We start from the raw sequence: 53,298 nt of genomic DNA, 5'->3' as shown, positions 1-53,298 counted from the left end.
GTGAAACATATACAGAAGAGATGGTGGAAGTCTGACTTCCCTGATAGCCACAGAAATCACAGAGTTGGCTCTGGGAATTGGTCCTGAGTATGGGGATCCCTTAGTCCAGGTGTCATGCCCCAATCTCTGCTCTTCAGCTGGATCGTGGACGTTTATTCCTTCTCAGGAGTGGAAAACCGGAACCTGGAGAGCAGCTGGGAGATTCAAGAAGTCTTAGCTTTCTGTTTCTTTTCCCCAGGACAGGGCAAAGCAAGCCACCTCTTCCTGGAGGTGACTGGTTTTGCCTCTCTGTAAAACCACCCAAACACGTGCATTGGTTCACATTTCAAAACCACTTTATTAGCAAAATGAACAAAAGAAGAATGGTGTTTAAATTAAATAAATTACACAAATATCTCAAGAGTCCCGGTCTTCTCCAGGAACCACATCATTGCTGGTCAGTATAACTAAGAACATTCAGAAGTATTGAAATCCTGGATTATTTGACTATCTTGCTCTCCTTTCCTGCCTCAGTCATGTCCAGTGAGTGGTCTGGGTGAATTTATGTTCTTTCCAAAGTATTCTAACAGTGAAGTTCTCTTCAAGGCCTCCCTCCACCCCAGGTGTTTCCGATCTTACATCCACTGTGGTCTCTGTGAGTACTTACACCCCTGGACATGGTTCAGGATCCCTCCTTGAGCCCCCAGCTCCAGGCCACTGTGAGTCAGCAATCACCTTTTGGTCTGGGGCTGACCTGGGGGTTAACAGTCACTTCATCAAGTCCTCAAGGGTTCTAGACACTTGGTTCACAAGGCACCTCTAACTTGGGATGTCCTGAGGCTCTGTGATCTTCCCACACCTCTTGGGCCTGAGCTGGACTCTGCGGGAGGTGGAGCAGGGGAGGGTGAGTTTTCATTGGCTACGGTTCTTGTCCTCTCGAAATCTGGCACTTCGGGTGCTGGGCACGGTAAATCCCAGATAACATTGTCTTCTGCCTTCCAAGTTTTGAGTTCCATTGGCAGCCAGATGGCATAATGAATTCACAAAGAAGCAATGCTTGTAGGCCAAGAATCTGTTGGCTCTTCACCAGCACCCCCTCCTTTAACTCTACGAAGACTTGCTAGCTGACCAGCTCACTCAAGGCACAGGCACACAGTGGAGGTCAGGCTGAAGTTAGGAATTCGGACATTTTTCCAGGCTGGGCCAGCCCATCCTGTTGGGCAGGGATCATTCATTGAAGGAACTTGGGAGAATCAGTGGGGAGAGGCCAAAAGGTTTTTGGTGCACTTCCATGGAAAATTTCTCAAACACTTGCACATGGAACCTATTTATTTTCAAGTCAACAGTGGGGTTTCTCTACCTTCTTATATATAGAGAGAACTTAACCCCTCTTCTCATCTCTCCTGGAAGGAGATGGCCTCAGGTCCTGAGTTTGTTAAGGAATCCCTGTGGAGGAAGACCCAGTCTGGATCAGCCCTTCTCCATGCTTGGTACCCAGCTGGGATACGCCCTCGGTGGGGTGTCCTGCCTTGCCTGGCTGAACGATTCAGGCCCCAAGCTGATAAGGGAGAGTTAAACTCATTGGCTCTTTGCCAAATGAAGAGCACAAGGCAGATTTCCCAAGTGGGGGACGCATTTCTAAGGTCAGGGAGACTGCCGGGGCCCAGGTCCCACCAGATGGCCCTGGATTGGTACTAGCGCCCCCTGCCCCTCCACATCTCCAGTACAAAGAGGGAAAGCTTTTGTGCAGAATAGCTAGTATCTGTTGCTGGGTTGCCAGAGGGTTCTGCCAGCTACCGCCCTGTCCCTTTTGGGTTCCTACCTGGTCTCAAGTAGAAGGAAGCAGCCCTTGAGGGCAGGGGGAGTGATAATGTTTCAGGAGGCTGGTGTGGCTACCTTGGTGGGCTGCCCCTGGGGAGGTAGCTCTGGTAGCCACTCCCCAGGCTACAGTCTGACGTGCTAAATAGTAGTGGAGGTCTCAGCAGCTTTGAGATGAGGAAGAAGGGGACGTAGTCACCAAGACAGAGATACCTGGGTTGTGGGAGCACATGGTCCCAGGGGTACAGAGCTGCCAGAGACAGACTGGGCAGCTGGAAAGGGCAACCACAGAGTCCTAAGCAAGTTCATCTCTGTGTCCTGTGACAGCTTGACACCATCTGACACCAAGTCATGCTGGCGCCAGGACACTTTCGAAGCTTGCACTCTACGTCAGCACACGGCTTCCTCTTATTCCTGGCTCAGTCTTAAAGTCCAGCAGTCGGGGGTCCTGTCAGCTGCCACAGGCAGGGTGTGGGTGGGAGCGGTGGAGTGAGAAGGAGGCTTGCTTGTTGCTGGCTGGGGCCCTGAGGGTCAGCGGAAGGATGAAGAGGTGTCTCTCCCTGCCGTTGAGATTGACTCGCTCTAGAGATGCCGGGAGGGGAATGAGAGAGGAGGAGGAGGGTGGAGAGGTACTGGAGTCCTGGTGGAGGTGTTCTCCTCTACCCGCCACTCTCCATGATCCCAGGCTCATCCTTCATGGGAGTCCCAGGTACCAGGTGCTCTGCAGGCAGCACGGGAACCGGCTGGGCCCTCACAGGGCGGTCAGGGTCTCTGCGTGAAACATGCTGCCGAACATCTCCTGCAGGGCCACAGGGAGGAAGTGGGAGGGGGAGAGACAGCATCAGACCTGTTGGGTTCAGAGTGGTGGCAATCGCCAGGTGACCCTATGAACCCCCGGCCAGAAAGAGGCATTTTGAGGAAGTGTGTGTGAGTGTGTGCACGTGTGTATGTGAACCGGGGAGAGGCTGGGTCAGCCTAAGAGGTCAACTGGTACAGAGGTGACAAGAGAAGATGCTTGAAATCTAACTCTGAATCACCTCTGGTGTGCTGTGTGACTTTCACAGGTCCTGCCCTCCTTTTTCGTTCCACTTTCTTTATTAGGTAAAATGAGGGTTGAGATCAGACAAGCTCTGAAGTCCTTTCTTGCTCTGATAAGCTATTTTGGTCCTACCCAGGCTTTTGGAATGTGCTGGAGATTCCACAGGGACCCAGAAATCCATCCGCCAAATCTTTGTGGCCCCGGCTCTCTTTCCTAATGCCTCCTGCATGCCCTCAGCACCCCCAGAGACATGTTTAGAGGACCATGGAAGTCATACCCCAAAAGAATGGGAAGAGGCACAAAGTGAGATGTTACTTCTAATAGACCCAGAGCCAAATTCCTCTAAACCTAGTGATCTGGTTTCTTTTAATTCAGGGCATTGGGGGGGGGCGGGGCTACTTTTCATGTCAGGACCATAGGGCTCTATGTGAAGTAAGACTTCACACCTGCATAGCTCTCAGCTCTTAAAGCCCATCCACGTGCAGTAATATTTGTATCCCTCATGTATCCCTAGAATTCATATGATCCTACCAGAATGTAAGTTTTCCAAGGGCAGGGGTCTTTGTTTTGTTCACTGCTGTGTGCCCACCCTGGGATAGTGTCAGGCAAGTAGTAGGCACTCCATAAATACCAGTTGAATTAACAGAGAACAAAAGCAACCCCCACTAATCTTGTTAGGTAGATGGGACAAGGTATTGCCCATATTCCCCTTATTTTACAACGATAAACACTGGGGCCTGGTGGTGTTACGTGGCTTGCCAAAGATCAAGTAGCAGGTGTGTTGGACAGTTAAGAATAGATATTAGTTATCCAGGACTTGGTCCAGTGACTCTCCCTTCCCCCATGATGCATTTCAGAGAGTGAGAAGAATTAAGATCTGCTATTAAAAGAAAGATGAGAAAGAAACATTGTTGCCTTCAAGGTGACTGCTCTGGCTTGGAGATGGGAGAGCCCAGGCAGCACTTTGGGTTTGATAAGGTCTCCTTCCTTTTCCTCCTGACCCCCGGCCTTCAGCTTACCTGCTCTAAGTCCCAGCAGCTGGGACTGTCCTCCTCCGAATCATACAAAGAGAGCTCGGGGTCCACTGGAGCCTGGATGGGGGAAACAAGTGCAAAATGAGCTGCAGTAACTGGATGACGGTCTGGCACAAATGGCAGGCTCCGGGGTAGGTGGGGGGGCACCATGTGCTCTGATGTATAACTTGCCCTCTTGACTTTTCCCTCACCTCCCTCATTTGCCTCTCAAAATACAGCACAGCTGTGGTTTTCCTCCTCACAGCAGACAGGTGTACATCAGGGTGGGCTTCCTTGGTGGGCATTTCAGAGGCAGGGAAGGTTTACCTAGCTTACAAGGATCACCGGCTAGCTGCCTGACCTGCGAATCCATTTCCCTTCTCTGGGAATCTGTTTCCTCATCTGTAAAAGTAGGATAATCAGACTCACTTTGCTGGCTCTCTACCTCACCATGCTGTTGAAAAGGGTGTGTGTGTGTATCATTTATAGATATGAATATGTTCTGTAATAGTTAAATATACAATACATATAATATACATTTTTAAGAATATATAAACTGTAAATAGTGGACATTGTGCAATAACGGATGATGAGGATTCTTCTGGAATCTCCCTCTCTTTGCTCCGGTGACAGGGTGCATAAGGCTAGAAAGGCCGCTGCTCTCACAGTTTCCCTCTGTGTGGTAGGCAGGCGCCAGGCCCCAGTGTTTCCCTGGGCAGGCTTTCAGCGCTTAGAACAGATGGCTTCACCTTCATCAGTCTCTTAAAGCAAACAGCAAATGGTTGCTCTAGGGCCAGAAGAGCCTTTCTTATGACCCACAGAGGGCAGACGAGGTTTGTTTCATGGACTGGGGCACAGAGTCTTGGGAGGCCAAGGGTAGAAGCGGAGCTGGCAGGGGAGCCTGGGAGGTGGCGTTGGCTGGGGATGCCTGGGCAGGGACCCCAATGGGATGGGCTTTTTCTGCCTCCCAGCTTTCTGGAGTGTTATTTGTAGACAGTGTTATTTGTAGCTCATTTGCATACCACTTACTGAGCTAGTAAATTAAATGTCAAGAAGCTGAGACAAAACTCTGATCCGCACTCTTCATCCATCACCAGCCTGAAATCTCCAAGCTCTGCTAAATTAAAACAGGCAGGCTTACTCCCCTCCCTTTCCCAAAGCCTCCTGTAGAAAGAGCGAAGGAATAGCAGGGGTGAGCAATGCCAGAATGCCAGGCATAACCCGCTGTGCTTTGGGTGTTTGTGTGATCTGGAAATTGATATTAATAAGGATGTTGTAATATACAAAGCTCGTTCAAGTGACGTAAAAGATACAAGTATCAGTTAATCTTAAAACCAAAACAAAAGAAAAAATCCCGTGGTAGATAATGCTACCTTAGAGTACCCATTCCACAGATAAGAAAACTGAGATTCAGAAAAGTTAATTGACAGAATTGGTGTTGGAACCCAAACCGTCCCGCTACTTCAGTGACCCAGGGCCTAGGATTCCTCAGGTGCAGGGACCTTACCCCTTGGAAGTTGCGTGCTGGGGCCACTTCCCTGGCCTTTGCCTGGGCAAACAGGACTGCGTCGTGTATGCTGGGAAAGACGTGGTTACGCTCTAGACACCCATCTTCGAAGATGCCCCCATGGTTAATGTCATTGTACACCTGGGCTGGAAGGAGGGAAAGATCACCTTCAAAAGGTTAACACCACCGTGGACAGGACCTGGGGTTGGGGGAAAATGGTGAGAGGGCCTGAGGGAGATGGAGAGAGAGGCCTGAGGGTTGTGCTCTTGCTATATCCTAGATAGAGCCTTCTCATTGGCTTTGCAGTACCATTTCTGGACAGCAGAGGGCAACATGAGCTTGAGGATGCTGAACCTTCACCCCAGGGCAGAAGGAAGCAGTTTGATTCAGGGAGTTGGTACTTCGTGGTGATTCGAGTGGGAAAGGCTAAAACGTTTGCCCATTCTGTCCCTTGAGGGTTCGTCCTTCCTATTGTTTACCCAGACCTTTCCTACAATGTCCAGTGTGTGTGGAAGAGTCCTTATTCCTGCTCAATCCTGGACATGATTTCCTGAGGAGTGTCTAGTGAGGGTCGGCGGGAGCTTCTGATTCTAACTCTGGAGCACACACAGAGCAGGTCACTTGCCAGTGCAGACTCTCTTCCTGAACGGAGCCTGCACAGAGCCTGAGCTGTGCTCAGGCCAGCGCCGAAGCTGGCTAGGCCTGCTGGAAGTTGCTGACCCTCCGCGGGAAACGGGGTGTGCAAGTATGTGCCCCTTCCCTTTCTCCTGTGTGTCTGTGCGCTCTTGCTGTGTGTCCGTGTGCCTGCACTCTGCACACATGCTGATGAGGTGAAAGTCCACTGCGATGTGGACATGGTTTGGGGCTGTGTATGTGGGCCCTGGAGACTGTGTGCGTATAAAACTGTGTTATCTGTGTCTTCCCTGGATAGTTATGGTATATCTATGCTTTGTGCTTATTCATAGACTTTTGGATTTGGAGAAGATTCCCAAATTTATCTAGTCGGGCTCATTTTATGTGGGTGGCAATCGATCCCTAGACAGATGAAGTGACTTGGCCAAAGATATGTGGCAAATTAGTGGTGGGCAAATTAGAACCCTACTTGTCATTTCTTAACTCCATGATCCCCCCACTCTCTAATTGAGACCGCTAGGATGTTCTCTAACCCGGCTGTAGTCTCTTCTAACTTGTGCCCGAAACGCTTATGAGCAGCCAGTAGTTTAGGGGAACATTTGGCTGTTCTCATTTCTACCCCACTCACTATTCAGCATCCCACCCACCTATTCCCATCTCAGCCCCTTGCCAGCCTTCCAGTCGCCTACACGTCCTCCTTCTCTTACCATGAATGTTCACCAAGAAGACCTTCACACCGATCCTCCCGTAGGTGGAGCTCAGCTAGAGGAGTCGGGAGGGTGTTGGGGTAGGGAGACAAAAGGAAAGGAATGTTCTGAGTGGGCCTGAAAACCGATTCACAAAACGCACATCAGAGGGGGAGCCAAACAAATAAGTAGCCCAGAGAGCCCTGGCAGCCAAAGATAAAAATAGCGGCAAAGCACAGCACTTCTCCCTGGAGTGCTGGCTGACTGCTCCTCTGGAAAGCGGGGTGGACGTGGGGCTTTGCCAATGAGGCCACCACTTAAAGTCCCCATGACCCCTTCTTATGGGGCCAGATCTTTTCTTTCAGTAGCTTAGAGTCCTGGACTCCACCTCTTTCCTGACGTCGTGGCTTCAGGCAGAAACTGCAGGGGAGGACCGAGGCCCAGAGAGGCTACTGCTTTGCCCGGCTTCATGCCAGGTCCCGGCTAGGGAAGAAGGTTGAACCCAGGACTGGGGATGGAGCCTTCTGTGCACCTGGCTGGTGATGCCATCAGCCTATGTGCTCTCTGTACCCCTCGCTTTCTCTGGGCTGCTTCTCTCTGGGCCAGCCTCTGAGGTTTACTGACTCCTTGTCATCGGAAGTGGCCGCTGAAAAGTTATCAGGTGGATACATTTATTCAAGGTATCCTGTGAGCTGTGTGTTTGGTCTAAGGATGTGGGGCACTGATCTAATGTCTTCTTTCCTCTGTTGGCCAGAACCGGCTGACACTAGAGTGTCTGGGTGAGTGTGGGAAGGAAGGGCAGACCACGAACCAGGGCCAAGCTGAACTCTACTCAGAGGACCCTGGGGTGGGTTCCTGGCAGCCTGAGAGGGAACTTGGGGTGGACTCTGTTACACAGGGGTGCTAGGACAGGGTGGACCAGCGGGGCCTGGCTTTGGTATCCCTCCCCAGGCAGGCACTGCCTCGTGCTGTCTGGGCCTGCTCTGCAGAGAGCATTCTGTCCTGGTAGCATCTGGGGAAAAGGGATCTTAGGAGCTGTTAGGTTCCTTGGTGAGCTGTCTCGCTCAGTTGGTTCAAATGAGGGCTCCAAGGAAAGGGAGTGTAGGAGGGCAGGGGTGACGGTTAGGGTTGGGGGGTGGGCTGGCACTCCCTCCACCCGAGGGCCTCACCTTGGCCAGGGCTTTGATGCCCATCAAATCCACAAAGCTGACCCCACTCATGTCAAAGATGAGGGTGTGGAAGGTGACAAAGGGTGGGACGCTGGCCAGGATATCACTGGGCTCAGCAGAGGCCGGGGGCTCACAACTGGCAGCTGTGGAGCTGTCAGGGCTGAAGGTGATGTAGGACACGCTGGCGCCATTAGCAGGCGTCTGGTTGTTGTTGGGGTCAGTTGGGGAGCCATTCTCAAAGTCCTGCTGAAGCTCCTGCAGGGAGACAGTCTGGAGGGCGGGAGTAGGAGGGCAGAGTCAGGGGTCATCACACTCAGTCAGACTTTGCTGTGGCTGAAGCTGGGGCAAGGGGTGTGCAGGTGGAGGTAACTGAACCTGGTGGTGGTGAATACAAGCCCCCCAAAACCCATAGGACCGGCATCTCCCATAGCCCTTTCCTTAGGTGGGGCCTGCACGTTTGGTCTCCCACAACCCCTCCAAGAGTGGCACCGAAGCCTCAGCCCACTCTGCTCTGAGAGAAAGGCCCTTTGGAAACAATTGAGCTCCTTTTTCGCATTTATCCACGTCTGCCTTCTCCGCAGAACTCCCACACCTACATCCACCTTGCTGGATCTAGGTTGGCTGGGTACCCCAGGAAATTCACTGCTGCTCCCCATATGGGGTTGCTCATAAGTCCACGGGCATATCCTATCTTAGCCAGAAAATGAGGACGGGCTGTGGGAGTTCAGTGGTTACCCTAAGAGCTGACAGCTCCTCATCGAAGGAGAAGATATACACCAGGCAATACCCACCAGGCAGTGGCCACAGAGACTTGATGTCTTTGACTTCAAAGATACTGGGAGGTGGGGTACCAGGTAACAGGATCAGAGACAGCAGGGGAGAGGGCATGGGCTGTTTCTAGCCTCAGTTCACCTTGTTTTTCATAAATAGGGACTTCCTCTGTTGTATGGGCACCGTTCTCCCCTTCTCCTGCCTCTTGAGGTATTTTTGCTTGGCCAGCAATACTTTCTGGGGGTCCACACCTGTCTGTAGGGAGAGAACAGAGAGCAGTCTTAACCTCCACCCTCTTTGGAAGTGGCCTGCTCTCAGCTCCCAGCTCCTTTTCTTGCATCTTCCAGGCACGCTCTGTCCAGCCCCTCTGGTCACCAGAGGACTGAGCCTTACCTTGGCAGTGACCTTTTGCCTGAAGATTTCCGAGTTGGCAAAGTAGAGAGGGGAGCAGTAAGTGATGATCTTTATCCCTTGGATTTCCTGGGCCTGTGACAGGAAGACTCGGCTCAGTTAGCAGCAATATCTTTATTGGCTTTTTTTTTTAAACCCTTTTATTTGGGGTGGGGGTAGGGCAAAAGAGGGAGGTCACAATCTTGGATTACCCACCCTATTATAGGTCTTGGGATTCACATAAATGTCAGTGTCCATGACTTGGGCCAAAGTATAGCCATTTCGACTGGATGAAGAAGGAAAAGAAAAACATAAGAGAATGCTATTAGCGGATGGGCCTGGAGGGACACTGGGGCTGGGGGCTGGGCAGAGGCAGGCCAGGAGAGGGTCCCTTCCTCACCCTGGGGTTTTTGTGTTTGTCTTTCTGCACTGGAGACATATGCCTGATGGCCTGTGTCTGGGCTATAATTAGAGGGTTGACAGGTAGCTCCTTGACGTAGCTCCCAGGCTGGGGCTCAGGGGGGAGAAAGGGTGGGGAGTAAACAAGGTGACATGCTTACGGGGCCCTAAAGTCACCACTTCCTGGTTCTGAGTTCTCAGGAAGAGAAGACAGGGTTTCCCAGATATTCAGCATCCTTCCTGCCCTGACCTGGACCCCCTGGTCTGTTTCACTTAATTTTTTTAAAAAAATAAAATAAAAAATAAATAAATTTATGGCTGCATGGGGTCTTTGTTGCTGCGGGCAGGCTTTCTTTTTATTTGCGGCCAGCGGGGGCTATTCTTCGTTGCGGTGCGCAGGCCTCTCATTAAGGTGGCTTCTCTTGTTGCGGAGCATGGGCTCTAGGTGCGCGGGCTTCAGTAGTTGCAGCTCAAGAGCTCTAGAGCGCAGCTGTGGGATCTTCCTGGACCAGGGCTCGAACCCGTGTCCCCTGCATTGGCAGGCGGATTCTTAACTACTGCGCCACCAGAGAAGCCCACTTAATGTTTTTATAGCAAGGATGTAGCTGTCCTCTGACTTGCTGTTCCCTTGGGGTGGGGTTCCATTTGGTCTGGGGTCTAGTAGCACCCTTGAAAGGACACTGAGTCTCACCCACTTGCTTGACTCCCACTTTCTCTGGTGCTCCAGCCCTCCAAGACTGTGATGGCTTCCCCTGGGTTTTCAGGATGTGGGAAGTCAGGTAGCCCAGCCTGTGCCGAAAGTCCTGGCTGGGCCAGGCTCTCCTTGGGCCTGGCAGCCCCTCCAGTGCCAGGCCCAGAAGGTGACAGTATGCAGTGGGCTGGGCCAGGCCTCACGTGGGAGCCCTTGGCAGACTGGCCCAGGGGCCCCACTGCTGTGCCTTGGGGGGAGGGGCTGTTACTTACAATTGGGTCTGGAAGATCACAACCAGGGTGGAGAAGGCGACACCCACTGCCACACCATATGGCAGGCTCAGGAAGAAGGCAGAGAGGAAGCTCACCACCCAGATGCACTGTGAAGAGAGAGACGTCAAAGCAGGCCTGGGGAGAAAACTGTCCCTTTGGGGAAGTCTTCCTGGACCAGCCTAGGTCATTCTCTGCTAGCACAACTTCAGACCCACCCTTCCCTTTTCATGTCATTTTTGCACTGTTTTATGTAACTGAGCTTCGGTTACACTTGCCCATTTCCCTTAGATTGAGTGTGGCTCCCTGATCTTGTCTGGTTGTTAATAGACAACCCCAGCATACACAGGGAGTCAGGATGGCTCAGTGAGAAGAGTATGAGTCTTGGGTCAGATATGCCTGGGTTCCAAATTTCATTCTCCTACTTACTAGCTGTGTGATCCTTAGTTGCCTAATTCACAAAGGGGGAATAATAATACCAGCTTCATGAAAGGATTAAAGAGTTAAGGAAGATAAGGTCCTAGCCTTAGTGATGGGCGCCCAGTGAGCGCTCCGTAAACCTGAGTTCCATTCCTCCATCTGATAGTAAGCTGTGTGCCGGACACGTGCTCAGCTACATTTCCTGATCTGATAGCCTGGGGCCTGGTTGTGTGCGTTTGGGGACAGGATTGGATGCAGTTTTATTTTTTGCAGTACGCGGGCCTCTCACTGTTGCGGCCTCTCCCGTTGTGGAGCACAGGCTCCGGCCGCTCCGCGGCATGTGGGATCTTCCCGGACCGGGGCACGAACCCACGTCCCCTGCATCGGCAGGCGGACTCTCAACCACTGCGCCACCAGGGAAGCCCTGGATGCAGTTTTGACAGTTGCCTCCTGTGGTGTTTTAGAGTCCCCCATGTTCCTCTGAAGGAAATAAATCTGCCCACACTCTTGTACAGAATTGTGAAGATCAGATGGGAACCCAAAGCACTATGTAAATATCAGGAACTATTGTCATAGTGGGGGGGATTGTTGGGATGTGATAAAAGCAGATCTCTCGGGGTGGGAACTGGGACGTCGTTTTTCTCCCTATCCTCATCCCTCACTCCCTGGGGGACCCCAGATGGACCACTCACTTCTCTGGCTTTAAGGATTTCCTTCTCATACTGTGCAAGTGTACCTTCTCCTCTAGGAGACAGTCCAGTCCAGAGGTTTGGAGTCTAAGATTTGGGGTTCCAGTCCTGACTCTAGCACTTACTACTTCTGTGGCCTTTGATGCGTGACTAAACCTCTCTGAGGCTTGGTTTCATCATCTTGAAAGGAGGTTAGTAAATCCTTTCTCACAGCTTATGGTGGGGCTCGAGTGGGGATGAGGCAGTGTCGTCGGTCTACGGTAGCCTCATTTCAACTGCCCAGCGGAAGATGCATTAGGAATGTGACTAATCAAAACAATGGTTCATGTTTGCTGATTGTTTTACGGTTACATGGTGCTTTCCCATTATGATCTCATTTAATCCTCAGAGCCAGTGTGTGACCATCACCCGCGTTACAGATGGGGAAACAGAACTCCAGAGAAGTCTGGTAACCTGCTTAAGATCCTGGTCTGCTGGCTTTATGTTCTAGGTTTTTTTGTTTTTTAAAATGATTTCATTTAGCTTTCTTAGCTAAATTTTATTGAACACAAGATACAATTCGACAATGTGCTCCTTACTTGTATTATCTCATTTCATAAGTGTCCTGAGGTGGGGGGTAGAGAGTATAAGATACCCATTTCACAGATGAGAAAGCCAGGACTCGGAGAGGTTAAGGGACTCGCCATTGGTCATAAAGCCAGTGAACAGCTGAGTTAGGATTTGAATATAAGATGTCTCACTCCAAAACCTGAGCTGTCAGCACTCGGTTATGCTAATCAAGCAGCCGACCAGAGGGATCACTGACAGGAGAGATGACAGGGCTGTGGGGTTGGAGGAGGCGGCAAGGGCACAACGGGTACCCAGAGGCCGCCCAATACCTACACAGTCCAGCTTGCTCTTCCTCCACAGGTAGTAGGGGTCGGCGAGTTGCTTGAGGGAGTTCTTGAGGTTGACAGCAATCAGGGCTCCTAGCACAGCCTGGGGAAGCAGAGCATTGTTACTTGTCACCTGGGGTGTCCCCGTTTTCCTGCCCTTCCTGCAAACACCTGACCCTGAAACCTGGCAGGACAGAGTTGCAGTTCTAGAACATCTCTGCTGGCAGGGACCCCAAATCTCTGCATTCAATCTTAGGGCTGGAGCGCAGGTGCTAGAGTCATAGGGCCCCTGGCCCCATCTTTGCCCGTCCTCTTTTCCCTCATCCCCACACGGCCCGTGCCTAGAGCCCTCCTAGCCAGGCGCCCACACTGACTTGTAAAACACTGACTTGGGTGTGGACTCTGAGGTCAGAAGTCTGGAGTTTGTGACCAGCCCTGCACTTGTGAGCCTTGTCACCACAAGAAGATCACCTAGACCCTCTCAGCCTCAGTTTCCCTCACCTGTACAATGGGGAGAGTAAAACCTGCGTTACTACTTCACAGGTTGACTAGGACAACGTGTGACAATGATGGCACTTGGTAATCTGTAAAGTGCCTCACAGCCCTCAGGGCCTGCTCTTACTGGAGTCTCTCGCTGCCCCTGCTCTCGTGCTGTGCTCTTACCTTGGGGAGAGGGTAGAGGTAGGACCCCAGGACCAGCATTGTGATCATCACCACCAGGGAGACGCACAGGCTTGACATCTATTCAGAGAAAGAGTTTGGAAACAGGGCATAGGTGTGAAATTCTCGCCCTCGTTTTGTTTCCAATAGATGCCTTTGGTGGACTGGAGGCTAAGGAGGGGAGAGGAAGGTTGGAGAAGCAGGTGGCCTGGCTTCTCCGGGGCAACTGTTCTGCTACTCCCCCATCCCTCCCACACTCTCCTGGTCCAGCGCTCACCTGGGATTTTCCTCCAGCTCCATCCACAGCCAGAGTGACAGAGAGAGCACAGCAAATGACATGGATTTTAAAGAAGGAGCCGAAGAAGTTGCTGCAGCCCAGGGCGATCATCTCCTGTGGGCACAGGATTGGAAGCTGGGGCTGGGGTGCAGGGTACAGACCAAACACGGTTGCCCTTGCAAGCTGGATCTTGAACTTGAGAGTGACCCTACTGCTTTAAAGCCACATACCCCCAATCAAGTGGAAGTCAGCCTCTTGGTGTTAGAGTCCCCCCCTCCCCACTAGCAGGCAGCCTTCCTTACCTAAGCCCAGAGCCCCAAAACATCTCTTGCCAGGCCTCTGTGGGCCCTGGCCCGGCCTGCTCAGCCCTGCTGGCGGGTGGCCGGACCTACCTGGTTAGAATCCACGTCATAGCCGTGCTTGCTGGCCAGGGTCCGGCCCACAGCCAAGTTGATGACATAGCCCACGATGGCCAGGGAGAAGGCTGTGCCAATCATGTCCTTCCACTGTGAGACCACAGGCAACACGGGAGTGGGGAACCTGCCAAGGAGCCAGAAAGGAGGCAGGGCCCAGGGGTGTGAGGAGAGGGAGGGCACCGCGGCCTTCATCAACCCACAGGGACCGGCTGGGCCCCACTCTGTGCCAGGGCCTTTACATGAATTATCCCTTCCAGTCTGAATCCTCAGTGCCACGCCGCAGGGCCGCTACCGTCACTCCCCTTGACAAAGCAAAAATCCGAGGCTTAGAGAACATAACTTGCCTGAGGTCACAGAGCTGGTAAGCGGTAGGGCCTTACTTGTTCACATCCAGGTTCTGGACTCCTTACGCGCACTCGTCCGCATATCCGCAGCCCCCAGTGCTGTGGGCCTTTTCTCCGTGGCCTGCTCCAACTCTGCAGCATAAGCACCTCCCCTCCCCTCCCAGGGCCCAGTGCGGTGCCTGGCACAGAGTAGACGCTCAGTGAATCTTGTTAGTCCTAACAGCTTCCTTTCCACGTGGGTAAAAGAGCCAATGTATCAGAGCAAGGCGAAGAACCGGAGAAGGGCTGATCGGAGCGGCTTTGCTTTAACAGCACCCATCAACGGAGACTTTCGCGGGGGTGTTTCATGACTCACCTTCAGGAAACAGCCACCATTGTGTGGCTCTTCTCCATAGTAAGTAATAGTAATAATTCATAGCTGGTCAGTGTCACAGAGTTTATAATGTACTTTCATAGAGTTCATTTCATCTCTGACTCTGAACCTGGGGGCGGTGCAGTGGGGGTGGGGTCAGGCTTCCCAGCCACCTGGACTCACCCTCGTTGGATCTCTCCCACGATCTGCATGTGATACTTTTTGGGCATCTTGCAGCCCCCAGAGATAGCTGTTGCCACCACTACCTGCAAACCCCAAAGTGGAGAATCGGGATTGGCTCTAAGTTGGGGCCAGGGCAGGGGTCCCTCTCAAGCCTTCCCTTTACTTTGCGGACCCCAGATCCCACTCCCCTGCCTCCTCGAGGAGGGGCAACCTGAGGATCAGGGAGAGTGGGAGCCATACACAGGGGGAAGGAGTAGATTCACCCCCGACTTCCGTCCTACTGGCTCACAGTGGGTGAGTGGGCCGGGGGCCGGGTGGGTAGAGGGGCTCCCCTGGCTCTGACTGGAGCCGGATTCCTTTTTTCACAGCCTCTCTTGCCTGGGCCCCAGCCCTCCACCCCTGGGCAAGGTCCTTACCACGATCATTTCTGTAGGGATGGGGAAGCGGATCTTGTGCATGAAGCGGGTGTTGAGCTCCTTCACCAGCACCAGGAACACGCTGCTGATGAGGGCGAAGACGAGCGAGGCGATGTTGGTGTGGGGGAGGTTTTTGCAAATGTCAATGAAGGTCTGTGGGAGACAGCATCATATTCATGTGTTCCCACCCCTTCCTCCCACGCCGCTCCCACCCAGCATCTGAGCCAATGAAGGGACGTCATCAGCTCTCACCAAAGCAGAATCCAGATCCTTCTCAGGATTCCACTTTCCACCACCCTCTCCCAAAGGGCATGTCTGGAGCTCATACGGGGATGGGAATGCAGATTCCCTTCCTCTTTCTCTAGAAAGAGTTCAAGCTAAAGGAGGAGGGATGGAGATTAGACATAAGGAAGGACTTCCCAGGCAGGGAGGGGTTGAGGCACTGGAACGGGGAGCTGATGGAGAGTGTACCTCTGCTTTTCTGCAGGGTTTAACCACAGAGAACCTCAGCAAGCCCTCAAGGTCACGTGTTAGACACTCCCTCCCAAAGCGGGAACTTCTTGGAATCCTCTCTGAACTTCTTAAGACAGTGAACTCGGCTCATGTGTCTGCTCAAGCCCCTCTCTATTCACAGGGGTGCGTTCCTAGACTCACAAAGACGATGGACCCTGGGCCTGTGTAGGAGGGGATGGTCAGTCCGAAGATGTACTTGAGCACGGAGATCAGGATCTGCAGGCCAGCGGCTGTCATGAAGCCCCGGATGAAGGACTCAGAGAGGTAGATGGCCACAAAACCGAACTGTACGAAGCCCAGGCCCATCTGAGAGGAGAGGGGTGGTGGGGAGAGACCAAGATGGGTCAGCAGCTCCCATACCTGCCTGGCTCAAACCCAGGGCTGGAGTTCCGTGCAGCCCTGGGATAGCAGCAGCTCTAGGGAAATGAGTCCATCATGACCTTGTCTCGCCCTCTCCTGCCAGCAGACCTTTAGTCTCTGACACTTCACCTCGTTGGCTCCAGTTTCCTCGTCTGTAAAATGAACCTGGTACTCACCAGTGTTTCCTCTCTCAGTAATTGACACCCCTGCCCACCCAGCTGGCCAACCAAAAACTTGGGAGCCATCATCCCTCACCCCCCATCTCCAATCTATCACCAAGCCCTGTTCATTTTGTTCCTGGCAAAATGTTCCTCAAGTCTACCCCCTCATCTCCTTGGCTGCCACCCTGGTCTAGGCCCTTGTCACTCTTGCCTGGACCTCTGCATAATCTCCCAACAGGTCCCCTGCCTTGACTCTCATCTAGCTCCCGTCCGTCATCTTCTCCATAGTCTGAGTGGTCCAAACCGACTGCCAATCAGACCCAAAGCCACTGCTTAGGGGACGGACTTCAGACTTCATTGTCTGGCCCCTGCCTACCTTTCTAGCCTCTTCTCTGGTCTATTCCCCAAAGGCCCCCTCCCTCTGGCCATACCAAACTCCTTGTCTTGCCATTCCCTGGTCAGTTCACACTCTCTTAGGCCTCAGTGCCTTGGGGGTGCTATTCCCCCTGCCTGGACTGTCCCTTCCATGCCTTGTTCATCTGGTTACTGGTCAACTTCTACTCACCCTTTTAGACTGAGCTCAGATGTCACCTCCTCTCTTTGAGGAGAGGCCTTCCCTGACTTTCTCTATGTTGCTGACCTCACTGCCTATACATCTATCTGTTGATATGGCTACTTCCTCAGCTGGGCTGTGAGCTCCTTGAGAACTGGGCCTCTTTCTTACTTATCTTTGACCCCCAGAGCCTAGCCCAGTCCCTGGCACGGTGAAACAACGAAAAAACATTAACTGGATGAATCAATGAATGAAACCTCCAAGGTTGCTTCCTGCTCTTACATTCTGTGCTGCTGCGTTTGCCTTCATAAAACCTAGCAGAGTCCTTTGCATGTGGTGGAAATGCAATTTATGTCATGCAGGTGATGCTGTGGCTTGGAGCAGAAGAAGCTCCAAGGAGGGGGATAAGTGATGTTAGAGAAACTGGAAGACTGTGCTGGCTGAGAGCTGGGCACTGGAAAGGGTAATGGAGAGAGGCCAGAAGTCCTTTAGACAGTCATTAGCTCAGGACAGTTTTATTAGGTGTAGATGCTGGTCTTATGCACCTGCTGGAGACAGAGAAGGAGAGATGCTCTGAATTTTCAAGGTCCTTTGTAGCCTCGAAGTGGGGAAGAGGGAGGACGTAGAGCCCTAAGTTAGCTTTAATGTCAAAACTGGGACTCTGAGGCAGGGGCAGGGTGGGCTGGTGCCTTCCTGAGGTGGGGCCCCAGCAGAGATGGAGGCCGCCCCCCTCACCTGGATGACGGCAGTCAGGCAGGCTAGCGTTGCCGACACGTGCAGCCTCTCGGCCTCCATGGCCACTGTGTCCACATGGCTCTCGTTGGTGGCATTGTTGAAGACCCGGAATTTCGACTCTGGGGCCAGCTGCAGACAGATGTTACCCACCAGGATGCTGATAACGGCAAATGTACCTGTGGTGCCCCACCCAGCCAGCAAAAGTCAGAGGTTTGGACCACACCCGTGGAAACCAGAAAGGGGCCCAGGAACACTTCCCGACCCCCATGGGGATGGAGCCCTATGCCTCCAAGGCCCCTTTCCAGCATAACAGTAACCGTTCACATCTAACCATGATCTACAACTCTTCAATGTGCTTTCACCCCAACTGTTAATGTTATTTTATTGGACACATGAGGAAATGGGCTTGGAAATATGAGCAGAGCCTGCGCCAGAAACAGGCCTTGTGGTCAGGCCCTTTTTCTCCATCTCACTTAGCACCGGAGAACTCCGTATGTCCCTGAAGTGGTCTGCTGGGACCAGTCTGGGAGTTAGATGGTAATTTCCCACACCTGTTCAGCACGTTACGGCATATCTTGTTCCACAAAGTCTTCCCCACATTCCAGGGAGGGAGACCAAACAGGTCATGCTAACTGAGCTCACGGAAGCTAAGTGCCTTCTCCAAGGTCACAGAAGACCTGGGACTGACACGCACAGTGATGGTCCCTCCAGGACCAAGCAGCACCAGCTAGAGGAGAATGCAGATGGGAAATCACCCCAACCCCCTTCGCCACCCACCACCCATCCTTGTGGTCCAGGTCAGCTCCCTGCTGAGAGGGGAGAGGCCTTACCTGGCACCATCTGGTGGATACCTCCCAGGAAGAAGTAGGTCAGGAGGGGGAAGAAGGAGGAGTAGAGGCCGTTGACAGCAGGAAGGTTGGCCAGCAGAGCAAATGCCATGCCTGCAGAAGACCGAGACAGTGAACATCCAGGGGCATGGTTGGGTTATGGAGGTCACAGAGAGTGGGGTGGGGAGAGAAGTAGGCTTGGCTGAGGGGATCCCCTCACCTTGTGGGACCTGGATGGATCCACCGCTGATGCCGCCAAGAAGGTCAGGGATGATGTAATCTTTGATCTTGTACTTGGGGAGCCAAGAGAGCACAGGGAACAGCCCGAACACTGCGGTTTTGATCTTGGCCGAGGAACATCTGGAGGGGCAGAGGGCAGGTTTCTGGTCAGCACTGCACAGCTTGGATGCTCTGAGTCGGGAATAGATTATAATATCCTGTTCTTGGTCATTCATCCATTCGTTCACTCGTTCACGCAAAATTCAGTGAGCACCCACACGGTGTGGCAGGACTTTCTCTTGAGAGCCATCACCATGCCCTGGGCACTAGCTGGAGGTCTTCTGATTGCTGACTGCTCACCTGGGAAGTCTATAAGACTTGGCTTAAAGGCATGGATTTTGCGGTGGCTGAGCCTGCCGAGGTGTCAAGTCCAGCCTCCACCTCAGATGGCCTTTCTCTGGTCTGACTGAACACAGGCCCGGGCACCCTCTTCTGGGCTCCTGCAGCATTGTGTGTACCTTGTGTTGTGATTTCTTGCTTTTCATCTATCTCTCCCACTACACAGTAAACCCAACATGGAGAGAAGTCTGGCTCTCTTGTTCAGCTTTGTATACTTCGTGCATTACACTGGGGTGCTTAGTGAATATCTGTTGAAGAAATGAATGAATGAATAAGTGAAAGAATGGGCCTGAATTGAAACTCAGTCTGAGTGGGGGCTGCTGCCGTATCTCTTAGAACTTCCCCCCAAAGGAAGGCTCCACTGTCCCTGCAAGGTGCACCTCTGCTGACCTACTATCCTTCGTGTGTGATGACTCGAGCGCTGGAGTTCTTTCCCCTGTTAATTCATCAGGAGAGGGAAGAATGGGGAAACTGTTGGTTAACGCAGGGTGGGGAGAGTTGATCCCTCCCCTGTTTGCTGAACACCTTGAGGTCCTTTCATTAGAAACTCAGGAGTGGTAAAAACAAGGGCCTTCAATCTCAAGGGTGACAGCTGGTGGATTGATGACTAGAAGGGGGCGGGCAGGCATTTGCTTTTCTTCTCCCAGCTGAGGGAACTCAAATACTCAGGGACCATCTGGTGACTCACTGGCCTTCTCTGATTAGGCCCTCCTTTCCTGCCCAGCACCAATTCCTGCTCTTTGCTGTTGCTCAACAATAGCTTCCCTGACACTGGGTCCCCTAGATATCACCCAAAACTGAAATTAACACAGGCAATGCTTTGTACCCTGTAAAGTCTGGGTAGATTTTCTGTCCCAACCAGCGCTTCATGGAACCGCATCACCATCACCATCTGATTCCCCGGTCTCCTCTGTGGTGGGTAGTGCCTCTCCCATCCCTGGGATGCTGGATGGGGAGTTGGACTGGTAGTAGATAGCTTAAAGTATCTCTAAAGGCTTGTCCTAAGAGAGAATCAGGCCTGCAGGAACTCTCTCATGTTTGTTTGTGGCAGGGAAAACTGGACTCGTGAACGGAGAGCTGGCTGGGGAAGAAAAACAACCCACTCGAGGGCTTGTACATGCCCAGCCTTACTTGCAAGCCTGCCATATATTGAGCAAAGCAATCTGAAGCCTGAGAGAAGAACTGGGAACAGATGCCAGACACCCATACAGAGGTTCCAGAAGCCAGGCGGGAAGTGGACGGAGAGAGATTAGTTTTCTAGACATTCATTCATTCATTCATTAAACAAATATTTACTGGAGCACCTTCTGTGTGCCAGGCACTGTTCAAGGCTCCCTTGCCAGCCACATGGGAATTGTTAGCTCCCTGCATCGCCTTATGTTATCCATCATCCTAATCTTTTAGGACAACAGCAGGTACCCTCTTCCCTCCAGTACAGTAACAACCCAAACTTAAACTTTGGGCACAAAGACTTGCAGAGCCCGCCTGCCTGAAGGACACAGCTGTGGCACCCAAGGTCTTGACTGTAACCGGGCAGAGATGGAGCCTCCCAGGAGAGGTAGGGTTGGGCTGGGGCTTTTAGTGAAGACTCAGCTGGGTGATTCCCCCAGTCTGAACCAGTTCCACCTGCATCTCTACTTCAGCCATTGCCAGTGACCTCAATTCAGGTAACTGAATCAGCTGTTTCCCCAGGGAGGTGAGGAAGAGCAAACCAGACCCCGGTGAAGCCTGAGGGAGGTCTGCCAGACGTCTGGGACGGGGGAAGATAAAGCTCGTAGCCTCAGGCTCCTGGAGTGTGGGTATAGATCCCCTCGTGGAGCCCCCTTCTCATAGGCATAGTCTCACTACCCGCCAGCACAGTTCCAGGGATCTGAGAGAGGAAAGAGCCCAGGGGCTGGTGAGATCACATCCTGGTAGGTACCCTTTAGCAGAGCCCAGGAATTTAGGGGCTGTCTTTGGGCATTGTCTGGACCAGGAGAAGGAAGGAGCACCCAGGAGGGAAAGAGGACAAAGTGCACACGGGGGTGGGGGAGGCTTCAGATTTTCCTTGATAAGGAAAGGACAGGAGAAGGGACAGGAGCAGCAAAGGCTCTGCAGCTCCCCACCCGCATATGGTAGCATGCCCTTCTCCAGCTCCCTTAAGATCCCAGGAGAGACTTGAGTGGACTGAGAATATGGCGAGACCTCATGCAGGGGGTTGGGGATGGTATACAACCCTTCTGAGCCTGTGGATGGTCCTTGCTTCCACTCCCCATCCTCCTTGGGGGTCTCAGTAGAGCTGAGGCATAGGATCTCAAATTCAGGGTTCAGAATCTCACCTCCCCGAGGCTTCCCCACGTCCTGTCTTAGGGACACTGGTACCGGAGTCATGGCCTGGTACGGGAAGATTTTGGTGGGGAGTAGAAGAGAGAGGAGTCTGGGCTCTGGGCCACATTACCTGAAGGCATTGCGAAGTTTTTCTCCCAGTGGGTACGTCCGATCCTTCTTCTCAAACTCATCATCGAAGAGGGTGAGGGAGTAGGTAGCTCTGTCTACCACGTAGCGGGGCCTGGGCTGGCTCATGTCTGGGGCATTTACAAGCTTTGGGAGAAGCAGAGTAGGGAAGAACGAGGGGCATCCCTTCCCAGCACCGGCCTGGACCTTCTCTCTCTAATCCTAGCTCAGCAGACTTTTATTCTGTCTTCCCCGCCCCCAAGCCAGCAAGGTGCCTCCCTTCCCTCTTTCAAGTCTTTCCACCAGACTCACTTCTTTTGGTGGCCTTGCCTCCCAGGCACGGATGATGCATACGCTCACCCTGGCTGTTTTGCTTGGCGCCCAGCACGTGGCTGGCACTCCACACCTGTTATATCACCGTCACCCCCGCTGAACACCAGGCAAAAAGGAGGTGGGAGTGCAAGGGCAGGAGTCACAGCTGGGATTCAGCAGGTTGATCCTCTGCCCCCTCCCGCTTACCACCCTCCCCACATCGTCCCCTGGTGTCCCCACAAGCCCCTCTGCCTCCCTGGACCTCAGTTTCCCTGGCAGAATGTCTCATACCATTCAGCCGGTCAGCCTGGAAGAAAGAGAGAAAACAGCCTGCCTGGGGGCGGGGGATGGCTGAGGTGACCTCAAGAGGACCCTTCTTAAAGGAACCGCCTAGGACTTCACCAACAGATTTCCCCAGGGGGACAGTGGTGTGTTTGGGGAAATCAAGATGGTCTGCGGCGGCTGGCTCTCCCACGGCTTCCTGTGTCTAACCTTTCCTCCACCCTTGTGTACTGGTGCCTCTCCTCCTAGCTTTTTGCGCAACCTTGCTGACGTTCCAGGAGCTGAGCAGGGCAGGACTAAGTGCCAGGGCCCCTGAGGCCCAGAGGAGCTCCCTGCAGGGATCTTTCCCTCCTCCATCCTCAAACTGCTGGTCCGCTCTCCTCTCCCCTGCCCCCCAGAGCTGGGAGAAGCCCACCTGGAGGACCTCAGAGGAAGAAGGAGGGTGAGGAAAGAGAAGGGACAGGCTTAGAGGGAGATTACGTCTGCGAGGTGGAGAGTGTGGGATGGCCGTGGCCAGTTTGGCAAAAGATTCAAGATGGAGTTAAGAGTGAGAAACCACACGGGGGTCTCAGGAGGCTCCCCCACTGGCTTCCTAGGGGAGAACCTGGGTGAATGAGAGGTTATCAGAGGGGAGCAGGCTGGTTGATGCCTTTTGTAGAAGAGAATACCGGGGAAGAGGTGGAAAATGCATTAACTAAGGGCCCAGAAATCTGGGTTCTAGTGCTGGCTTTACTGGTGAGGTGGAAGGGGCAGCATTGCCTTTCTGAACCTCAGATTCCTCATCAGTAAAACTGGGGTACCATGTCCTCCTCACAAGGTTTTTTGAGGATCAAATGAATAAATGGACAAGAAAGCCTTGTGTAAAATGTAAAGAGTGATGCAAACGTGAGCTGTTGTGGATGAGACTGTGCCCAGGTGGATGAAGGTCAGGCTGGTGCATTCCACTCGGGGGGTCGCAGGACCCTGAGGCCCACCAGGACCTGTAAGCTTGGGCTGGGTGTCTGGCAAAACCCCACGGATGCTACCCAACGGGCAGGGAAGTGGGGGAATGAGGCTGCCCACAGTGTCTGTGCCCAGGCCCTTGCCTGGGCACTTAATATGCACCCAACAAATGCTTGCTGAGTGAATCAAGAAATGCTGTTTCAGAGAAGACACGGGCAGAAAAGAATAAGAGCAATGGCACGTGAGACGCTTCAATGGGAGAAGTGAGAGACTGAGTGGCATAAGGTAAACAGCACAAGCTTTGGAGCCAGAGTGACCTGGGTTCAAAGATTCAGTTTCTTCATCTGTAAACGGGGTTAATAACAGTCCCAGGTGTTTGCCATGAGGATTCAATGAGATCATGTCTGTGAAGTGGCTGGTCTCCTAAGGGCACCCAGTAAATCGGAACGGCGATGATTACTATGATTAAGATAGGAGAGCGCTTCCTTCCTCTTGGGAGAGACTATTCAGAGGCTTCCAGCCCCTTGCCCCCGGTAAAGCAGAATGGCCTCGCACCTCCTTCCCCTCCCCACCCTCTCATCGGATCAGGAAGGGTCCGACTTTCTAGGTGTTTTGCCTGGCGGGCCCTTTGGGAGCAATGAGTGGGGATCGTGACCCTCTGGAGGAATCCAGAGCTCCAGCCCGGCTCCAGAGGAAGACTCATCGTTTGGGGAGTCAATGCCTGGCCACCGAACAGACCACTTGTAAAGCAATAGCCAGAATTGTCAAGGGGGCTGAAGCAGGAGAGGGAAGAGGAGGCGATGGGAGATCTTGTTTCCTTGCTAAGCAACAGGTGGTGATACCCGAAGCCCCTTCCCAGGCTACTTTCAAAGGCTCCCAGTTCTAGTGGTGCGTTTGTGGGCAGAGGGGTTGGCAGTGTCTGATTGTACTAAACCTCCTAACCCGGCTCCCCCCCCCGCATTCCCCCATTTCCTCAGTGGCACCTCTCCCCACCCCGCACACTTCTCCCTGCCTTTTCCGTCCCGCCAGCCTCCACATTGAGTAGTTCATCAAATCCCATTGCTATTTCCTTCCGGTGTCTCTCTCAGGTCTTATCTCACACCTGGACTACTGCATTAGCCTTCTGACCGATTCCCCAGCCCACACCCCCTGCTCAGAAAACCTCAGCTTCCTCATTTCCAGGAGGATCAAGCCCAGACTCCTTATTTTGACATGTTCGTCCTTACAGCACCTGGCCTTGTTTTGGTGGGCTCAGTAGATTTGTAGGTTGGGTCTGCCCACTCCATCCAAGCTGTCCACTCAGCATCCCCTGAGCAAGCTTCCTCGGTTTCCCCTCAGGGGCTCTGTCCACTTTTTCCTCCTTACCTGAGATGCCCTGACTCATTCTGCCTTTTTAGCCCTGCCTCTCCTTAAGACCTGCTAGGTTCCTCCTCCTCCCCTCTCCTCCCTCTCTTCCTTCTCCCTGCCTACCTGTTCCTCTTCTATGAAGACTTTCCTGACCACCCTGGCCTGGGATCTCTTTCTCCTTGAATCTCCTTTATTGGGACCTGTCCATCCTGTGCATCACCGTTGGCTTCCAGGGGAGGGAGGCAGGAAAGGGGGTGACGGTGTTGGAAATTCTTCTGAGAGCACAGATGAATTTGGATGACGCAGAACTGTTTCTGCCCCTGTGGGTAGGCTTTATACAAATGGGGTGAGATGCGACGGGAGTTCCCTCTTACACAGGCTGACACAGGAGAGAAGATCCCTTGCTTTACTGGAGTGCAAAATCTGCCCCTTTTCCCATACGCTCCTCATCTTATTCCAGAAATAGGGTGTTGAAAGGGAGAAGGCTCTGGGAGCTTTCCTAATCCTGAATGTGCACTATGTACAAAAATGAGAGCCCAGCAGCCCGTCAGCCTCAGAAAGCTTGGCCCAGAGGGAACCTGAGGTCTAGGCAAGTCCAGCTCTCTCATTTTGCAGATGAGGAAACTGAGTCTCAGAGGTGGGATGGGAACTGAACCAGGCCTTTGACTCCAACTCAAGTGCTCCTGTTGGAAGGGGCCCAGACCTTCCAGAGACAACCCTGATCCTGCCCTCTGGCATCCCTGAGTGGCATCAGACAACCCTGGTGACCTTCCATTCCAGCCAGTGATACAGGACCTTCGTGAGGGCCCTGCTGGGGGTTCTGACTCCTCTCCTGGCCTTGGCTTTCCCAGGATAGGGACAGACAGAGTGGCAAATCTGCAACCACGCAAGCTGCCCCAGCTCCTGGTGAGGAGGTGCCCTCATCATACTTACTAATTCCAAGAATAGGGGTTGAGGCAGGGTGGGGCTTAGGCGGGGAGGTTACTTCATCCCCAGCCAGTCCTTCAGGTCTAGGAGGAGAGGGGGATGGGAGGGAGAGGCGGAAAAGGGTGAGCTGGCAATGAGGTGGGGGCACCGCCTCTCCCAGATGCTCCCCGCGTTCTCAGAGAGTTCAGGGGCTCCCAGGGACCCCCAGAGAGGGCTCGTACAATGCTAGGTTAGGGGTGGGAAGGTGAGAGAGGGGGCAATAAAGGGAGAGAGGTATAGGGAACGTGAAGACTTGATCCCTAGTTAAACAAACACACAGCCTTGCCAAATGATGTCAGCATGGCTGAAAAAAGTCGAGGGCTCTATTGCCATAGGTGTGTATTACCGGGTCTGGCCTCCCATCAAACGGTGTCAGCCCCTCTACTGCTTCCCATCCCCCACCGGATCAGGGATAAATAGCAGGTGCCATGTGACGATATTGAGGAACAAAAGGGTGCCCCTGCCCCTCCCCCACTGTGGAGGGCGGGTCCTGAGTGGCTGGAGAGACCTAGAGGGGGGCCTGTGACGCTTAGGGGAAGTAGAAGGTGAGAAGGGAAGAGGAGAGGTGGGTGTATGGACAATTCCCCAGGCTTGGCAGGGGAATGGGGTCACATCTGGGGCAAGGGGGATCTGGAAGTCTTGCAGAGCTAAGGAGCTGGGGGTGGGAACAAAGGGGAAATGGACTCTGTGGGGAGGGCACAGACCAGAGCAGACCCCCCTCTTGGGCTTCATCAAAATCTTAATTCCCACACAGTGAACTCATTCAATAGAAAGCCCACTGGAATCTCCTCCAAGTCATATTTCTGACTAGGTCTGTCACATTGCCCATGAGAATACAGTGGGCAGAGATGGGCTTGGGCACAGTGCCCAAGTTAATGCATAGAAAGTCTTGGAATGGTGCCTGGCCACAGTACGTGAGCAACAAATTCAGACTGTTATTATTACTCCAATTATTCTGGAGGGGTCTCTTCCTTGTTCCTCTGCAACCTCAGGCAAGTCACTCTGACTTTCTTGGCCTTTCTTTTCCCATCTGCTTCTACATGCCGCCCACCCTGCCTTCCCCATGCCCTTGTTCCTTCAAAATTTCCCAGGACTGGGAAAAAAAATCTTTGTAGAAGAGGCAGGACATCTGGGGAGCAGGGAGACGAGGAACCCGTCTGTGGGGTTTCAGTAGGTCTGGAGGTCATCCTGTCATTGTGGCCCAGGTTGGCTTCCTCCTCAGCCTTGCCGGGTGAGTGTGTGTGTGTGTGTGTATGTGTGTGTGTGTGATGGGGGGTGTTCTTTGATGTGCACATGTGCCAGGCACGGGAGCAACCCCAGCTCGGCCAATGCAGCTCAGGCTTCTTATCATGGGTCCCTACCTGGGCGATCGCTGTGTTCTGGGCAGAGGAAAGGTCACTTTCAGGTTTCCCCTTTGCTCTAGCTGCTGGTTCCTCCCCGCCTCATCCAGGGTGGGAACCAGAGGGAAAGGGCCGCCTCTGAGTGACAGCGTGGGTGGGATGAGAGCTGCAGATAGAAGAGGAGAGCTGGGGTCTCAGCTGGTGACCACATCCCTGGCAGGAAGGAGTGAGGGTATAGAGGCCTGTGAGTTTCCAAGGCATTTTATCACTACTCCTTTTATTTCTACTGTCCCCGTGTTTCTTGGGAAAAGTTCCCACCCCCTCTTCACCCCAGCCTAATTCAGTAATGTGAAGGGGAGCACAAGATGTCCCTGCGCTGCCTTCCTGCTCTCTGGCTGTTCTAGGGACTGGTATCCCCTGTAGGGGAGAGAGAGTCACTGCTACCTGCCCAAATCCCCACTCGTTATCTCTAAGCCTGCTCACCCCTTCCTCTCTGCTTTCCCTGCTGGGGATGGTTGCTGGGCTGAGGAAATAAGCTCCAGCAGAAAGGCATTTTCCAGCAGTGAGACCTGACCAAGGTCATGGGTCCCCGAAATGGACATTTAAGGTTAGATTCCTAGAGGTCTGTAAGGAGACTAGGGTGAGTCTCACTTGGAAGTAGGCCAGTGTACAAGGACCCCAGTAATGGGCCCGCTGCTCTGGTTCAAGGAATGAAGAGCTTGCTCAGCGCTGAGCTGGCCCCTCATTCCCTCAGGGAGCTCATTGGGATCAGATTTGGGTTGTTTGATTCAGTTCAGCACACGCTCACTAAGTGCCTGGTATGTGCCCATCCCTGGGAAGACTCTGGACATCAAGAGATAAAAAAAAGAGTCTGCCTCTACCCCCAGGCTTTATATAGTTGAGCATTCTGGACAGTCGACCAGGCTCTGGGAGGTGCCCGGGAAGCCCATCCTGGTGGTGAAGGAGCCATGTGTGCTGGTCTTGGTGTTGCCCAAGGAGGGTCCTGCCGGGTTCTGAATGCCAGGGCCAAGGGAGGACTGGGGAGGGCCGTGGGGCTCTGGGAGAGGGGTGTCCATGTGAGTGAAGCCATCGGGGGGATAGCCCCCCTCTCGGTCTGCCTGACTTGGGGTGCTGTGCCACTCTGAGGGGCACGGCCTTAAAGCTGGTCTTCCTCCCGGTGCTCAGACCCACTGGAGTCAAGTGTCATGGCGGCGGGGGGTGGCGGTGGTGGTGGTGGGTTGTGCTAGAATGATAGAAGATTTGCTTGGCCTAGCCTGGGGAGCCCGTGGGCTGATTTTGAGGAGTGGGGGCACTGCCTGAGGGTGATTTGGGGCCCCTCAGAGCTGCAGGCTGAGGAGTTAGGAGGCTGGGAGCCAGTGGAGCTGGTCCCACCCCTCCTGAGTTGAAGCATGTACCTGGGAGTCGGGTCCCTGGGTCCTGCTCCTGCCTTCCTGATGGAGCCAGTCCCTTGCTCACCCTCCCCTAATCCTCGCTTTCCCCTCCTTCCACCTCCTCCAACCTCTCAGGACTCATGGAGACACTGGGGACACACGCAGCCCATGCAGGGGCCTTGAGCTGGTGGAGAAGCGAACGAATGCAAGAGGACGTCTGGGGGGGCAGAAGGAGGGGGTAGACAGCCACACAGAGCAGGCCGGTGAGCCAAGCATTAAGAGCTTTTGGCTTCCAAGACTTGAAAAGAAAGGGAGAGGTGCAGCCAGCAGCTTCAAAGGCTGGCGCCCCGAGGAAGTTCCAATATTTTTGTTGTTTCCTCTGCAAAGGAAAGAAGCCCTTGCAAAGGAGCTGGCTGTTTCTCCTCACCCCATTTGGGGGTCCGGCAGACCTCCTCCACCGGACCTTCCATCCCACAAGCTCCCTTTGGCCCCCTGCCCTGCAGCTGAGGTCCTGACATGGGAGTGAGGACCCAATGGGCTTCTCCGAGGTGAAGGGCTGGGGGCTGCTCTCAGACCCAGGGGGCCCAGAGCCTCCTTCCCACTTGTGCCCAGGTTGGCAAACAGCCACCGCCATGATCGGCTGGTTCCTGTCATCCCTCCTCTCACTGCCCCCGGTGCCCGCCCTCTTCCAGGGATGACCCCCAGCCCAGGGGGTGGGCTGGGTGGGGCTTACCAGTGGGTGAGCAGAGCCGGCTGGGCAGGGCTGCAGGTGTGTCTGGGGAGCGGGCAGCCGAAAGGTGTTCCAGAGGTGTGCGAAAGGGCTCTGCTCAAATAATCCAGGGAGGCGTTTATAAATAACTTTACCTCAGGGCCACAGGGTGAGCCCCGGCTTCCGATTGGCTCAGAGGGGAAGTGGTTTTGAACACTACACCATAGCTAAGCCTGAGGAGATAGGAAAAGGAGATAAGGGAAGAAAGGTCCCAAATGAACAGCCCTTTTTTTGTTTTACCTGAGGAGCAGGGCTGTTTGATGGGAGCTTGGCACTTCCTAAATCCACCCTGAAGACAATAGGTCACATTCAGCGGGGCCCCCGGCCTCACAGGCTCCCCCAAGGCGGCCAGCCGAGGCTGAGCAGGGGACAAGGCAGACCCCTCTCCGAGCTTGCGTCCTGCTGCTTATGGGGCTGGGGTCAAGCCAAATAGCTTCTTGGACAATGGGACCCATTGAGGCCACCAGGGAGGTGGGGTCCTGGGGCTGCTTGCTTTGAACGTTGGAGAGAGGGGGGTGTTGAAGGGGGACAGTAGACCTCTGAACACCCCTGAGGAAGGCCACAAGCCATGTTTTGGAAGGCCTTGAGGGTCCTTGAGAGGTTTGGGGCAGTGGTGGAGACCTGGTTCCCAGCTCTGTCCTCAGCCTTAGGTCACTTGTAAGCTCTGTGCCTTGATCTATCCAGCAGTGCAATGGGGAAAGCATTCCTTGCCCTCCTAACTTCCCAGGTAGGGTGCAAGGGGTGCACGGGGGTTTGGGATATGGTAAAGGCGCTCAAGAAACTGGACTTACAACAGTTGTATGTAAGGCGACCCGAAGGCTAGCAAATCTCTAATTCGTAGGCCTCTGTCACGTCCAGGAATGAATGTCCACCTCGGTTGTGGTTCTGCCCAGGCTGCTGCCTGCCTTCTGGGTTAGAGCTGCCCACCCACCCCGTGCTCACTGAGCACTGTGGGAGAACCTCAGAAAGGGCAGACTGCTGGGTTGGGGGAGTTTCTTGACATATTTCCTGAGAAGGGGAGTCCCCAGCTGGTGCCAGGAGTCCCTTCTTTCACGCATCTGGGGCTGCACTGCCTTAGACTGAATTGTCCTCCCACCTCTCCAGAAGACAACAGAGGCTCTGAGGTGGGCTGGAATCAGGACAGGGGGCTTCAGTAAAGCACCCTGGAAGTTAAGGAGAAAGTCCCGCTGAGAAATGAGCTAGCTTCAGCACATTATAGGGACTCAATAAATATTTGTTGAATGAATAAAAGAATGAATTGTCTGCAAGCCCAGCCCAAGGGAGAGTCTGTAGATGCATTGCTTGTGGGGACTAAGGAAACACCCAAGGTCACTCAGAGTTGTCAGGGTGTACCTAGGGGCCTGAACATGACTGAAGAAAGCTGGAAGGCAAGCCACCCAAGCGTGTCCTGCCACCTGCTGAGGGCAGGTGGACACTTCCTCCAGCAGCCCTTCCCCAGGCCCCTGCACTGGCTTAGCTGCCATGTGCCCATGGCTCCCTCTGCTTCACCATGGTAATAGTACACTGATCACAATGGATGGAAGTTATGCATTCAATTGTCAGTCTTTCTCCAAAGACTGTGAACTCCCTGAGGAGGGCAGGGAAGCGCCTGTTTCGTTCACTTCCGTATGCTTACCACATAGCCGAGTGCCTGGCACTTAGTAGAAGCTCAATATAGATTCGTGGAATGGGTGAATGACTGTGTGATGGAATCTTCAAACAAAGTAGAACCAGAGGGCCAGAATTTGCCCATTCATCTCCAGCACTGTCCAGTGGCATGGGTAGCGTGACCTGTTCTAGACTATGAGTGGACAAGTTATCAGATTCCCCCTATAGCCAGGTGACAGTGGCCACCAAGATCAAACAACTAAGATTCCTTGCTTGGATACCATGCCTGCCAGGGAAACCTTTTGGCTGTACTTTGGTTCCTTCAGTGCAGAGAATGCACTGCCCGATTACTGGAGCATCTGGGGATGCCAGCAGGTACATTTCTCTCCTTTAAATGACCCATGAACATTCTGGTCTACTGATTGGTCTAATGTGAGTTTTGTTCATGTGAATCAGTCTCCCCTGAGTCTGATTGAATTTTGATAATGACACTGGGTTTTCACACAGGTTATCTGGTTTAATTCTCATAGCAACCATGCGATGTAGGCATGTTACTCTCATTTTTCAGAGGAGGAAACAGGTTGACTAAAGTGAAATAACTCACCCAAGGTCACAAGGACCTGGATGGAAGAGGCAGGAATCTAATTTGGATATTATGGCTTCAAATCCTATGCTTAGTCCATATTATCACTTTAATCTTTGAACGTACAAAGCGAAGGATGGCATCCACCTTATAAAACTCCACCTTTTAGACACTTTCAGCCTCCCCATCAGGTATATCTCCCAAGGTAACTTGGATGAAGATGGCAGAGGCCTCCAGAATACGTTCTGGGGCTGGGAACTTGTTCACTCTCTTCCCTAATCCTTCTCCAACTGTCTCAGCAAAGTTCTGGGCAGGTAGATCTTGTATGATAGAGACAGAAAGCATAGATGAGCCACGAGGGTTCTCTGAAGTCACCAAGGGAGATGGATGGGCAGGGGCCTCAGAGTCTGGGGACAGTCATGGGAGGGAAGCCCAGGAAGGAGGAAGCCAGACCAGAGGCTGGAGAAGCAGAGGACAGGAGGGAGAGAGGCTGATGACTCAAAAGGGTATCTTAGGGGTATCTTGGATAGAATTAAACTATGGGACACAGTTAGGGCTGGTGGAGGGAAAACAAAGCTATGGAGAGATAGACAGACAGACGGCAGAAATGACAGCACAGAGAAGAAGAGGCAGACTCAGAAACCAAGAGCAAGGGGCAAAGAGCACATCAACATCCTAGCAGCTCACAGTCTTGGTTTTTGTGAAACCATTGCCTGTTTTTCATGGTGAAGGCATTTAAGCATCAACCCTATACCTTTCTCTGGAGCGTATAGATTCTCCTTTGGTAACAACCTACTCCAGCCTCACCCCTAGAGTTGAAAACTGTATTTGTTCATCCATTCATTCATTCACTTAAAAACCACTATCCAGTGCCAGGATGCTGCCCTGGCGATACTGAGATCAATAAGGCCCAACCCCTGCCCTGAGAAGATCCCACTCTGGGGGGAAGACAGGGAGGTGAAGAGACCATTGTCACATGGGAACACAGAGTGCCATGGCCATGCAGAGGAGAGGCTGAGGAGATGGGGTGGCGTTGGGAAAGGCTTTCCCCAGGAGGGGACACAGAAGGGCCTATCACGTCCAGAGCCTGAGACCTGAGTTCTAAACTCCACGTGGCCACTCCCAGCAGGAAGTGGGATAGGGACTGTTCTGGAAGCACTATTTTTATAGGGAGAGTCCCAGCTTGTCCCCAAGACGCTGACTCCCAACTCCATTCCAGGTTCTCTCTTTAAAGCCCATCCCTGAGTTCCCGTCTGACCAGAGCTCCAGCCCTATTCTTCAACACATCTTAGAGCGCGTGCGTGTACAAACACACATACACTCATACCAAACAGATTTTGGGGATTTACTGAGTTACGCAGATAAAGCCAAAGTATTCATAAAGTTCCCTCCTGACACATGTCACCTTTGAGCTGGTCCAGTTAAGGAACAGCTAGTTTACAGATTAGCAAACTGAGGCTAGACCCCAAGAAGGAGATGAATCCTGCCACATCTGGCCTTATCTGCACCTGCTGGCTTCTTGCACCTGTGCCCTGCATGGGGCCTGGGTCAAGTGTGTGGGCAGGATCATGTTTTGGGCAGAGCAGCCCAGTGGCTTAAGCAAACACCTCGAGGCTGGAGACAGAAAGATCTTCAGCACCTTGGCCTGCAGTGGCAGGATCTGACCTGGCCCTGTGGCTGCCAGTTTCCTGAGTGCACGGGATCTGGCAGGGCGGCAGAGATACCCAAGCAGAAGCCAGTTCTCACCTCTCTTCCCAGGGAGGCCAAGGGCTCAGTGCCCCAGCGAGACAGGGGAGGCAAAGGTGAGTGGCAGTGACGCCCACCTGCGTTCGGTCTTTTAACTCAGAGAACCTGAGCTCCTGCCATGTGCCTGGCACTGTGCTAGGTACTGGTGACCAAGACCCATGAAAGCCAGTCCTCGGGAGGCCAAGACTCTGAAAAGAGTAGGCAGAGGGAGGCTTCCCAGAATACACACGGTCGCAGGGCTGGGGGACAGCATTTTGGAAGGAACCTAAGGGTGGGCTCTGAAGGGTGGAGGGTAAGGACAGGACCTGTCTGGAGAAAGTCAGACCAGAGCTGGCCAAGACCCCCCAGCATCTGAGGCCAGAGGAACGGGAGTGTCGCTGAACCATAGAACTGGGAGAAGAAGAATGGGTCTAAGGATTCTGAGTCACCTCCCTCATTTTACAGATGAGAGACCTGAGGCCCCAGAGACGGGAGGGACCTGCCCAAGGTCATCCAGAGAGGAAATGTCAGAGCCAAGGCAGGACTCGACCCATGACCCCAGCCTAGCTCTCCAGCCTGGCCCTGAAGCCCGAACCAAGCTCTCTCTCCACAAAGGGGGTAGGAGATTACTTGGTGACCCCTCCCCCCTTCCTTCTCAGTATCGCTTGGTCACTCTCCAGAGACGCTGGATATCCCGAGTGCTGGCTGCAGAGGGACTGCCCTGCTCGTCGGGCACCAGCCACTTTGTTAAGGGAGAGGTTTGGGGGAAACAGGTCTACAGTGTCGGGCCAGGGAGCCCAGGGGATGCGGCTCCCAGGTGCACTGGTCCTGCAGCCTCCGCACGGAGATGATTCTGCTCAGAACCAGAAATTGGTGGACTGGGTGAGGGTGTTCAAGGCACTTCACGCTGCCCCGGGAATGCTGCAAACGAGGCTGGAGGTAAGGAGGGGGTGAGTTCCAGGCGATTCATGTTGACTGCAATTCTGGCTTCGGGCCCGTAAGCCAAGCGCATATTAACCTGGTGTAGGGGCTGCCTCCAAGGGTGGGGTATAGAGGAACTAAACCCCCAATTCTAGGAGAACTGAGATAGCTGGAGAAACATGGAATTGACAATCTTGGTTCCAGGGCTTTGCCCTAGCTCCAGGGTCTAGCTTGGGCAGCAAGAGAATTTGGTCAGAAGATGGAGTTCTGTTGACCTTGGAAAGTTATCGATAAAAATGATGCCTCCCCGTCTCCCCTTTCCTATCCCACATTCTCCAGGAGAGTAAAACTGGAAGGTATCTGTCACTCACCAGCCAGTCCAGTCCTCCCAAATCTTCCTTCCCGTCACCCCTGACCACACAGGCCTCTCTTCTCTAAGTGCTGACAGCTGTGCTCCCTGAACCCCAACCAGCCAAAGGTGAGGTGTTCTATGTCTTCTAGGTGTTGTCTCCCTAACAGCTCTTTTAAGTCAGTGACTGTGTCACATGTACTTGCGAAGCATCAGGACATAGTGGGAAGAACAAAGACTTTAGGCTGAGATCCTGACTCTGGGTTTGCTGGTCATGTGACCTCGGGCAAAGTATTAACCTCTCTGAGGCTCAGTTTGTTCACCTGTAAAAAGGGACACATGGCAGAAAGGAAGTGCTTTTGTAAGGCAAGTTCCTTTCCTTCAGGCATGACCGCCTGGCTGTTTGCCCATCTCCATCATCTCTCCACTACCCACTGCTCTCAGCCCTTTGGCCACACCCCAGCCAGGTGACAACCTTTATCACCTTTGCACCATGAATGACCCTTGCTCCCTTGTCTCAAGAGCCAGGAGTGTTGAGCTCCTACTCGCAGGCCTTGCCCTCCCAGTCTCCCAGGGATGCAGCCAAGTGGCAGAATAGGTTCGAGAAGGCTCTTCTCCCAGGTTGCTGTAACAGAGCAAAACCGTCCGGACATTATCTGTACCTGGGCCTTGGAGCTCCCACCCCTATGCCCCTCCTGCCTCTGGGAGGTGCCAAGTGGAGAGTGTGTGAGTGGGAATGTGGGTGTGTGTGTCTGTCTGTGATGTGGGTGTATGTGTCCGTGATGTGGGTGCTGAACAAGAACAGGGATGCTTTCCTGAAAGGGAGTGGGACTCGGGGCATGTATACACCCTTGCTTTTGCTCCCTCCTCATCCCACACGTTCCCCAATGACCCTCTGCCTGTGGTGCTTTGCCTCGCCCTGCTGTAGCTGAGGGAGGGTGGGCTGGAGTGAGTCCCCTCACCCTCTGGGTCCCGGAGTCCTCCTGCCTAAGGAATAAACCAGACTCTCTAGGGCTGAACTGCACTAGGTGTGGGCAGCCCTTGCAAGAACAGAGTCTTGCAGCTGGGACTCCCCTCAGTTCATGTTGGAGAGAAGGGATGGTGGAGGGGAAGGTGTCTACCCTGAGTTTTTCCCCAGGGGCTGTGTTTGGAGGACAAGTCCAGAAAATTATCCCCAAAGTAAGCCTCTTTTGCTGTGATTTTTTTCAACCCTCCAAGGTCAGGGCACCCAGCACCCTGATTCCTCCCTCTCCGTCCCCAGAACCACTCACAACAGGCTCAGGCAGAGGTAGGAGCATGGTCAGGGGTAGGTTTTCAGCCCTAAAGAAAGGGCTTGTCCATTCTGGGTGGGGGATTGGGACCAAGTCAGGGCTTCAGCCTGGGACACATTCGGGGTTTCTCAGCCTGGTCAGTCCTGACCAGCCTGAACCCCATTCTTCCTCTGGGAGTCAGGGGGGTGTGGAGACGTTCATGGAGTTCCCTGGGAATGTGGCCCCAGTGTGACGGTGCAGGAGGGGACCAGGGGCCAGCCCGCTGGGACCTCAGCTGGGGGCACTTCTCTGGGTCTCCCAGCTTAACAGGCAGAGGTGGGTATGACGGAGGGTGGCTGAGTGGCTCTGGGGTCCAAGGCTCAAGAAGAACGCATTGTAGCCCTGGAGTGCAGGGAACAGGCCACAGCGTGAACGGGTTCTGTGGAGTCCTCAGGACAACTCAGTTGGCTGGGGCTAGTTCCTGTCAGCCCTCCAGGGCTGCCCTCCGGCCTGGGCTGCTCACAGAGCCTCATTGTTCTCCGGGAGCCTCTTGAGCATTTAGCTTGTTTTGTCCTGCTGGTACATTCGTTGGCTGTGATTCCCACTGAAGACATCTTCAGGGGCAGGGAGGGCGCCAGGCTTGCGGGCAGGACCTGGACTGCTCCACTGAGAAGGGAGCTCAGAGCAGTGGGGCCTCGTCGGCCTTCGATGTGACCCTTGGGGCTGTTTGCCAAGAGCAGCAGCAAGTCCGCCTGGATGTTCTGACGCCACTGCTGGCCCTGGCAAGGAGGCTGAGAGCAGACTCTGCCACCAGAGTGGCCTGGGATTGGCTCTGGCTCCCTAGGAATAAGCGGTGTGATTATGGGCAAGTTACGGAACCTCTCTGAGCTCTCAGTTTCCTCATCTTCAGAATGCGAGGAATAACAGCATCTACCTCAGAGTGATATCGGGAAGATTAAACAAGGTAACGCACGAAGTGCACTTAGCACAGGGTCTGGCAATTTCCAGAGGGCCCCCCCCACCTTGTCCTTTCTCTTGTACGCTGTCCCCATCCAGCTTGAAATGTTCTCCCTTCCCTTCTCAGTTCTCCAGGTCTTTCGGCTCAGACCACATCTCCTCCGTGAAGCCAGCCCTGTCTGCTCTGATTGCACTCACACTCCTGTAGTTCTCTCAGGTGAGAACCGCAACTAGACACTCGACCACTTGACCAGGTGCTCTTAGGGATTTGGCTCTAATGGCTCACAAGAGGCTACCTTCCTGGAGCGTAGGATTTGGGTGTTTTGCTTCTCTTGTGTCCTTCACAGACCAAAATCTACTAAGCCTATTAAAATGAGCGTTTACCTATTGACTGAGAGCCCATCCTGGGTCCTGCCCCGGGCACTTAGAGAAGAACCATCATTTATTGTGGTTTCAGCCTTGCCCTGTGAAGGTCCAAGGGTTCCAAAGAGGTGCTTCACTTGCAGCCACACCCACCAGCTGGTGAGCCCATAATATTGTGACTTACCCACATTTTGCCTGCTTGAACCCCCTCCCTCTGACTCAGGGCCTGAATCCCCTCCTGGGCTGCAGTTTCCTGCGGGTAGGCTTGGGAGTCTCCGGGGGATCTCTGGGTGGCTTTTTCTGCTCCAAACTCATCCCTGCTGTCTGTTGCCCCCTCACCATGGAGAGATGGCTCCTCCGGGGAGTTCTGCTCTGCGGCTTCCCGGAGCTCCTGCCTTCGAGGCTCCAATGTCTCAGTGCACGCTGTGTCTGGCAGCCACTCCATGGGTCCCACAGGAGCATGGGTGGTGGCTTCTCTCCAGTCTGTGTCACATTGTGTTGGCCCAACCCCGGTGATGCCGTGGTGCAGACTGTTAGCCCTCTACCATCAGAGTCAGCATTACTGTGAGGCACACAGCAGGAATCTGGACTCTATTTCCCAGCCTCCCTCACCACGTGACTGAGCCCTCACGGACGCAGCCTAGAATGAGGTGAGCGCCTTCCAGGTCTGGGCCTTAAGGTGCTGGGCGTGTCTTCTCCACGCTCTTTCCTCCACCAGCCATACTGGTGACCTAGCACCTACCACGCATGATGATAAAGGCCTGGCAAGTGGGGAAGGAACAGACGGAAGGGATCTGAGCTCAGGTATGACCTCGTGAAGCTGAGGGCTCCAGTAGCCTGCTCACCTTGAGACTGCTGTAGGAGAGAAGAACTCCTATATTCTGCCATCCACTGTGCTGGGGTTCTCTCTCCATTGCATGGCAGTTTGGTCTTTAACATACACATAGGCCCCGAGTGTGATGAGAACACAGCCCCTTCAGCCTCTGCTTGGAGTCCCGCACCCTGTCTGTGTAAGGGCTGGATTGATCCCCAGGGCTTGTCTCAGAAGAGAGGATGTAGAGGCCCATTTCCTGGGTTCTCCTTCTCTGCCCCAGAGACTTGACCAAAGGAACTCTTCCTCTCCTGTAAATAGAGGACTGGAGGGCCTCTGATTCACCAGCTCATCAGACACACCCAGTCTCTGGATCCCAGTTTGGGGCAGCTGGGACTCCCAGCCCTGTGTTTCACCGACAGCAGAATCTTTTTTTCCCTTTCCCTTTCTCTCTTTTTTGAAAAAAAAAAGTATTGAATTATAGTTGATTTACAATGCTGTGTTAATTTCTGCTATACAGCAAAGTGATTCAGTTATTTATATATATATATATATATATATATATATATATATATATATATATATATATACTTTTTTATTTTCTTTTCCATTATGGTTTATCATAGGATATTGAATATAGTTCCCTGTGCTGTACAGTAGGACCTTGTTGTTTACCAATCCTATCTATAATAGTTTGCATTTGCTAATCCTAAACTCCCAATCCTTCCTTCCCCACCCCACCTCCCCCTTGGCAACCATATGTCAGTTCTCTATGTCTCCAACAGCAGAATCTTTATAATTGATATCCCCAGTTAAGGAGAGCCTCCTTGGACGAGGGCTCAGCCCTCCTGCTTGCCTCACCTCTGTCTCCTGTTTAGAATGAGAAGATAGGGGAAGGGTTGGGAGTCTTTAGGGTCGAGAAAGAACCCTGTGGGTTGGTAGCTTCTAGTCTTGTAGTCTCCCTGGGACTAGCAAGTAGGTGAGAAATGGAGTTGTGTTACTAACTGAGATTAGGAAGAAATGGTGCTCGGGACTTCCCTGGTGGTGCAGTGGTTAAGAACCCGCCTGCCAATGCAGGGGACACGGGTTTGAGCCCTGGTCCAGGAAGATCCCTCATGCCACGGAGCCACTAAGCCCATGAGCCACAACTACTGAGCCTGCACTCTAGAGCCCGCCAGCCACAACTACTGAGCCCATGTGCCACAACTACTGAAGCCCACACGCCTAAAGCCTGTGCTCCGCCACAAGAGAAGCCACGGCAATGAGAAGCTCACAAACTGCAATGAAGAGTACCCCCCGTGTGTGGCACGCAAAGGTAACACATAATGGAGTTCAAATTCAAATCCAAGCAGTCTGTCTTAGAAGTCAGTCCTCTAACTACTTCATAATATTAATTTGCTAATTATATTAGACTACAACATTCACAAGCAAGATAGGTATACACAAATGCCATATTTTGCTTGTTTTCCTTATACTGTAAAATTATTACCATATGAATAATCAGCACCACCCTTTCTAATTTTCCTTCTAGTTTCCTCTAATTTTCTTTCTAATTTGCTCCAAATGAAACAAATGACAAATCAACTTATTTACAAAACAGAAACAGACTCACAGACATAGAAAACAAACTTATGGTTAGCAAAGGGGGAAGGGGAGGGGGAGGGATAAATTAGGAGTATGGGATTAATAGATACACACTGTATAGCACAGGGAACGATGTTCAGTGTCTTGTAATAACCTACGATGGAAAAGAATCTGAATCTGCACACCTGAAACACAATATTGTAAATCAGCTATAGTTAAATATAAAACAAAATAAAAAAATAAAGTGAGGTGCAGACATCAGTATCCATCTAGGCCAATACGTCAGTCAGCATCATATCATGAACAAGAGGTCAATATTTGTTGTAGTTATCTTTTTCTTTCGTGATAAGTTTTACACACAACGAAATGCACAAATCTCGTGTGCCAGAGATGAGTTCTGACAAACGCATGTACCTGTGCAACTCAAATCCGTATCAAGCTGAACATGGTGATGACTCCAGAGAGTTCCCTCAGTCCCCTTCCTAATAAGTACCCCCCACCCCAAACCAAAACCAAACAACTCTTCTGATTCCTTTCTACCATAGATTAGTTTGGCCTTTCTGTAACTTTATTCACATAAATGAAATCATACAATAGGTACTCTTGGGAAGGCTTCTTTCCCTTAGCATAATGGGTCCTGCATTCTTTGTGAAACAGTCTGTTTTATATAAAGTCAGACTTTTTTCCTAACCACCAGAAAACAAGTCCCCAAATCTAATCTTCATTACCTGCAGGGACACCGTGTTTACAAAGGCATGATCAACATCTCAGCGCCCATTCTGTGTGTCCTTGAACGGCTAAAGGTGAATAGGGCTGCCTCCCACCCCCACCCCCCTCCGGAGACCTGAGCGTGGGGTGGAGGGAGTGCAAGCTTTCTCAACCGCAGCCTCCTCCTGCGGCTGCCAAGGAGCTGCCCTTTCGGGCACATCCACCCCTTACATCTTCCCACCCCAGGCACTGAGGACTCTGCCTACTTCTCGCCCTCCCCCTCCTCCCTAACCCACACCAGGAGGATCTGATAACCAGTCATTTACACTAGATAACTGATAGTCGGGTTACACTGTAACTGGACCGCCTTCCACCGAGGTGCTGCCTCTACCGGTATTGACTTGTTCCGACTTTTATCTCCGAATGGGGCCGACAGGCTCCCAGCCCTGTGCCTCTCCGACTTCCACCGAGGCTCCCTAAGGACAGGGAGTCCTGACCGCGTCCCCGCAGGGGCCGATGTGCTCAGTGGGCGCAGCGTCTTTAAATACATGCCATAGATTTTTAGTCATTCTTAGAATTAATCACGGGTACAGCACGGAAACTCTGATGGGATACAGACAATGCTGTGATGGGAGAAAGATGCGCGGCGGGGCGCGGGGGCGGATTGATCTGTCGGGTGTCGGTTCCCGTCCTTCCCTGAGGGGAGGTGTGTCACTACCCAGGGCTGACATGTAAAAAATAGTCATACTGAATAAAGGTTTAAACATACTGAGAGACCTAAAGGCAGCTGCCAGAAGACTCAAAATAACAAAAGTTAGGAAAGGGGGGAGGGGGGACCCGAACAGGTTCAGGAGAAGTGTCAGTGAAGCATTGTGTGTTTCCTCAAAAGCTCATGTGAATGAGGCATCCCACTACCCCCTGTGTTGAGGTTTGTTTGTAATATGCGCCCCCCCCCCACCCCGGCCCCCATCCCCGCCTAACACCCTGCAGAATCGCTGAGTAAACACAAGGCTCTGGGATCTGCCAGGTTTTCCCCTTGGCTTGGGTTCTCTGACTCCCCGACCCCTACCCCCAGGAGGCCCTGTGGTTGAGACTTGGGCAAAGGCGTTTCAGGCACTGGCGGGAAATGGGAAGTGGGATCCGAGGGACCCAGAAAACCACTCTAAGTCCATTCTCCTGGCCCTGAAGGGAAATTCAAGTTGGCCCTTTTATCAGGACGTTGGTTGTGGGAGAGTGTGCTAAGTGGGCTGGTCCCCTCTCTGCAAACCCCACTCCCATCCCCACCCCCTCCGCATCATAGCCTCTGCTTCTGGTGGGAGGGGGCTGAATGAGCTGTGGGAAATTTCTTTCCGAAACAAGTCCGGGTTCATCTCAGCATCAGGAGGTCACCAGGAAGGGACACAGAACTCCCTCCTCCCTCCAGTCCTTCCCTCTCAGACCTGGGCTCCCTTCCCCCTTCTGCCCTAACCCAGTGGTTCTTTCCCCCAGCCTCCACTCTCACTTTAACCACAGTTAGGTTTGTCCAACTTGGCTGTACTTTAGAACCACCTGGAGGGTTCAGAAAATAAATGTACAGATTCTTAGGCCTTGTTCCTAGATATTCAGAGTCCCTGTGTCTGGGGGGACATGGTCATGAGTATTTTGTAAAGTATTCAAATACACAGCTAGGTAAGGGAAACCCCGCCTTACCCCTAATCCGCCCTTCTTCCCTCAATAGCCTCCCAAATATGTGTTTTGTCTCCTGGCACAAGTGATGTGATTTTGATCGGTAATGGATGATTTTTCACATCATCGCTTTTAAAATCAAATAGTCTCTGAAACATCCCTCTGTCTCCTGTGCTGCTTCCACCCTGATACTGAAACTTGTCATCTCTGTCATCAGCGGTGTCATTGAATAAGACATGTCCCTGTCTCCTGGAGCTGATCCTCATCTACTGAGGCTCTGAAGGCAGACCTCCCCTCAGGGGAGAGGGAGCAGTTCCACCCAGTTCTAACCACAAGGGAAGTGATCATACTGGGGACTGGCTCTGAACCAAGCTCCTCCTCTGAACAACTGACCTCTCTCATTCTTTTCTTGGGACACTCTTCACAGTCCCCACTGGGAGGGGGGTATGGGTAAGGCACACCGACCCGTACCCCCGATCTGTCCCCAGGCATCCTCCCCCTTCTGAGCTCTTTAAGCAGGGGAACCAATAATACCAATTTGGTCTGAGATCTCTGCAGAGAAAATATGTACCACCAACAGACCTGTGTTAAGTTGCTGAGATCTAACCTGAGCCTAACCTTCCCAGGCATTTGTAGTAGGGGGGAAGAAAAAGGAGAAGCTCTAGGAAGAGGATGAGCAGTACCTAAGCCTAAAATAAAATTCTAAACACCAGTGAAGGAGAGTTTATTCTGGATTGGAGACATTGTTGTAGCCACTTCCTACAGACCCTGCTGAATGGATGAAGGAACTGTAAGTGTATGTGTGTGTTTGAATGATATACCTGAGTTACAGCTTGCAAGTTATTTCCTCCTTCTCTGGCAAAGAACAAATAGAGAAAGAGCCTACTAATACTGAGGGTGTTAAAAAAAATGATGTCTATAGAAAACTCCTTTGAAAGGTCAGTAAGATCAAAAATATTTTTTTGTTGTAAATGACCTTGTTTAAAGAGCTTCAGGTATTTTGTCCTTCACTGGTCTAGCCCAGTTCCAGGCTAGGGAGTGAGGTAGTGAAACAGAGACAGGGGCCAAGAGAAACACCCCAATTAGGAGCCTAGAACCCCTCATGCTACCAGTGGAACCACCTCTCCACCTGAGCCCAGCACGGCTCCCAGCCTAAAGGAAAGTGGGAGCTTTAGCTGAGGGGCACCAGAACCCCAGGGATCTGCTTGCTCCCTGGAGCTCTAGCTGGAATACATCAGCTCCAGCTGCCCTGAGCCTTCTCAGGAAAGGACTCACCCAGTTACTGAGCACTCCACGTACTGCCTGCGGGCTAGAGTCAGACCCGCTGCTGTTCCAGGCCCTGGGGACTTTTGACAGCTCCCTGTACTTTCTCCTCCAATTTTACACTCCCCAAACACCGTGCCTTTTCAGATCTATCATACAGAAAACATTCTTTCTTTGTGTGTTATTTTTTTCTGCTTATGAAAGTAATTCCTGCTCACTGTAAAAATTTCAAACAAAATGGTAATGTGCAAATAAGAAAGCAAAAGCCTCCGTAATCTAATTTTCTGAGATAACCAGCCTTAGCAGTTTCTGAGATAACCAGCCTTAGCATACACCCTTCCAGATCTTTCTCTAAGTGTACACAAACAGCTTACACATGCCATGCTATTTGTTTCCCCACGCCTTTGCTCATGCTGTCTGCACCCTCTTCCTGGAATGCCCTTTCTTTTCTCTTGCCAGGCTTACCTTTACACATACTTTTGAATTCAGCCCACTTTCTCCATCTGTCATCCCCCAGCCTGGACCAGGTGCCCCTCCCTGGGCTCCTAGAGCCCCTGCACAGCCTTATCAGAGCACCTGCCACAGTGAATGGTCAAGTCCTTATTTATGTATCTGTCTCCCTCACTAGAATATAGGTTAGTGGCCAAGAGGTGAGGACCAGGGAGGACCTCAGCCCCACTAGGAGCTCTGCTGACTGTCCTAGTCACTTGAGCATCCTCAGTGCCAGCACACTGCCTGGCACGTGCATGGCATTCAGTAGGTGTTTGCTGGATGAGCAAGTGAACGAATAAGTAGGTTCTGGGTCACAGCAGCTGTCCCTGCCATGGGACTTTTACGTACAGGTGGAGAACTACAGAGAGAGGCAACCACCCAAGAACAGAAGATCTCCATGTTGCCTGGTTCCAAGAGCTACCACTCACTAACTTACAGGGGCTTTGTAACTTTGGGGACGGTCTCCTCAGGATATTGTGAAGGTAAGACTTTATGGAGTGAGGTTTCCTCCCACCTCCTATAATGGCCACTCTCCCACTCCCACTTAGGAGGCAAAGGGCCCTTTTCCCTTAAGCCCAATGGAACAAAAGCGTTCAGGTCTCTAATACAGCTTGCCATGATGGGCTCCAAGGACAGAGCTCCAGACGTGTCAGTTGTGTGACCTTAGGCAGGTACCATAACTGCTCTGAGCCTCCTTCCGGAACAGTAAAATTAGAATGCGACTGATTATACCTACCTCACAGGTTAGAGGAGACTAAATAAAAGACAAATGTCAGAGTGCTTTGTACATTTCATAGCTCTTTAGCCTCTCTCCCTCCCAGTGGAGTTCCGAGTAAGACCAGAGTGCTAGGCAATCGAGACTTTTAGCTCCGTCCCAGTCTCCTGAGGTGACCTTGGGCCGGACACTCCCTGTTTCCTCAACTGTAAAGTGGAGGTGGGAGGGGCTGTGGGACCTGCTGGCCCCTAAGACTCCTTCCAGCTCTAACGTTCTATGTGCTCTGAAAAGTGAAGTAAAGTAAAATGCCCCAGGTCCTCATAGCCGGTCCATTTGGCTGCAAGCACAAAGGTCTCTGCCAGCGGCCAGCACTACCAGGGAGGGTCTCTTTCTTTCTCCAAAGCCCCCAAATAGGAATCGTGAACACTGATTGGCAGGCCACCAACTGGAATGCCCCCAACCCTGAATTTCCGTGCTGGGCCACCCACCATGAGATCACCTGATACTATAAAATCCTCAGCTAGTTTCCAGGTCCCTAGAGAGGGATGGATTTGGGGACGGTTTGTGTGATGTGTCTTTTATGACATTTGACTTCTTTGGAACCTGATCATTTAAGCTGGGATCAAACAGGCAAGTCGTAGAGTTTGCACCTGGGGAGCATGGGGTCTAGGTGGGGAGAGGAGACTGACAGGTGACCCTGATTTGGGGAGCAATAGAAGAGCTCCTTGCAGGCTGGAGTTTGCAGGCTTTGGGAGATGCTTAGGGTTTGGGTGTGTACAGGGAAGGTGTGAGGGTGGTGTAGAGGGTAGGGTATCTGAGGAAGAGTGACGAGGCTGGGCCAGCTGAGGCTGAACAGGGGCTGTCTAGTCAACAGAATGTGCATTTGACTGACCAAGCACTCATTTGATCCTCACGGGCACTCTGGAGGTGGGGATTATTAGTCCCACTTTACAGATGAAGAAACTGGGGCTCAGAAATGCCGGGAGGCTGCCCCAGCCCGCACCGCTAGTTAGTGGGCCAGGCCTCCCAACTCTAAATCCACCAGGCTGCCCAGAAGGCAGCTCCCCTCGGGTGCGGTGGGTTTGCACAGAGACTGACAGAATCAAGGGTGGATCGGGACTGTGGGACTGTGGTGAGGGTCCTGAGACCAATGGGGTGAAAGGGCGATGGTGGGGCGTTTGCTGCTCATCTGTGGGCTGGCGACCTGGAGGGGCAGTCAGGAAGCTCAGGAGCCTTGAGCTGGGCTGTCAGTTTCAGGGATCAGAATGACTCCAAAAGACAGAGAGGCAGAGACTGGAGGGATAACTGGACAGCCTTACAGGTCGCCAAGGGGCCACTCACTCTGGGTGGAGGTAGGCCATTGCCCCATCCTCCCCCATCACCCAGCAATCAGACTTCATCGACTAGGCAGCCAGTCTCTGCCCTCTCGTTGCCCTGGGATGGAGGAAAACCTCTGTCACTGCAGAAGCTGCACAGCATTTTTTCTCCTCTGGGGGCTTTCCTGCTCCTCCCTCCACTGTCTTCCTGATGCTCTGGGACCTGAGTTGGGGGATGGTGCGAGAGGGTTTCACTTTCCCAAGGGGGCCAGCTCCAAGATCCTGGCTTCTATTTGGCCCCCAGCTCGCCATCTGCCTCTTGCCTGGCATGGGCAGCAAGACTAGGTCTCTGCCTCCTTGTAGGAGCTGTCCACCTCTCATTCGACCCTTTGGTCTCCTGGGGAGATGGTCCATGAGCAGTATTCCTGGAGCGTCAGCATCTGGGGGGCTTCCTAAAACGAAGCTGGTTGGGCGTCACCCTAGATCCTTGGAATCAGAATTTTTGAGGATGGGGCTTGGGAATCTGCATTCTAACAGGCTCCCTTGGGGGAGTTCTTAGGAATGGTAAAGGGAGAGAGCCGAGAGCCAGGGCATGCGATCATCACGCTGTACCCTTCCAGGGAGGGACTCATCTCCCAGGATGCCGGGAAGGAGTCTGGGTTGGTGGCAGTTAGATAAGACCGGTTGAATGAGCAGAGTTTCAGAAACCCAGGCAGGGAGGCAATCCCCTGGCTGGAGGCCCTTGAAGCGGAAAATTGCTCTCACCTCTGGGTCCGTCCCCCCCCCGCACCCCAGCCTTCTTCACACAAGAGCTCTCTCCTTGGCAGAGCCAGCCAGGAACACTCAGGTTTGGGTCCAAGGAGGAAATTTGAGGAAGGGCTTGGAGATGGGCCAAGAGGAGAGCCAAGGAAGTGATGAAAGATATTTTTAGGATTACTTATTCCAGAGAAGGCCGAGGGGGCACCTTATCACCATCCAAGAACTTGGAGAGGCTTATTTATTAGACTCTTGACCCAACAATCAGAGATTAAACGGCAGCTGAAAGGACTGAGGTGAGATGAGAGGAAGGGACCTGTGAGGTCCTGACACGGGTCCAGGAAGAGGCTGTGGAAGCTTCTATCCCGGTGTTTTTTGAGGACAGTTCATTCAGTCATTCCTCAGGTGTGTTTTCTTGTCTGCTGTATGCCTGGTACTTGCTTAGCATAGGGGGAAGCCACGAGCAAGGACTTGTCCCCCTGAGCTGGAGGTCGAGTGGAGAGTCCCTTCTGTTTGGAAAGCCTTTCTCCTTGTGGAGCAAGCTTGCCCAGGGCAGACTCCTAGGTGGCGGTGCCCCATTCCCCGCCAACTACCCCCGTGCTCCTGCAGGGAAACATCTAGAGAGTTGACCGCTTGCCAGTTTTCAGGCGTGCCACCACATTTCCACAGGGGCCTCCTTCCATATGACTAAAGACCTGTCGGCAGGCTGAGCAGCCCAGGCTGCCCTCACCTCTGACAGTCCTGTTGGGGAAATCTCCTGTCTCAGAACCAGTGCCCCTGGCCCAACTTGCCATGCCTGTCAGGTACCCTCCCTGAGCCCCTGTGGCTGCCAGAGTCACCTGGGCACTGCTGTCCACCGCTGGACATCTGGGCTCCCAGACACCCCTGGTGAGCGATGGGCTCCATAGTTCAGCTTCCCTGGGGAGCCTGGTGAGACCAGGGGATTGCTTCTGCTTTGCTGTCCATCTCTCAATACGTCAGCCATCCCACTATTTATTTTTCGAGGGTGTCTATATCCCAGCACTGCTAAGAGGGTGAGAGGGACACAGGAGAAACCTCTGTCGCTGACTCATAGGGTGGCCAGGACTAATAGACATGAAGTAATGAGAGAATTTTATTCAAGTCTGAAACCACAAGGAAATGGGAGTAGAAACTGGGACAACTTAGGTCTTTGTCTAACTCCCTTTCCTGAATCACTGTTAACTTCTAGTAAGTTCTGGTTCCAGTGGAACCTCTCTAGGTTCTCCCTCTGTAAAATGGGAGGGTGATCTCTGTGCTTCCTTGAAACAAAGTGAGGGTGTGTACGGGGACAGACAGGAACAATGGCTTGTGTTTATGGAGAGCTTGTGAGGAGCTGGAAGCAGTTCTCAATGCTCTATATAGTTAACTCAACTAAGCTTCTTAACAGCAACCTTGTGAGGTAGCACTGTTATTATTTCTGTTTTACAGAGGAGGAAACTGAGGCAAAGAGAAATGAAGAACTTGCCCATTAAGTGGCTGGATTCAGCCCCTGGCCCGTCTGACCAGGCTTCTCACTTACAGTAACTGGGAGAGTGAAAGGGCAGGTGGAAAAGCAGGGCCAGCTGGCTTTCAGACTCCAGGGTTGCCTCCCAAGGTTCCCAAGAGGTGCACGTGCCACCTTCAGACCTGGAAGCAGGACCCCGTGTCTCCAACCCAGCACCTGTTCCTGGGTGACAGCTGGGTGCCAACCTGAAAAACCGCTCTGCTTCCTCTCGTGAGGCGGTCCCCTCACCCCGAGCCAAGGTCCTTCACGTCCCTTCAAGTAACGCTCGTGTATCAACTCATTTGCCGTTTTCGGAGCATTCTCCCACTTCACTTCCCCAGTGTTGTTCTTCCCATTTGCCAGATGAGGGGACTGAGGCTCTGGTGAGATCAGAGACTTACACAGTGTCTCTTGGTTGGTGGACTCCGTCCAGTGCCCTTCACTAAATGGAGGAGTCTCCGTAGAATGTACTGAGAGATTCTTGGTCCTTCCCCCCCCAGGCCCCTTTATGGGGCTAAAACACCATTTTAGTCAGAATTCTGAGGACTCAAGGACCAGGCATAGCCCACACTTGATTGAATTCACTCAATCATTCATCTATTCAGCCATATTTACTTGCCATGCTCTAAGAGCTGTGCCACACGAGGGCGCAATGATGAGCTGCCCTGGGGACCTCAGAGGTCTGGGTGATGGAGGGACAAGGGAAGCAGAGAGTGAGCAGGCAGTTATAATACCATGTGCAAGTACTGAGGAAGGACACCTAAATTTGGGAAGCAGGGATGGCTTCCTGGAGGAGGTGATGAGACAAAATCTAAGGTGAGACCAGATGGATGAATAAAACTAGCCCCTGAAAATTAGGCTGGGAGAGGGAGGGAGGAATGTTCCAGGCAGAGGTAAAGCATCTGGGAGGGCCCAATGGCAAAGGAGCGCGTGGGGCACCTGCTATGTCCTCAGCTCCATCCGAGTTTCTCTCGCCCCAGATCTTTCCATCTCCCAACTGCCTGTGACCCCTTTCACCCCCAGAATGCCCAGCTCCCCACTTCCCCTCTGATGGGCAAGCCTGGGAGTGAGCACCATTGCGTCTGCCTGCCCACTGCCTTGCGCAGGGATGCCTGGCGTGAATGTGGATTATTTCTCTTTGGGGGTAACTGGAGAAGAAGCAGCAGGTGAGGCAGCGGGTATACTATCGAGGAACATCCTGGCACTGGCTCTGTCCTGGAGACCCGTGGGAAGCCTTTGTCCCGATGGCCTGTAATGGGGTTTCAGGAGAGAGCTTCAATATTTGCAGCAAACAGTGGCACAAAGGATATGGAGGGCTATTGTGGACTCTCCAAAGAGGAGCTAATCCTCAGGCAAGCCTCCTGGGCCAAAAGGGGTTCAAGTGCTGGGCGGGCTGCTGGGGGGTGTTGTCATTTATGAGCAATTGTAGGAGATAATAGCAGAGAGAGAGAGAGACAATCTCTATACAGATGGAGGGAGGTGGTGAGAGGCACTCCCCACAGGGAAAGAAGGGGACGGCACCTGTCCTGAAAGCACAGGGCACAGGTGGTATTTCCCCACCCCCACCCATCTGAGCTCTGTGCTTCCTCCAGGCGGCCTGGGCTGCCTTGTCAGCTGTTCTTTGCCCAGGGGTCAGATGACTTTGGGGTGGGGGCTGTCAGCCAGGGCTCTCAGGCCTCTTTCTTCCCTTTCCTTCTCTCTAGCTCTCTCTCTGGGCCTCTTTTCGGTCCACTGCACATAGACAAGTCATTGCTTGGCTCCAGGGACCAAGGAAAGAAAACCAACTGTATTTGCATATCATTAGCATAAAGAAGCTCTATTTGCATAAGTCTATTTTAAGCTCCTCCCTCCTTCAAAATTGCCCCATCATCTCTGAATATGGTACATAAATGTGCTGTCCAGCCACTAGGACAAGGGATGTCTTGGGGGCTGGGGGTTGGTAAAGGCTTTTTTCCTAGGTCCCTTCCAGGGATGCCTTGTGGCCTGAGTGGAGGGAAACAGAACCAAAGTAAGGCTTTGTGATGACCTAGAGGGGTGGGATAGGGAGAGTGGGAGGGAGGCTCAAGAGGGCGGAGGGGGGCGGTGGGGATATGGTGATATACGTATGCATATAGTTGATTCACTTTGTTGTACAGCAGAAACGAACACAACATTGTAAAGCAATTATACTCCAATGAAGATGCATTAAAAAAAAAAAAAGAAATCTGCAGTCTGGGAGTGGGAGAGGTTGGAAAACTCAAACCTGCAAGCTTTGCATCAGCACCAGGGGTTCTGCCAGGATCCCCTCACCCCAGACACCTCCAGGGGTACAAAGAGCTGAGATTGGAAATAGAGGAGGAAATGTGCCAGTACACTGATTTACATTACAATTCGCATAATCTTGTGTAATTTGCATGGGTGAGATTACTCAGTTGTCCAGAAATTTTCAAATTAGATCTTTTTGCTTCTTAAAATTCTTCCTTCTTGGAGTTTTCTTTCCTTTGCTTGTTGTCAGCTTCCTAAGATGTGGATCAGCTTCCTCTCCAGGAGGGAGAAGAGGACTGGGTAGGAGCATAGTAAAAGGGATGGGGTGGAGAAGACAGGCAGTGTAGACATCTGAACTGGAGAAAAGGGGTGGTGTAGGCATCTGAGGCCTCTGCCAGGTCCCAGCAGTACCATCTCCCCTTTCTGTTGTCCCTACTCTGTGGGGATCTTCTTTCTACTCACAAATTCATGGGAGTAGAGCAGGGATGAGGCTGGGTTTGTCTGCCCATTTCCCAGAGGGCAGTCAAGGCTACACAATAAGAACCCAGAAGGCCTGACTCCCAGGCCACATTCTGGCCAAGACTGAACTGAATCTAGAAATCAACAGCCTTGCTCCTGGGGAGAAAGGGCTGGTTTTAAGAAGCATCCTCCAAACTGCTCCAGACAGCAGCAGATGGGTCCCCTCAGCCCTGGGGTTCTAGGTCACCTCTCTCTTCGGGGTAGGAAGAGAAAGGGGAAGAAACCTGATCCCTCTCACAGTGGAGCCCTGGAAATCTAGTGTTTTCCATTTACAGCCCATTATTAGTATACTGGATTGGCCAAAAAGCTCGTTTGGGTTTCCCCGTACACTCTTACGAAAAACCTGAACAAACTTTTTGGCTAACCCAGTATATAAGATAAAGGAGGCTGAATTCTGCTGAAGCTCAGGCGAAGGGAAACACCTGCAAAAATCATTTGCTGAACCACTGTTCCTACTCCCTGCCTACGTCTGCCTTCCCTGACCTCTTCTCCCCTCTCTCTCTTGTCTTCTAAACATGTTTTTAAAAAAACATTGTTATAATTACTATTCGCAAATTCCAATGCTATTTAAACTAATAATAATAATAATAATAATATCTCTTCTAAAACATAATCACATTCAGATCACATTACTCTTCTGCCTGGGAGCCTCTGTCAGTCCCCATGCTCCTTTCCACAGTCTATGAAGCCCTGCACGGTGCAGATCCAGCCTTCCTTTCTTACTTCACCTCTTACCACTGTCCCCTTTCTCATGACTCTTCAGGCCCCTGGCTGCCCTACAGCTTGGAGAACATTCCTAGCTCATTCACACCTCAGCTTCTTTTCTTTGTTGGCTCTTCCTCCAAGGTCTTCTGAAAGCCAGATTCTTTTTTTTTTTTTTTTTACATCTTTATTGGAGTATAATTGCTTTACAATGGTGTGTTAGCTTCTGCTTTATAACAAAGTGAATCAGTTATACATATACATATGTTCCCATATCTCTTCCCTCTTGCGTCTCCCTCCTTTTCATCGCTCAGGGCTCGGCTCTGCAGTCCTCTCCTCAGACAGGCCCTCCTTTGCCTCCCCACCTGGATAGGACTCCCAGAGTATCAAAGCTGTGCCTCTCTTATTTATTTGATAACTTACCGGTTCTGTCTTCCATATGGGCAGATACCTCACCTGCCTCATCCATCTCCATGTCTCCAGCACATGGTAAAGCACCTAGAACGTTGCAGGTGCTCATTAAATATTTGCTGTGTGATGGATAATAACACCCAGTGACAGACTGGGGTTGGTGACAGATCAGAGATTTGGAGTCAGAGAGATGCAAATTCTCATCCTGGTTTTGTCACTCACTGGTGAATGGCCACGGGCAAGATACTCACCTCCCTGAGCCTCTGAGCCTCTTTCTGGGAACAGAGATAATAAGATATATTGAAGGTGAGGTGTGTGGCACTAGTAGGGGCTCACTAAATAGAGATTATTGATATGGATAATTACATCTTTGTTTCATACTTACTTTGCACATGAGTCTGTTCCTGCCCTCAAAAATTCAGTCTATTGAGAGACACAGTGACCTCCATGGCCAACTATGAAACAATGGTGAACATACTAAAACAGAGATATGAACCAAGTACCACAGGAACAGAGGAAATAACAAAAAATTCCACAATCCCTGCATTGGAATAGCATTTTGCAGTTTATGTACCACGTACACTTCTGTCATTTATTTGTTTGGCTCCTAGACTGTTGGAGTAGGCAAGGCCTCAGCAGCTCCATTTTACAATAAGAGATCAGAGGCTCAAAGAGATGACATCATTGGCCCATGGTCACACTATATCTCCTTGCCCTGCTATTTGTATTCCCCCAAAATTCATATGCTGAATCCTAACCCCCAAGTTGATGGTATTAGGAGGTGGGGCCTTTGGGAGGTGATTAGGTCATGAGGGTGGAGCCTTCACGAATGGGATTAGTGCCCTTATAGAAGACACCGCAGAGAACAAGCTTGTCCCTTCCACCCTGTGAGGACATGGTAGGAAGGTGGCCATCTGCAACCCACAAGAGGGTCCTTAGCAGAACCTGATCATACTGGCCCCCTGGTCTTGGACTTTCAGCCTCGAGAACTGTGAGAAATAAATTTCTGTTGTTTATTAGCCACCTAGTCTAGTATTCTGTTACAATAGCCTGAACAGCCTCAGACACCCACTCTATCCTTCTTCCACTAGACTCATTCCTCTGGACACCTTACGTGATTATCTGTGTATGTTCCATCTCCCAGGCTAGAATGCAAGCTCCATAACAGTCTATCTTGCTCACTGCTCCATCCCTAGTTCCTAGAACAGTGCCTGACACATAGTAGTCACTCAGTAAATATGTATGGAATGAATGAATGGAAGATAGAAGAAAGAATTAGTGAAAGGCAGGTGTAGGCTTCAAACCTCTCAAGCAGAAGGCAGAATATCTGGTTAAGAGCTCAGCTTCTGGAGCCTGACAGCCTGAGTTTAGATCTCAGCTTTGCCACATACTAGTGTGCAACTTGGACAAGGGCTTTAACCGCTCTGTGCCTCAGTTTCCCCATCTGTCTAATGGGGATGATAATATAACACCTAGTTCATAGGATTGTTGTGAGGACCAAATCAGTTAACGTTCATAAAGTGCTCAGAACAGTGCCTGGTACATAATAAGCCTCAATATATATTTGGTAGCTTAAAAACAACCAACCAACCAAGGTGTTTTGACTCCAAATCCAGCATTCTCTCTCTACACCATGTTATGTAGAGCTGTATAGTTTCCAAATGACTAACATATTCATGATTTTATTTTATCTTTCTATCATTTTTCTATCTTTCCCTGTGAAACGACCAAGAAATAATGATATAATAATTTTTTTGGCTGTGCTGCAAGGCATGCAGGATCCTAGTTCCCCTACCAGGGAAACTGTGCCCCCTGCAGTGGAAGCACAGGGTCTTCTTAACCACTGGACCACCAGGGAAGTCCTCAAGAAATAATTATTGTCCCCATTTTACAGAGGAGAAAACTGAGGCTAGACACAATGGCTCAAGACCACACAAAAGCTTGGTTAAAATAACCTGACTTCAAATCAATGATTCTGTCCATGATTCCACAGGTAACTCTCTCCCCTAGATCTAGCCTGAAACAGGAAAAAAAATAAAATCAGAGATTGGCAGAGATTCTCAGAAGCCCTAAAAACATCAGTCTCTCCCATTTTCAGGATTTGGAAATCCACTTAATTTTCTCCAGTCATGGGCTGTCATTGTATACAAAACAAATGTCCCTGAGACTTTAAGGGCAAGGAAATTTCCCACAGATTCGAGTGATGGATCCAAGGCTGCAAATGTCTGGGGAGCTCCCTGTTGACCAAAGCCCTCTCCTCCCCAAAAGCAGCTGTTATGGGCCCAGAACTGTGCCAGGTACGTGGCA

General features: G+C 52.1%; 1 protein-coding gene across 1 annotated transcript; it reads right to left on the bottom strand.

Annotated features, from left to right (window-relative positions):
- Positions 1-2,548: 2,548 nt before the first annotated feature.
- On the bottom strand, positions 2,549-21,325 carry SLC26A9 (solute carrier family 26 member 9). The gene is made up of 20 exons (XM_065882172.1): positions 21,201-21,325; positions 18,366-18,505; positions 18,149-18,259; positions 17,319-17,494; positions 15,651-15,815; positions 14,997-15,149; positions 14,581-14,663; positions 13,678-13,825; positions 13,286-13,399; positions 13,012-13,089; positions 12,356-12,451; positions 10,368-10,474; positions 9,222-9,291; positions 9,009-9,101; positions 8,757-8,870; positions 7,845-8,114; positions 6,697-6,751; positions 5,357-5,502; positions 3,856-3,927; positions 2,549-2,596 (listed from the first exon to the last, which is right to left on the bottom strand). The coding sequence occupies exons 1-20, from the start codon at positions 21,323-21,325 to the stop codon at positions 2,549-2,551; spliced, it is 2,364 nt and encodes a 787-aa protein (XP_065738244.1).
- Positions 21,326-53,298: the final 31,973 nt, after the last annotated feature.

This window comes from Phocoena phocoena, chromosome 1 (assembly GCF_963924675.1).
Source record: "Phocoena phocoena chromosome 1, mPhoPho1.1, whole genome shotgun sequence".
NCBI classification, from domain to species: domain Eukaryota; kingdom Metazoa; phylum Chordata; class Mammalia; order Artiodactyla; family Phocoenidae; genus Phocoena; species Phocoena phocoena.
Note: the sequence above shows the minus strand (reverse complement) of the source record. Positions and strands in the feature narration are given on the sequence as shown.

Bases quoted from the DNA above. Each gene is read 5' to 3' on its own strand.
- SLC26A9 (XM_065882172.1), bottom strand. From the start codon at position 21,325: ATGAGCCAGCCCAGGCCCCGCTACGTGGTAGACAGAGCTACCTACTCC. The intron at 15,150-15,650 runs GTGAGTCTAGGA...TGTCTCCCACAG, and splicing joins GCCCAGGGTCCATCGTCTTT to ACCTTCATTGACATTTGCAA. The intron at 13,400-13,677 runs GTAGGTCCGGCC...CTGTGCCCACAG, and splicing joins ATGACGTGGATTCTAACCAG to GAGATGATCGCCCTGGGCTG.